Genomic DNA, 72,089 nt, shown 5'->3' on the forward strand with positions numbered 1-72,089 from the left:
AAGCTAAAGTATGATCCTCAATGTTGTAAAAGTTGGTTGGCTTTTACAATAACTTTGAATAAAAAACAGCATATGGTAAACACAATTCAAGGAAATCCCAAGATCCATCCAACCTTTGACATGCCCTGTTTGGAATGCTGTTAAACATGCTATGGTCTTCACAGAATAGGAAAAATCAACTCAAAATATTACCTTCTTTAATTACAAATAAAATCTTCCCATGAATTTCACTATTGTGATGTGACTGCAGAGCTCATTCAGTCAATCAGAGACTGTGCAGAGACTTCATCATTTAAACAATCAGAGAATCAATGTGCAGAGACTAACACTTTAAAATCTAGTGACTTTTCACAAACATCTTTTATGCTACAAGCTTATGCTTACTCAACACTTTTTTCATGACTCGAATATGGTGGTGTTCATTTTAAGTGAAAACATTCATCCAGCACTGAGCAGATTATTTCTAAGCTCCACTAAGTCCCAATTTCTGCTATATTTCGCTTGGAGTCACTTCATAGTTTGAATTCAAGGTGCCTTGTGGATTTACCCCAGTTATGTAGGTAAATACACAAGGATTTATCGACTTTACCTCAGTTATGTAGCTGCTCCCTTAATTTAAGTTTCTCGTGAAATTTCATTGAGGCGTTGTAAGATGGGCTGTAGCCAAATTCTCTTTCCTGTTTAGCTGATGCTCATAATACCTCAACATTTTTCATTCCAATTTTGGTAGCTGTTAACAATTGATGAAGACCCATCTACCTAGACAACAATGACGTTACAGAGGAAACCCCTGGCTGTGTTTCACCGGCGCGCTGCCAGCCGCTGCCAGCGCATTCCGTGAGCTAGCGTCAACCTCTGGTAGTGTCGGAGGTATAGGCTTGTTGATGTCTCTATGTAAGCCAAAAATGGCTGGCAGAGTGCCGCGAAACACCACCCTTATTTTTGCACAATAATGGTGTGAGAACTGTTCCTTCAAGAACATATAAGGTGAAATGAAGTAAAATCAGGTCAAACATTAAAATATACCCAAAAGAAGCAGTGTATGGAGTACCTATGTTCACATTACCAATAATATGATGCACAACAGGCCATAGAAAAACCGGTGAATGTTGAATTGTAACCCAATTTCAATATCAACATGGCACTTGGCATTGACAGTAAAACACACCGTTTTTGATGTTAAATCAACAGAAAAAACTCCTGAACATAAACAAAATGATCAGAATATATAATAAGGATAATAGTATAAATAAAAATCGACGAATCGGCCTATCATCGCCCTTACACATTCACCACTCCCAATCCCACGCACAGATTGTTTACCTTTTGGTTTACCCCGTGTTCGCAGTCTCCCGGACGACGAAGATTATATACGCCGTCCGACCAATCACGTTCAAGATCAGCGGGGCTTGGCCGCGGTTCTCGAACGCCATTGGCCAGATTACGCAGAATCTTCGTCGTCAGGAAAACTGTGAACACGGGGCTACATTTTTCGCTATGGTAACAAAAGCGCCAGAATTGACTACCAGAATTGGATCCGAAGGTCAAATGGGTCACGTGACTGTGCAGTTCAGATGGACAACACCTGCTGGTAACTAGGTTGTGCAGTAAATACGGCTGGATTTATTATCATGCCCGTTTGAGCTGTAACGACAAGGCGCCGAGGCTGGCCGCCGGCTTCTGTTTGTCCAGGTCCTGCTGGACGATAGCCTGCAGTTCGTCGATCAGGAGAGGTCCGAATGGCAGCCGGCTAGCATCTCTTTCCTTCAGAAGTCTGACACGTTCAATTCGCACCACCGCTAGGCCTTGGCAGAGCGATGAGCTGGCGCGCCGTCCTGATTGAAAATGCATGTCAACATGTCATTGACCATGCGTTGGCTTAGTATTGGGCCGAAGGTAGGTAATGAGCCTCGGAGAGCTCTTCTCTTCCAATAGCGTCTCACGGTCCTGTTTGGAGATGTGATAGCGCTTCAGCGCGAGCCGCTTGGCCAATTTTGTCGATAACTACTGGCCCCTCTTCCCGGCCGCCTTTTTCAATGCGATTTATGTAACGTTTGAAATGGTAGGCGCACGCTGGCAAACTGGAACGATCAGCAACACTGCCAGCAACCGTATGCTTATCCCACCAACACCGGGCTGTGCAGACAGTTCGTCCATAATTTAGACTTGCAAACAAAAACAACAGGCAGATGTCCCAACCAATCAGCTATGACACGCTGTGTCATTTCGGCCTGGAGCATGCCGACTGTCTGGTTCAGCTCCCTTGATAAATGCTCCCTTGGATGCTCCCTTTATGTAGCGACGCAGCCGTTCAGGTGGACAATATCTGTGAAACTGGCCGTAGCTCGGTGATCCGTGACCCGAGGTCCGTTCGTCACCTCATGTTCTGCGGCCAAGGACCGTGCAATGCAGGAGTGCAGCCTGAATCGTCATCCCTCAGGTGTAGACACGATTAGGAACCGGAAAGTGTTGTCACAGGTAGTGGACATAATTTTTGCCGAACCCTGTAGTGTCGTCCTCATGTAGTGTCTTTCATTGTCAGCGAGGCGCTACATGGAGTTAACCCTCGCATGTGTAGGGGGGGGGGGTCGGATGGACCCCCCATGTTTTTTCGCGAATAATTCGCGTAAAAAGCGGCCGATCGCGATGAAACTTTCAGTACCCTCGCATTGATCAATTCTACACCTACCCTGAAAATTTCATGACCCTGACCCCAATGACCTTTGACCTGTGACCTCTTTCCCGAGACCATGTTTGGCCGGAATCGCGATTCCGCGTATGTCGGCTCGCATTAGCCGCGCGTTTGCAAGCTTTTCGTAGTTTCAAACGCTCAAACATGTGATTTGATGTTGCTCCCATACATTAGGGTGGGTGTCAAGGTCACCTGAAGGTCAGGTCAGGTCATTGACCTTTGGTGACCTCGGTTCACTTTTCGAGTTTTACGTGTTTCTAGGCTAGTTTTTGGAGCTGAATTCGAGTTTAGCAACCATTTGAACATTAACGAAGTAGTTTTGGTGACTTCGTAACATGTTACGAAGCTGTCAGCGGCGGTTGACACGTACTACGAATACCCGTCACGACGCCTACTGGCTGACCTGACCTGACCTAACCGGTAACCCGACCTGGTCTAAATGCTTAAAGACCATCTGTGATCAAAACTAACACGATATTCATGATCAGAACCTCGAAAAATCCCTTAGCAGCCACACTTTACGACTTTCTAACAGGTCCCGATTTTCCCCGACTTTGGGTCATTGACCTGACCTGGAAGGTCAACCAATGACCTAGCCCTAGGACCTTAAAATTGGGTATCATCGGCTTCCTCTCGTCACGGGCAACACGCTCGTTTTTTCCGCGAAGCTCTAGCTCGATCAGGGGCCAAACGGCAAGGGGTGTCCAACCGACCCCCCCCCCTACACATTAGAAGCTGGCAAACGCCGCACACATGCGAGGGTAAAAATGGCGAGCGGCCCTCCCGCCGGAATGGTGAGCGTCCTTCTCTGTCAAACGCGGCGCTAGTTTCCGCCTAAGCTCCGCTGGCCCGCCCAACTGCTATGTCATGCGGCACAGTCTACAAGTACAGGTGACCGGTCGCGAGATCGGAGCTCCGTAGCACCGAGCGAGTGTGGCGGAGGTGGGGGTATTCACCGCATCAAACCTACAGGTCGCCTGGACCCTTATCTTGAGACCAATAGTACACGGTTGGGGACCGGTTAGTAGGGTGCCGTGCAAAAAATCAGTTTGGACCCCGTCTGCACGTGCGCACGTGCAGAATGCCTCTTCCAGATCTCAGGAACGGCTGGGCCAAGTTGCGTTCAAATTTGGTACACTGCTAGCGACCGGTTAGAAGGGTGCTTTGCACAAGTCCGTTGGAAGCACCCTCTCGCCCTTCCGCACGTGCAGGGCTCACTATCTCGCTCGCTCGTTCTTCGCCCAAAAGGCGTTTTACTGGTTTTAAAGGCTAAAGGCCTGGCTACACTATGCGTTTTCTGCGTGCGTTTTTGCAGGTTTGCGTGTTTTGCGTAATATCGTTCTAGGAAAAAAGTTATAAACAATATAATTTTTACTTTGGTTATATACAAAAGCTAATATAACTCTTATGTAACTAAAATTTAAGGTGAAAAACATCACAAAAACGTAATATCGTTCCTTTTTCTAGAACGATATCACGCAAAACACGCAAACACGCAAAAAACGCACGAAGAAAACGCATAGTGTAGCCAGGCCTTTAGGAAGAAAGAACAACAAAAATTTTATCGCAGTTTTATTTTATTTGCATAACAGCGCATTGAAAAATGCAATCCAATGAGTTTTTACATGGAAGCTTTTTTGGGAGGTTTTTTCCTCGTGGCGTCAAATAACAGTAAGTAGGGTAAGGTGCCTAATTAGCGACCCCCTTAATTTGAACCGTCATTGCTCACGCTCTGTGGGTGCCACTGTATTACTGGCTTGATTTTCGGAGAGGTCGTTCATTTTTCTATTAAAAAATAGTCATTTTCTGCTCCAATATTCACTAACTTATTTGTAGTGAGCATTTTAGCAAACCATTGCAAAAAACGCTAATAGGGAACTCTTCCCGATTAGCGACCGGGGAGGGTCGCTAATAAGTCTATGGGTTTCCCCATATTAAAAATGGCAAAAAATGCGACGCCTGAAAAGATGAAATATTATCTCAAAAAGGTAACCTATACGCAAAGCACTCAATCACTCGAACAGGAACGTTTATCTAACACATTTATGTAAGTAAAAACTGATCACGTGATGCACCGAAGGCGAAAAGAAGGCGGAAACCCAAATTTTGCGGGCTGTCTCGTATGATATTCGAGGTCCGCGCTGAATTCGGCACCCCTGCAGTCGGTGACGACATCTGACATCCCCTGCTACACATTCCAAGCTTCAGCAACACCTCATTTTCATTTCTCTCTTTTCCCCTTTCTTTCCCTTCTTGAGCTATTTGCGACCATGTCAGGCGCAAATAGGAAATATGAGTTGCGACACATTTTTAACCGCCATGCTGTGCACAGTTAAGCGATCCACTATGGGAAAACGGCAATCAATTGAAAAAGGAATGTCGATTCAGAATAAAAAAGGTGCATCATCCTAATGTGCATCGCTTTTCATCAGAGAGGGCCCAAACACACACGTTTTGGATAAGAAACTCGTCATTTTCATTTAAACTCACCTGAAACGTCCCACCAGAAACATCGACAACCGTAAAATAATTTAATATGATAACCAAAGTATGGCTGACCTTTTGACGATGTTTTTACACTGTTTTATCCCGCCAGTTTTTCTGTAGGGAGGTAGGTCGCAAATCGGAAAGGGTCGCTAATTAGGCACCTTACCCTACCTTTCTGGATTCACCAGTAAACTGAATATCAAGACAAAATTGCATTTCCAGAAAATGCAGCAAGGTCCTCCAAGTCTACCCCGAAGCTTTATTTTCTCCATGCCTCTTTTCAGAAAGGATTTTTTTCAACCAACATCGTTATCAGCAAACGTCATGTCTTACCAGTAATGTCCGAATCAGAGGGATGGTGGGCGTCGAGCCCACAAAGTTTTGAGCGTTCCCGGACAGCAATGCGGGGTACTTATAGTGTTTTCGAGCAGTTATCAACACGCGACTGGGAAAACAGGTGTTAGTATTCACGAACGATGACCTCGCTTTGCAGACCGTCTTCTCAGAGCATGAGAGAAAGGAGGCTGCGCTTCTCCTCCTGTGTAGGGATGACAACATGTTAATATCAGCCCCGCCCGACTTGAAGACGTGTTTGTATGTTGGACGATGTAAGGCGTGTTTGATTGTATGTTGAAGGAGTAGACAATTCCGCCATAGTTCGAGGAGTGTACGGCCCTCCAGCAAAAGAGTGGTTGGTTAGCCTATATGCTTTTGGTATAATAACTTTGAATGACAGAGACACTCCTGTAAAATGACTCAATAGACATGAGAAGAGGGTTCGTGCACACACTTCGGCAATGGTTTTCAATAGCCATTAGACGTATTCATCAATGCAGATCGCTTATTGTGATGTTGGCAACCACCACTAAATACCTGGAGGGCCGTACATCAAAATCAATAAAAGCTTGGGCATCTATCAGCAGGAAGCTGTCTTCTCGCCGAGCAATGCTCATTAAAACACCGCAGTTTACCAAAACAATAATCAAACAACTCGAACTCAAAGCTGGTGGTTGTCTATAAATTATGATGCATCTATCTCACACACGAAGTAATAATAGAGATCACAATTGTGTCCATACCAATCACCGTCATCATGATGATTGATCACGACGCAGCACTCTGTTCCGGTACAGTCGTCGACGCCGTTATACCAGTTATTATAGTCATACGTTGATCCGTCTGTCCAAGCCCATGCAGCCGTTGAGTTGGCTCGGTACAGCCCTAGCCAGGCAGTCAACACACCCATGACATTTTTAGCAATAAAAGTGTCCAGTTCCTGGTCATGAATCGAAGCCAGATGAGCGTGGGGCGAAAACAATGAGCACACGGTAGTTGCACCATACCACGCCAGTCTGTTATAAGACATCCAGTAGCACATGTCGCGGAACTGCTGCCACTCGGGCGAGGGACACGTGGCCAACGCCAAGACGGCGGTGACGATGGCGGCCGACAGGGCTAGACGGAGAGGCAACCTCATTTTTGTTGGCTTGGTTACGCCTAAGTCGGGCCTGTGAAATGGGGTCAGTGAAATAGATATAGTGAAATGATAAGTAATGTTGAGTTTCTTGAAAGGTTTTGATAAGTTTAATGAATGACTGACACTAATTTGCTGATTACACCAACACACATTACATATGAAGGAAAATGATACACGAGACAAAGGTATCAAATCATGGCGGGCAGTACTGCAAGATGTGCCTGCTCTGCTTGAACACATTAAAAACATACGTTACCTATGCACTTGATGGCATAGAACAGGCGTAAGTTGCCTTGTACTGAAAAAGATGCGTTATTTTGAAAGGCATGAATGACTCAAAATAAGCGACCCAGAACAGCTTTGGGTTTCAAATCATTTCTAAACTAGGAACCGTCAGAACACTCTTGGCCCTACCTCAAATTGCCTTTGGATTTCATAAGTGATACTGAAAGTGGTATAAGAAATTACAATAGATGCTCCCTAAAAGACGAATAGCTGACGACGAACCACTGAAGTGTTATGAACATTACCGGACAATGAGACGGTGTATTTATAGACTTTTTTTGCGAATTATCAACACGTAACCTGGATAACAGGTGTCAGTATCAACGGACGATGACTTCGTTTTTCAGACCGTCTTTTCATCGGCCCTGGGAAAAAGCAGTCTGTGCACACTGCCCACTATGTGGGGATGGGAGCATGTTTATCTTCGCCCCGGCTTAGATTGTTATATATGTCGTAGGCATTAGGTAAAATCCAGCATTTCATGAAATGTCTAGGCATTGAGTGAAATGCCGACAAATACTTAAACTTTCGTAGAAATACTCGCGTTACAGCGAATGTTTGATCTTGCTAGGTATTATATGAAACTTTATGCGGAGACCAGGCAGTCGCTGAAAAGTTGAAGTTTACTTAGTACAATTGTTGAATAAATAAACATTACATGAAATGCCCATGTGACTACCGTCACTTATCGCAGATATGCGATGCGATTGCCTCGATTGCCGCAGATGTGCGAGATGTTTGGCGCGCTGGCTCAGTAGCAACCCTAACCAGCACCATCTAACATAACCTATAAAGTTATCTTCTTTCTATGCTAGGTATATTAGGCTTGCTACGCAACATAGGTGAAAGTAGGCTTTAGTTTATAGGTAAGGTTAGGTTAGAAAGTTTGAGTTAGAAATGGACTAGACCAGACGGGATTTGAACCCACCATCTCGCCACGGAGTTCAACGCCTAGTATCGTACACCATCATCCTGTTTGACCGAGCCGGTGAAACACCACCAAAACAATCAGCCGATGAAAACAAAAATGGTAATGTAACACGCTGATATTAAATATCAATTTGCCCTTTCTAAAACACATGTTTCAAACAATTCCGAACATTTGAGCGACATCGAAAATAGAAAATCGGGCCATCAAAAAGCCGCAAGCGGCGTTGTTTTCAACTTGTTAACGGCTACCTAGAATTTATGACGCTTCAATCTGACACACGAAGTAATAGCGAATACCACAGTTGTGACCAAACCAACTACCCCGTTGCGTATTATGGTTGATCATTGTGCAACAATGACTTTCATCACAATTATCAATGCCGTCGTAAAAGTTGCTATAGTTGAACGCCGATCCGTCCGTCCAGACCCATGGTGCCGAGGGAGAAGTCCTGTCCAATCCCAGCCAGGCGTAATAGCCCTGGAGAAGATCCTCAGCGATGAAGGTGTTCAGGTCCTGGCCATGAATCGAGATGATGGTGGAGCCGGGCAAAGTGATTGGACACCTATTTACAGCGTCTTGCCAACTGTGTTGAACATCCGACCTCCAGTAGCACGTGTCCCGGAACTGCTTCCATTCGGAGGAGGGACACGTGGCCAAGACGGCGGTGACGATGGCGGCCGACAGGGCTAAATGTAGAGTCCATCCCATTGTTGTTGGTTTGGGTGAAACTCAATGGGACCTGGAAAATGGATTATGTGAAATAGACTCAATGAAATTATTAAAGATGTTCAGTGCCTACGATTATACTGAAATGGCCTAGTTAAACATAAGCTTAGTTTGCTTTTAGATTGATTACATCAATGTAAGCAAAATATGAATAAAACTAATATTAACCCGCGCCCGGCTGGGGGTCCTGGATTTCCACGCCCTGCTGGGGGGGGGGGGGTGTTTGAACACCCCCCCTTCTAACTCGGCTCCTGGGCCACGTAGCGATACGCGGAAGGCGGCGTTCGAAAGAGCGTCAAAAATAATGACGAAATCACTTCGGTCAATTTTTTGGTCAGGTCAAAGGTCAGGTCACCAGAGGTCATTGAAGGCAAAATTTCGCCGATTTCCAGGTCGAATGTCGAAAATTTCCAAGAAGCCAACGCATAACTCGGGAACCAATAGAGCTACAGCGCCGCGGAAAAGCGCATTCGATAGCCCTATTGACGCCCTTTCTGAGTAATTCTCTCAGATTTGACCTAACGTCAACGGTTTTGCCTGCAGGGGGCAAAAACTGCAAAAATAGCCGATTTTTTCGGAAACAGTTTTTCTGCAATAACTTTTGACCCATGCCTTGTACGAGCTTACTTTTACCGGCATCGTGTTCCTCTCGTCAAGACGCATCGAATGAACTATAACTTGACCTTGAAAGGTCAAATTGAAAATTTGACCTCAGGTCAAGGTCATGACCTGACCGGAAAGGGTCATGTTGCATATCAGTCGATCCGTATCGTCGAGCTGAACACATCTAAGGTGTTTTCATCGTTCTAGCATGCCTCTATCAAAAGTTATTTGCGAAAAACTGTTAGATACCATTCGTGACCTAAGATGACCTCAGGGCATAAACAGGGGTCACGGACACCATTTTCATGTTCAGTGTGTCTAAACCACTTGCAATTCAGTGTTTGGGAGTTTTTATAATGTCTTTCGTCCAAAGGAGACGCATTTCAATTTTCTCCCATTGACTTATAATGGGGAGGTGGCAAAATTGACCTGACCTTAGGTCATCGATATCAAAATTCTGAGATATACATTTTGTACATGCTATTGCTCTTAGCAATCGCTGAAAGTTTCAAAGCGATCAGTCACTCGGTGTAGCTATGACAGACATTGAAACTTTTTATGAGGTGAGGTCACTTCAAGTGACCTGGTGACCTGACCTTGAATGACCTTGGTCTGAAATTTTCACAACATGTGTAGAATTGATGCATGATAAGGTGTACCAAAAACGGCGGCGCGCAGGGCGCGGGTTAAAATGACAGTACTAAGAGAATTGACCAAAAAAAATGAAGGGAAGGCAGCATTGACGAGACAAGGGTAGAATATAAATGGCATGCAATGCTTGCAGAAAGCGTAAAAATGGCGTCACGTAGCGGCACCAAGTTTGGCATACTTTCCCAGGCATGCCAGGGAACCCATCGGCAAGTTCCCTGGAAATTTCAGGTCTCAGTCATTTGAGGTCAGATCACCAGGTCACAAAAACCGGTACATACAAGGTCAGGATAGCATTGGACTTGCTAAGCGGCAACGGAATGACAAAGTTTTTTTTTTTTGTTAATAGCGTAAGCGCCGTGGCACGGCCATCGTCATTTATCATTTATCGTCACGGCTATCGTCCTTTAGGAAATAGTAACGAGCCATTTTCTTACCACCAATGCTCCTAAGGTGAATAGCTGACGTCGAGCTTCTGAAGTGGTTCAAACAATGTGAGATGAGGCATTTATAGTGTTTAGGCACTCGTTATCAACACACGCCTGGGAAAACAAGGTGCGCTATTCACAGCCCATGTGGCCTCGCTTTACCCGAAGGGGCAATATTGGGCATTGCCGGACCGCAGGTGGTTTGAAAAACACAAAAAACTCATACACAAACACCACTAAGCCAAAAAAGGAAAATAAAGAAAATACTTAAATGGTGACGTAACATTCCTTGGTACCTGAACCCTTCAAATCATCGTCATTGATTTGCCCCGAGTGACAAGTCTGACATCAATGCTACGCCGCGCCCCTCTTTACTCAGCAGCAGCGCCACCCGCAGGTCGTGTGCCACCTGCAGCTGTGTAGCGCACACAGATGTTGCGGTTTATATGTATAGGCATAGGTGTCGCAACTATAGCGAGACGTGCAGTGCAAATGGTAGCAGACAGTAGTAGTTTCCCCTACCAAAGTGGTGGTTTTCTACCACAGACGCTGATCGAGGTCGGAAATTCCAAATGCGTGTGTGCTACCTGCAAACGTTGTGCCTCCTAGAGTCCTCTCTTCAACAGCCTACACTTAAAGGGACCCTCCTAACTTAAAAAGTTAATGAATTGGCAGTAACTTAGCGTGGTTCAAAATGAGCAAAAATGACTATCTACCAAATTTCACCGAACGATATTCACCGTTTTTTTTTTTTTAGACGCAATACTTTTATTTTTGTTCATTTCATGTACCTAATGCCTACACTCAGGGCAAAGAACATTTGCATGATGACTCAGCAGCAGGGTCTGCTGAGGGTACATCCGTATCGGGGGGGGGGGGAATCGGACACACTGTGCCCATCCCCCCCATCGAAAGCTCCTGGCTACGCCACGGACTTCACGTCGGCATGACTCTAGAAGCCGAGATACATCTGTTCCTTTCCCACACAGTCAAGGGCGGCGCCACCGTGGGGGCAGTGGGGGCAGACTGCCCCCACTGGCAGGAGGCCGTGGGGGCAAGACTATGTTTTTGCCCCCACAAAATTTGGCTGATGTTGAAATGGGAATAGAAGACCGGTGCAACATTCATGATAGGCGGTTATAATAGTACGCCTGTTTTTGACGATCCCCGTATCAAGTGCATCAGCAGAACGTTCGTTCTCAGACCGTCTGTCACATATCTCCTACTCCCACTCATTCTCCTCCTCATTTTCATTCACCAGAAGGCTGCCATCGAGCTTGAGCTCGAGGAGGTTGAGAGGCAGCTTGTCAAAATCGGCCAGAGAAGAGTTCACCCTCTTTTGGGAACCCTCAGACTGAGACTGAGCTCAGGGGGTATGACAAAATGTGATAGGTAGGTAATAGGTATGTATATCTGGGTTATCTGGAAATGTATGTGGATCGCCCTAATAGAGCTTATTCTGGTATCAATCGTGTGTGAGAGAATCGCATATATTCGCACTACGGTAAAAAAGAGAACTAGGTACTGATAACTGTTTTGAGGAATACACCATTTTACATCTCAACATAACGTTTTCACAGGTTTCTGTCTCGCAATTTAGTTTTATAGTTTTATTTGCTCGCGACCTTAAAGGAAATAGTTCACTTTTAGCATGGGGTTTTGAACTGAAATTGCAGTCTTGTAGCTTGCGCTGAGACTAGCACAAATCATAAGCTTTTACGGCCCAACGATCACCCTAAGCAAAAATATTCAATTTCCCGTTCCAAAAAGAGTGTCTTACGCAGGAATGTGGTGTCTTAGAAAGGAATGCAGTCACATCATCGTCAGCCAATCAGCATACTGCTTACAGCCAATGCAGCATGCTTAGGTTTGAACTACGCAATGTGATTGGTCAACGCGTAATAAGCTTCCGCGTCAAAACATCATTCTACATAGAATATAGGTCTTCCTATATTAAAATATAGAAAATAATTGTTCTTATAGAAAGGTTTTATTTTATTTTCTGATCATTTTGAGGATAAAAAATCATAAATCCATAGCAAAATACTAATTTCAGAAAAGTGAACTATTTCCTTTAACCTGCCCGGGCCCGGGGGTATTCCCAACCACCGCAGCCCGGGGTAACCCCCACACCTGTCTAACTCCGTACTTAAATAAGGAAATAAGGCAGCTATGGACACAAAAATGGTACCAAACGAAAGGTATCTACGATAAGATTTTATAACACCCAAAGTTTTTGACCTCAGGTCAATTTTCAAGGTCAAAAGTCAAGGTCCAAGGCAAAAACCGGCACTTTTTAGCCCTCGCCGGCCGAGGGGGGGGGGCGGGTGCCGCCCCCCCCATAGGGTTTTTTCGCGATAGCTCCGAACACACTGGCGATAGAGAGCTGAAACTTGGCATACCTGACCTTTTATCCAAGCCGCATCTTTTGACACCAACCGCATTTTTGGGTCAGGTCAGGTCACTGACCTATGACGTCATAAGTGAACCTCTGCACGGTCTTCAGATGTCGCAACTTCGCAACGCCCTCACTGCCAGAGGAGATGTCACAGGGAAATGAAACTTGCAGGATCTAGTATCCATTATGAGTCTCACAACTTGTATATCTCGGATTTTTCCTAAAGGTCATATGAGGTCAGGTCATTTTCGTGACCTCACCATTATAAGTCAATGGGGAAAAATTCAAACTGCTATTCTGGCGCCGGGAACGATCTCCAACTATCTCAAGCACACAGAATCGTGATTTGATGCACTCTTTGCAAGGTTAGATGCGTCACTTTTGCAATGTTGACCTTCCGTGACGTCATTTATGACGTCATCAAGGTCATATTAGTTTTTCGTCAATAACTCCCGATCAAATTGAGCTAGCGAGTCGGGAAAGCCACCAATGGACTCAGGAAGACCTGCCGAATCGAATGATATGCGACATGACCTCTTTCGACCAACTTCGTGACCTGGGGGTGCTGACCTGACCTTGACCTGAGGTCAACACCCCAAGTTGACCTGACCCGGACAAAAAGTATATCATTCGACGCGCCTGATCAAGGCGAACACGATGCTGCCAAAATCGCGGCTCTGCGGCCGTTTTTTGCGAAGTTATTCACCAAAAACTGAACCGTACCCTGGGGCACTTGACCTGACCTCAGAGGTCACCGGTTGACCTAGGACCTTAAAATCGGGTACCAATCTCTGCGTCTCGTAACGGCGCACACGCTCGTTTTTTCCGCGACGCGCTAGCTCCATCAGGGGCGAAACGGCGAGGGGGGGGGGTCGTACCCGCCCCCCCCCCCCTCGGCCGGCGCGTATGTAGAAAACCAATAGGTCCGGCGAGGGTTAGTGGTCTCAAAGTACGTGTTCCAGAGGACGACATGGTGCATAAAACCGGCTAAAATGGATGTTAAACGAAAGAAGAGAGTCTGGGGATTCCGATGACGTGCAGTGCATAACATTCAAATTCAAGGTCACGGTCGTGATCAAAATTGACCACAAACTTTGCACTTTTTCTTATACCTTGTATACTAAATTCAGAGATGTTTTGAAATGTTTTGAAGCTTAGCGGGCCCCTATTTGTGCTTTAGCTTACAATACAAGGCTGCTACAAGGTCAAAGTCACAAGAGAGTATCCTTGCTAGAGGCTATTTCACTTATTTAAGTCAGGCATAATACCTAATTAAGACATGTTTTGCCATCCTGAGGCTCTAAATTAATGCTTAGAGCAAAATGGATGCCAGAATCGTGATCCGCGGCTACGAAATCATCACTAACAACCTTTCATGTGTCAAAGTCAACCAGACGTCATTCGAGGTCACGTGATGTCAACATAAAACTTGACCTTTTTTTCCAAACAATATATATGTCATTCGACGCGTCTCGACGAGACGAATGCGAAGGTACCTACCGCTGCCGTAGCTCTACGACTATTTTTGTTGACGTTATTTGCGAAAAAAAACTAAAGCCTTAGCTCGGGGTCGTTGACCTGATCTCTGACCTCAGGTCACCAAAGTTACTTACGTATTTTTTCTAGGTCAAATGCTACACAACGGTGCTCGTTATTTGTCTTTAACTCTAAAACTCTATTTTGGCAGCTGGTTGAAGTTCACGTCTGTGACGCCGAAGTTTGCCGTGCAGGAGTCTAGAAAAAAATCGGCCTTGAGACGTTATTAAGAAGGCTAGGTCCAATTTGTTTTGCTTCAAAAGATTTCAAATTAATGGGGGATAAGGTACAGCAAGTTTCGTATTTTTACTCCTAAGCGTTCATGTGGTATCGCAAATATTCGCCAGGGGAGGCGAAAAACGCCCCTCCCCCCGTTCCGGACCCGGGAGGGTTAATGCAAGGCCGGGTTAATGCTTAAGCTCAATACGTATGCATGAAACCTGAAACCATGATAATTTCTAATTGGCAACATCTAGGGGCAAGGAGCTCATGGATTTTGCAGATCGAGTTATCAGACAACAGTCGGGTCACCTGAAGCTTGCCCCCACTGGCGAAAATTCGTGGCGCCGCCACTGCACACAGTATGCCAGTGCACAGTGCATAGCCTCGTTTCGCCTAGGTCACGTGACAAGGCGTTTTGCAAAGCGAGGTCACCGCTGGAGAACATTGGCATCTGTTTCCGAGCCGTATTGATAACGTTCCACATAGGTCCTTAAATATCACTCTGACAAATAATGTGTCAAACACTTCCGGAACTGGACGCACGCTGTCTTGCTGCAATACGAATTGTTGCAATGCAATATACATACCAAATTTTAGATCGATACCTCCTTTTTTGGCCAAGTTATAGCAAAAAAAAAAACTGTTCAAAATTGAGGACGTCAAATTTTCGAACTCAATTTTTTAGCAATTTTAGACCACGTAGCGCAAAACAAAGACCACCATTGAACTCCCCGTGACGAGCTGCATCGAATCGATACCCATTTTATGCAAAAATATCAACTTTCCTAATTTGACCTGACCTTGACCTGACCTTGACCTGACCTTCACCAAAACATAATCTCAACTGACCCCAAGGGCTGCCTGTCCCACATAATCGCATTTGGCATATAAAATGGACCATAAAACATCACATGATATTTCTATATTGGGGCATTCCACGTCAAATCAAACACCGAAATCCGTCACCCCCTTCGATTTTTCTGAAAATTTGTAGGCAGACTGGGCATGGTTCAAAACTGAGTTACGTATAATATTTTCGAAATTTGATAACGTATCGCTGAGATATAGGTCATCGAATATAGCGAAAAATGCCACACATCAAATTTTTAAATGGCTATAACTCTGGTTCCTTTTCTGGTATCAAAATGATATTAACAGGGTCTTATAGGCAATTGATAATGCTTTGATTTTTAATTATAAAATTCAATTGAAGTGACCTTGAAATGCATTTGACCTTGAATTAAAACAGAAAAATTTAAATAGCAAAAAGCACGTCACCTTCGATTTGGGTAATTTTTACATATTATGTCCGTCACAATGTTCCTAACGATCTGTGAAAAAATTGGAGTGGGCCTTTCATAACTTTCGCGGCAAACGCCGTTTTCATGCATCAACATCACGCAACCGCGCGTGACCTTGAAAGACAGAGTCAAGACATGCTTGCTTGTGTACACTTTCTGAAATGAATGATTGCTGATTAGTGATATCCCAAACTCTGCGAGAATGGAAATGCATAGTCATCGTAGTCAAGCATTCACGTTCCATAGTATAAGTGTCTCAGGCAAACGGTATTTTGCGGTGAATTTTGAGCCGTGTGGAAATGCATCATGAAGTAAATTCAACGAAAACATTATCACGCAACGATATCTTCACGTCTTTTGATCTTCACTATACGAAAGAACATACATTTTTCAGTATGTATGGGGAATTTCTAGTTAATCCAATAATAAATATGGCAGTTAGAGGCCTGCTAAGAGTAACATGTCGCCGGCTGAGGCGGGCTCGGCCGATGCGGGAAACGCAGCAATCACAATTTTGTGTTTACACGTTCATATTTCAATTGTTTACCAACCGATTTTCAAAACTCTTTCACCATAAGATTGCCTGTACATTTCTTAGTTTTCTCACAAAATTTGACGCGAATCGAACGTAATCAGCGGTAGGGAGCGCGATGTAAAGACGGAGCCGTTCCGTTCCGTCCCGGCACAGTCTACAATTCAGGCGGCGCGTAGCGGTCGGCGCCGGCTGCCGAGTCGCCGCGTTGCTGCGGCGACAGGATGTTCACTTTACACCGCTATTACTAGAACAGTTGTGAGCCGATTTTCTCATTGCTTGCACGATGAGATGTCCAATTCAATTCTTGACAGGTAGCCATAATTAATTTCGCATTAATCTTATGAGATATTGGCGAAAAACAGGAGGGGTGGGCGAAATTCGTTCTTCCCCCTCCACTGCGCGTGCTAACATACGTTTGCATATGTGCAATTTTCTTCAAAACTTATGAATGGCCCACTCTAATTTTTTCACAGGTTGTTAAGAATATGGTAGGCAATAAAATATATGAAAATGAGCCAAATCAAAGGTGACGTGTTTTTTGCTATTTCAATATTTGTGCTTAAGAACAGAGTTAAGCAAATTTCAAGGTCATATATTTAAGTAGGTGCAATTCTAAACAAATGCTTAAGAAATTACCTAAACAGTAAGGTTTATTTCATTCAAATCAAACAAGTACAACCAAAGTTATGGTCGTTCAAAAATATAAAGATGCAACAATTTGCAAAAATTTGATGCCCTATATTTAGAAGACCTGTGGTCAGATTGTGCAAAAAATATCAATGTAATGTCCGGGGCCACACAGGAACTCGCTCACAAATTTATAATGAAATCGCTGATGGTAAGGTGCAAAACAGCCGATTTTTGTTCGATTTGACGTGGAATTGTGACCCTCAGTGACCTGACCTCTGTGACCTGAACTGGTAGGTATCAGTGACCTCAAATAGCAAAATATGTGTTTGACGAGCATTTCCCCACCAATGACTTTCAAGGAAATGCATTTTACTCGATTTTATAAAGCATTTCTTGAAATACCCATAAACGGTTAAAACTCGACCTTTGACCTGACCTGTGACGTCATCGGTTTGAACTAGGCCAATGAAATTGGGTCACAAGGTAGATCCCTGATGGGGCTATCCAACGCCGTTTGCCGCTTGTCGCTATGTTGCGTGCCGCGTGGTTCTCGAGATCTTAGGGGGGGGGCAAAATGCCCCCCCTATCAGACCGCATTGCTCGGCAGACCCCATCAGGGCGCGGGTTAACCTTCCAGGCGGTGGGGGGTGCTTTTTTGCCCCCCTTTAGTTTTTTCGATATATCTCGAGAACCGCTGCGCCGATCGTCACCAAACTTTCAGTACCCTCCCGGGAGCAGCTAGCGCACATGGTGACCAAAATTTTTTCCAAAGGCTATGATAGGTTGGCCGCTAATGACGTCAGAGTGACGTCATTTTTGCCATTTTCGACCCAAAAAAAGGTTTCGCGGGAAGAGCTGTCAGGCCTACAGCTTTAGAGATACAGAAAAATGTTTTTGACATAAAAGGTGTGGAATTAAAAGGGCTACAAAACTGTTATTTGGGTTTTTCAAATTTTTGGGATTTTGACCCCCAAAAATAAAAAAAATAGATTTTTCAGATATAATAGCCAAAAAATCCAAAAAGTTTTTCGAATTTCGAAAAAAACCGGAATATATGTGATAGTCCCTACAGCTTTCTATCTACATACCAAATTTGAGATCGATACCTCTTTTTTTGGCCAAGTTATAGCGAAAAAACTGTTCAAAATTGATGACGTCAAATTTTCAAACTCAATATTTAGCAATTCCAGACCTTGTAGCGCAAAACAAAGACCATTATCAGACTCCCCGTGACGAGCTGCATCGAATCGATACCCATTTTATGCAAAAATATCAACTTTGAAATTTGACCTTTTTTGACCTGACCTTGACCTGACCTCCACCAGAAAGTGACCTCAACCGTACCTGATGGTCTTATAACCAACACAATTGAGTTGGAAATGAAAAACTGGCCATAAAACTTGCATCACATAACTTTAGTAAAGTTGGGCTCATGTGGTGACCCTTGGTGACCTTTGATGACCTGACCTGTGACCTGACCTGGTATGACCAGTGACCTCTTATAGCAACATATGTACTAGACAACTGACGCCTTATCGCTGATTTTCGACAAAATGCGTTTTACTCGGTGTTAAAGCGCTTTCCCTAGAAGCCCCGTGAGCGGTGAAACATTTTATCTTTGACCTGACCTGTGACGTCATCGGTGACCCCGAGGTCAATGAAATTTGGTTTCCCTCGACAAATTTAACAGGGTTATCGAACGCCGTTTGAATTTTCCGGATCCGTCCAGTAGTTTCGGAGATACGGGGGGGGGCAAAAAAATACCCCCCCCCCCCCACCGCGCGGAAGGTGGCTGGTAGGCCCATCGCCTGCCGGGTTAAAAGGGTACCGTGCAAAAGTCAGTTGGGACCCATCTTGCACGTGCGCACGTGCAGAGTGCCGCTTCCAGATCTCGAGAACGGCTGGGTCGATAGTGCTCAAATTTGGCACATCGCTAGAGACCGGTTAGTAGGGTGCCATGCACATTGCACAAGTCAGCTGAAGATACCCCCTCGAAATTTCGCACGTGCTAGGCTCACCCTCTCGCTCGCTCCGTTAGTCGCCCCAAAAGGCGTTATACTTGTAGATTAAGACACGGAATAGCCACAGTGTACTGTGGAGTTGTCTGCCTCCGTCAATACATGCATACATAGGAGGGGGGGGGGGGCTATGAAAAGCCCCCACACCCAGTAGGGGCGTGTTATACGCAGACCCCAGTGGGGCGCGGGTTAACCCTCGCCCGCACATGCCATTTTCCCATCCTAGAACGCACATGGGGGGGTTGCCACCCCCCCCACGCCATTTCGTTCCTGTTGGAGATAGAGCTTAGCGGCAAGACCAAAAAGATTCTTTGGGAAGAGACAAATCCAATAATACCCAGTTTTACCTTCTCAGGTCAGTCATTGACCTTCCAGGTCAGGTCAAACTAAAAAATGTTGCTGTTTTGGGTCACCGTTGGATATCAAGTGCGCTGCTCACCATATACCGATGACGATACCGTTTTCTGGTGCCAAGCCAGCTACAACCTCTTTGTCACACTACCCGACCAGGTTTTTGCTGCTGAGGTCATTTCAGGTCAAGTTAGGTCAAGGTCAGTTATATGTGTTTGTATGTCTGTGTGTGTCTGTGTGTATACTGATGTGTGCACCGATTGTTTATGTGTCCATATTACATGAAATCATGATCTGAGAAGCTTTTACCAAAAATGCAGTCAAAAAACTTCACAAAATTTAAATTCAGCTTGCCTAAGACGCAATTATCTTAGATGACCTAGGTTGACCTTGACCTTGACCTTGACATCTGCACATCGTCGAACAACATGTTCGATGATAGGTGGGAGGTAAGACTGGCAAAAAAGGCCGAAATCAAGGTGTCAAAAGCTAACAAGGCCCATAGCCCCATAGCCAACACAAGATGTTGAGAATTGGCCATTTGGGTCATGACATGACCTGAAAAACAAGGTCATATCTCCGAAACCAAAAACCACAGAAACTTGAAATTTTCAGTGGACATCAAGAAAGGATAGAGGAGCAGCTATACGAAAAATCAGCCTTCTAGCTCTAAAAATGTTGAGTGCAGAGCAGAAAGACTACCCGGGGGTGGCAACCCCCCCCCCCCCATGTGCGGGCGAGAGTTAACAGCACGTGCGCACGTGCAGGGGCCGATTCCAGATCTCGAGAACTGCTGAACCAATTGCTCTGAAATTTGATATGTACATGGCTAGGGACCGGTTAGTAGGCTGCTCTGGAAAAGTCAGTTGGGACCCATTTTGCACGTGCGCACGTGCAGAGTGTCGCTTCCAAATCTTGAGAACGGCTTGGCCGATTGCGCTCAAATTTGGCCCATTGCCAGGGATCGGTTAGTAGCTCAGGGTGCAATGCAAAAGTTACCTACCTCGCAATTTCACACATGCAAGGCCCACCCTCTCGCTTGCTCCGTTGGTCGCCCCCAAAGGCGTTTTCTGGCAAAAATGATGCCACTCCCACGTGGTGCTGCGTAAGAAATTAAGGACTGATAACTTGTACCTATTTAGATCGAAACAACACCACAGCCACAAAACTGTTCATATGTATTCATTCTTCTCCTTATAACACGTTGTCAGTTGTCACAAAAGAAAAAAAAACGAGTAAGCTGTCACCAAAGCACCTGCCTCAGGCCACCTCGGCCATTAAGCGGCTAGAAGTACGCTGGTGGTTACCTGCCGCCATAATTCATGATGCTTCTATCTGGCACATCAAGAACCATTTTGATCCATAACAATCCCACCCAGTCCAGTTCCCCTCGTTTCCATAGTTTATGGTAGCGCAGCACTCATCGCTACACTGCGGATTGCCTCCAAACCAGTTAGTGTAGTTGTACGCCGATCCGTCCGTCCAGGTCCATGACGACGATGAGAATGCATACCCGCTCAGGCCCAACCAGGCCCAGTCGCCGTTCAGAAGATCCTGAGCGATGAAGGCATCCAGTTCCGCGTCATGAATTGAAACCAGGTCCGAGCCAGGAAACCTGGCTGGGCATGCAAGTGAAGCTCCATGCCAGGTGGGAGTGAAATCCGACCTCCAGTAGCACATGTCGCGGAACTGCTTCCATTCGGAGGAGGGACACGTGGCCAAGACGGAGGTGACGATGGCGGCCGAAAGGGCCAGACGTAGAGGCCAGCCCATTGTCGCTGGCTCCGGTGAACCTCTCTGGAGCCTGTGGAATAGGTTATAAGTGATATCATAAAAAATTGAGTTTATTGCTAGTCAGTTTGTACTATGGTTCCGGTGGGACGGGACTTTCTTCGCCGCGCTTAAGACAAAAAAAAAAACGGAGCGTGTTAGGCGCGCCATGGATTTGTTGCACCTGTGCCGCCTTGATTAAATGTTGTTGGGGAAAAGTTTCTAAAGAAATATTGGAAACAGATTTGAGTTTTTGGGGCATAAGTGACTTATCATTTCGGAGTTCTCAACCAAAAATGGCATATGGCTAAACAAAAATCTTATAAAATCATGGGCTGACAATACGCACATACCGTAAACGACAAGGCTCCCAAAACCCTGTGAAATCAACTAGTTACCTTTGACTATAATTGGTTTATGTCCTGTATTTCACAATATCATGATTCAAATCTGGGTAATTTTTCAAAATTACTTCACGGATGTGACACAAAATTACGGGTGAATTTACGAGATTTACAAGAACTTGCAAATCGATAGCCAGGTGTGGCCAAATATGCCTCCCCGTCCCCCACCCCACCACCATCCCAACCCCCACCCCCCACCATGGCAAGGTTGGCTGAGACACCCACCCAATCAACGGTTAACCCGCGGGTTAACCTGGAATAAGTAAACCTTTTAAAACCTTTTCTTACCTCTAATGCTCCTTGCAGAAGAATGGCGGGCGCCAAGCCCCCAAAGTGTTTTGAGCGTTCCCGAACAGTGGGACAGAATATTTATCGTGATTTGTCGCTAGTTATCAGCATATGGATGGGAGAACAGGTGTTAGTATTCACAGATGATGTGACCGTCCCCTCACCTCACAGGCTTGTCAGATAGAAAGCTGCGCCCTGCTCACTGTTTAGGGAGGGAGCATGTTTTTCAGCCTCCAGCTCTATCTTTACCACAGCCTTTTAAATTTGAGCATACCCTATTGACATCATTTAGGCACTTTCCGTACAATTACGTGGCTCAGATATTTAAGGTCAGGTCACCAGCTCAATAACCGGCACAGGGTAAAATTGTGATAGTTCCTGAACTCAATTATAAAGTTTTAGGATTGCTTCCGCTGTGTGTTTGTAAAATCTGTTCAACACTGTTTTAGGCGTTTCGCTACGATACTTAGTATAGGAGATGATCTTGTGGGGATTCGTTAAACCTCGCGGGCATAACTTTTTGGGGTTGCAAGGGATTGCGTTTTCGCGAGGAATAGCTTTTTGGGATAGGAGCTCAAAACTTTCAGTGTCATTTTCCTCACCAATTCGACATCCTTTGAAATTGAAAATTAGGATTTAATCCCCATGATGGCATCAGCCATCACATGGGTGGATTTTCAGACCCTTGCAGAGTAAAATGCGACGTCAAAGACATGGATTTTTAATTGCTGGCAAATAAAGGCTTTTATTGGCTTGTATATGACCAAGCAATTTTTAGGTTTTTTTTGTAGACCTTAGGCCAAAGTTCAGATCAAAAACCCCCAACTTTATTAACTTTATTCGAACAAATATAGTCTCAAAGATAGGGCAGAGATACTAGTGCATTGATCTTGCCTATATGCGTCAAATGACATGTATTTTGCTTGGAGAAGATCACGTTTATGTTGACCTTATGTGACCTCGAATGACCTTAGGTCGACCTTGACACATGGACCCTTATTAGATAGCTGAATTCTTATGGCTAACTTAGCCCCAGCATGACTTGGGGGCTCGAAAGATCTCTTCTCCCGTTTTCTGCAACATATTCTAAACCACTGAACGTACTCGTATCCACGCGAAACTTGCATACCACTAACTGCATCAATTTCACACCTTGTGTCTATCTATACCTATCAATTATCAAAAGATCCTAGCTACCATAGGTCGGCCGGAAATGATGTTTGAGTGACGTCATATTCGGCCGATTTTGATTCAAAACAATTATTTATGGCAATCGTTCTCACTTCTCAATAGCTCATTTTTGAAGCTAGGTATGATCCAATTTCTTTGCATGGTAATAGGTACTCAAAACACATTGCGCTGTCAAACTGCTGCCTCAAATTGTTTAACTCACGTTTAACTGTTGACAATTGGGTAAATGATATGAATAAAATCTCAAAATAAGAATTCTTGACTTTTCCATAAAAGTGTTTGCCTTTTCGAAAAAAGGTATCTGATTCAGTGGCCTCAGGCCTGGCCCGGATGGTTCTATTCATTTCCGAGCACCTAGCGACCATCTGTGGAAGCTGTACTTCATATCGATATCGTCTCGGTGGTAAGGTGACGCCACGGTCCGTGCTGCTCCGTTAGGTTCCATAGAGACAGCGTGACTGCAATTTGAAATCTTACAAATACCTAACTACCAACCTTTTTTACAGAAACGAAATTCAAAATTTGACCTAATTTTACCTGACCGTGGCTTGAACTAGTCTTTCATTAGCTGAAAAGGGCTTCAAAAGAAGGCTCAGACGATGCTATTTTCGAGTTATGTGACCCTTATGGGCTCTGTCCGTGTGAATCCTTCCATTTAAAAGGTTCGGACTAAATTTATTAAAAACGAACCAAACCATGTTAAATGTTTACGTACAGTGATCCAGGTATTAAGTGGTTGGTTGCCAAATGCCAACATCACAATAATCGATCTGAGGCCTCTTGCACCAAAATACCTAGCTAGGTAGAATCGGCAAAATACCTACCTAGTAAAACTACCTACGGCGGTAACTTCTCTTGCACCATCCTACCTACCTACCTAGGTAAATTTGACAGCTCGCGTTTTTAGGATTTGTTTTGATTGGCTGTTTGGCGACGAATTATTTGTGGGCGCAAACAAATAGTAACTAAAGAAAACAATTAAATGGATATTGTTTTTATTGATATACATTTTGGTATTATGAAATCATTCTTCATTTACGTAAATACCGATAGAAGTTATTTTGATATTAAATTACTTGAACAAATAAGCTTCGTTTCCATGGCAACGAGTGAGTCTTCAACCTGGCTGTTCAGTGTTCTGCTACGGAGGTTTTTCGCTTTGGTACGGAGAAGCACCTCTGTGAACCTATGGAGCATTTGGTCAATTATTTTATTATTCACTGATAAAACATTGATTTATCATTGTCTAAACATTTTGTAATGCCTAGTTTACATAAAAGTACCCGTGGATTATCATGTATTGTGCCTATTGTTACTAATTGAATCATTTTACCTAAGCTTTTGCTAGTTATTTTGGAAGCCCGCGTTTACCGTCAAAACGTCAAAAATTCCTCCGCGAGTACTTCTTTCCGGCTTTCGGTGCAAGAGGGAAAACAGCCGGTCGGGCTTTAACAATTGGTAAGTTCTTATGCCGCTCGGTAGAATTTCTAGGTAAATTTTCACGGTAGCGTTTTTTGGTAGGTAGTTTGGTGCAAGAGAATCTAGGTATAATCTGAATTTACCTAGGTAGGTAGTTTGGTGCAAGAGGCCTCTGCATTGATGAATACGTCTAATGGCTGTTGAAAACCATTGCAGAAATGTGTACACGAACCCTCTTCTAATTTCTATTGAGTTATTTTTCAGGAGCGTCTCTGTCATTTAAAGTTATTACACCAAAAGCGCAAAGGCTAACCAACCACTCGCGGTTGGTTAGCCTGGTTAGCCTAACCAACCGCGGGTGGTGAAATACCCAAGCAACTGCCGGGCTTATTCTAAATGCCATCCATGTCAATGCAAGCATCATAAGCATATAGTTGTTTCACTGATGCTGCGTCATTTATTTAACCCGCGCGGGGCTGGGGGGAAATTTTACCCCCCCCCCCTCGCGAATTTTTGCAATATCTCAAAAGGATTTTTTGAGAAAATGACGTTTTAGTGACGTCATGTTCGCCATTTTCGTCTCAAAAACGGCAAAATTTCAAACGCCGCTAACATCTTCATTTTTAAGGGAATCAAGACGTAACAAAAAAGTGTATACGTGATTCTACTTTGTCTATCAAATGGCTACCTTGGCTTTTTTATTTTTTTTATTTTGGCCAATTTTTTTCTGCAAAAAAGCTGACTTTTTTGGGAAAATAATTATAAAATCCGAAATTTTGCGTGTATCGAAAAAAAACGGAATATATGCCAGAGAAGTGGTCCATGAAACTTGCAATTTGTACCCTTGACCTAACCTTGACCTTGACCTCAAACTTTAAATTAAGTACATGTTTTTAGTTGTTCGTGATGCGATCTTTCGATTGGCGTTTGCATTTTCCAAATCGGACCATTAGTTCGGGAGATAACAGGGGGGTAAAATTTACCCCCTCCCCAGCCCCGCGCGTTCGGCTGGAGAGTGGAGACCCCAGCCCCGCGCGGGTTAAGACAGTTCCTTAGGGAAAGTGATGAATGTTACTGTAAGCGCCTTGCGGGCGCTTGAGTTTTTATTTGCCCTTATTTTAGTGTTTTTATGTTTTGCGCCTTTTCGTTTCCATATCAAGATTTATTTGTGACTGTTTGGCGGGCGGGCGCTGCCGCAGCGGCGGCTGCGGCCAGGGAGCCGCCTCGTGATTGGCTGTGGATGCGGGCGCCACGTGATCCTCGTGATGACCCCGGGCGGTATCACGTGACCGGGCCGACCCGAGGCGCGCAGCTGCCGGGAGCGCGCAGTCTGCATACCTAGATGTCTTTTTACGCGTGTTCGGAGTGTTGTGCTGTCGTCGCGGGACGCGGAAGGAAGATAACCTCGGTAAGAAAAGATGTGCTGACATGTTGACATTTTGTAGCGCTCGCCTGCCTGAATTTATGTTCATGCTCATTTGTATTTGTTTACCTTTTATTTCCTCGGTTTGGTTTGGATGTTAAAGTGTATGTTTGTTTATTTTTTCTTCCAGTCCAGAAACCGTTTCGTTTGCCTCTAATAAACAAAAAGAGCAACGAGCGCGTTTCCGAGATAAACTTCGGACCTGCGGCGGCAACAGTTACCAATACAATACAAGGCCAATACAACGACATTCAAATATTGTATTCGGACGTTGATACCTAGTACCCAGGGTTGTGCTTGACTCATGAGTCGAGTCAGAAATTTGACTCAACTCTGACTCAAATGAGTCAGATTTGAGTCGAGTCAGATAAAATGTTGAGCTGTTGAGTTGAGTCAGAGTTGAGTCGGGCAAAAATATTAAGGTGTTGAGTTGAGTCAGAGTTGAGCCAGTAAAATAACTTTTGACATTAAGTTGAGTCAAAAACATTTAGGAACATGAGTCGGCTGACTCAACTTTCTAGAAACAATATACATATGTACAGGGTCTTTTATAATGAATGTTACTTTTGAACATTTAGTTAGGAGCTCTTAATTTATCACTTCCGCGTGAATTTTATATGCATATTGTTGCAAATTGATTAGGGTTTTGTTCCAAAAAATAAAAAATTCACAACGCCAATTTTCTTTCACGCAAAAGTAGAGTATGTCGACACCACCAAAACGCATTACGGATTACGGTCGACGGACAAGTCTTCAGCCATTGGCTCTCCACTGGGTCAACACTGAACGGGGTGGCTTACCTCAGGCTGCTCAAGGAATGCTTCTGCCTCAGGTCAGGGACAAGGTTCAAAGAGACGGCCTGTGGTTCCAGCAGGATGGTGCCACAGTGCACACCACGGCAGCTGTTGCGCCAGTGGCTGATCGAAAATTTCGAAGAGCGCGTTATCAGCCGCCTCACCGAGCGACCATGGCCACCACGGAGTCCTGACCTCTCCCCGATGGACTACTGGCTTTGGGGAGTCGCATTGGCTGATCTGAGACAAAACCCTCCTGCAGCCATCCACTGCGAACCACAGTGGAAGGGTTTGCTGGAAGCCTGGACCCAGACGTTGTGAGGCGCGGGGTGCGACACCTTCATCAGAGGGCCGAAACGTGTGCCTTAATTAAGGGCGATCAGTGGAAAAATCCTGAGGAGTATTAAAATGAAAGCTGTGTGTGCAAAAACGCTAATGTGTTTCTGTTTCATGTGATGGTACATATTACATGAGGAACATATATGTCCTGAGAAATAGCTCTTTCAAAAGTAACATTCATTATGAAAGACCCTGTATATATATATATATATATATATATATATATATATATATATATATATATATATATATATATATATATATATATATATATATATATATATATATATATATATATATATATATATATAAGCTTTTCATTCTCCCCCCGCTTAACAACTTAGGCCTGGCCCTGCTGCCAGATTTTTTTTCACCCCCCCCCCTGCTCAACAACTTTTTTACCTTAGTCAATTTTGAGTCAACACACTTGACTTAACAAAAAATTTGAGTCAAGTTTGAGTCAACTCATATTTTTATTGAGCCGCTTGAGTCATGAGTCGAGTCAAGGGAAAAAAATCAGCTCCTTGTTTGAGTCAGAGTTGAGTCAGGGCTTTCTGAAGTTGAATGATGAGTCGAGTCGGCAATTTTTTTTAAGTCGAGCACAACCCTGCTAATACCTACTCAATTATTTATGAATAAAATCGCACAGCAATTTGATTTAGTGACAGCATTCACCAAACCTATGCCTTAAACTGACAAACAAAGTTGAAACGATCATCGCTACAGCCGAACCCTTTCCAGGCGATGGTAAGATAGTTCATAATTGCACAGCACTCACCCTTAAAACAATCAGGGTCGCCCCCAAACCACAGACTATAGTCGAACGGTGACCCGTCCGTCCAGACCCAGGGAGCGTACTCATCAGCTCGACGCAGCCCCAACCAAGCAGGTTCATGGTCAAGCAGGTCATCAGCAAGAAACATGTGCAGTTCCAGGTCATGAATCGATACCAGCTCCGAGCCGGCGAACATTGACGAACAAGCTTCCTTCGCCTCTTCCCATGTCTGTGTGAAATTGGAACGCCAGTAGCACATGTCCCGGAACTGCTTCCATTCGGAGGAGGGACACGTGGCCAAGACGGCGGTGATGATGGCGGCAGCCAGCAGGGCCGGCCTCAAACTCCGGGACATGGTAGATCGAACTAAGAATAGTGGAAAGCCGATGCCCACAGACAAAATATGCGATATGTTGGTGGTCTGCGAAACATGGGAGGTTAGGATTAGCCTCTTCGCACGATACATATTTTGCATTCTGTATTATCGCTCTGCAAAGCGAAATGCAACACGCCTGACAAATATAAACAGACGCAGGTGACATGCAACGTCTAAGAAAATTCGGAATGTGTCCAATACAAACGTCTGTGAACTGAAGTTTGAAGTGATTTCACACGAGTGACTTTAGCACAAAGCTTGATAGAATTAGCTGAAAAAATTTCCTGCCGGAAAAACATCAAAACGGATTTTGTTGCACAGTAAAAATGATGAAAAACATAAAATAGGCATTAGGACTAAATCGCAATCACTATGTCCAAGATCCTAACGCAACTCATCACCTGAAACATCTCTCTACTCACTTGCAAACGACCTTAAGGCCTGGCGAGAAGTACGCTGTCAGCTCAGCACTAGTCAGCGTGGGTCACGGCTGCTATTCAACATGGCTGCTATCAGGCGCCTGTGATAACATATGTCGATGTTCGCAAGTGAATTTGGACAGACAGCACACCTGCTGTCGTTTTCCGGTTTCGGAAGAGGCTGTGGCGCCACTCCTGACGTTTTTATTTCGCAGTTGTTCAGCACTGAAAGAGGGTAGCTAAAATATGACATATCTGGACTTTTATTCTGACCTTTTTGACAACTAGCTCATCATGCAAAGATATAAACAGGCCAAAAAACGTGGCTCGTTCCAAGCACTCGCAGTATCGGAGGTTTTCGGAGGGAAAAGGAAACTATCAGAAAGTAGAAATATCCGGGCTTTACAACTTATGCAGGTCAATAAGGTTCAACAGAGGTCAGTGCCTTCGGTCATGTCATTTCGAATTACACCTAACTCAATGGGGAAAGACGGCAACTGCGTATTTTGCGTTTTTATTAGTTACCAGAATTCATAACCACTCGGGCGTCAAACTGTCCTACCTATCGAGACCCGTGATCAGCTGTTCTTGAAAATTGAGACGGGACATCAAGCGCCTGTGATCAAGTAATCAAGTAGGTGTGGTCGACTGGTTAGTGTACCGGAAGATGTCTTAGATGTGTATTTTACTTTGTGGTTTCACTTCTATCCGGTTTTACTGCAGTGTTTTATCCAGATGTGTTTTCGCATGTATACGACGTGGTCACCACAAAACCCATGTAATGGAGGGACCTAATAAAGTTGTATTGTATTGTATTGTATTGGACAAATAGTGTCGCTGACGTATCGTGAATGGACTGAGTGTGTGAAACTGGTGACAAGAAGGTATTTAGTATTCTTAGAGATTTGCCTTTTCCAAGCTATGCTCAATCATGAATATAAATATTGCTCCATTTCTGCAACTACCTTGTATTTAGTGATCTCTTGATTGATCTAAAAGTGATGACGCATTCTTTGGCAAATATATTTCTCGCATGAGAAGATGTCTTGGCGAATGTTTCATCTGAGATAGTACTTGAAGTCATTTACCACGCCTCAAGCTGACACATAAAGAGACGGTAATGTCCACTGCAGCTCCACCCTGTCCACTCCCCCCTGCTGCCGTAAATGACAGCGCAGCCCTCGCCGCTCCAGTCTGGATCTCCGCCGTGCCAGTTGGTAAAGTTGGTCGGTGACCCGTCGGTCCAGACCCAAGGGGCCGAGTCACCGGCTCGACGCAGTCCCAGCCAGGCACGGTAACCACCAAGCAGTTCCTCAGCAATGAATGCATTCTGCTCCAAGTCGTGAATTGAGACCAGATCCGAACCGGGAAACATTTGCTGACAAAAGTTTTCTGAATCCTCCCAGGTCACACTGAAATTGGAATGCCAGTAGCACATGTCCCGGAACTGCTTCCATTCGGAGGAGGGGCACGTGGCCAAGGCGGCGGTGATGATGGCGGCAGCCAGCAGGACCGGCCTCAAACTCCGGGACATGGTCGATCGAACGACGGATGGTCGAATGCCGATGACACAGGCGAAACGTGCGAGACGTTGGTGGTCTGTGAAACATGATAACTTCGGTTAAGGTTGAGGTCGGTTAAGGTCAGGTCATGTCAACCAGTAAGGGCCGGGTATTCGTAGTAGGTATAAACCGCCTCTGACGGCTTCGTAACATGTTACGAAGGCACCAAAACTACTTCGTAAATGTTCAAATGGTTGCTAACTTCGAATTCAGCTCCAGAAAACAAGCCTTGAAACACGTAAAACTCGAAAACGTGAACCGAGGTCATCCAAGATCAATGACCTGACCTGGCCTTCCGGTGACCTTGACACCCACCATAATGCATGGGAGCAAACTCATACCCCATGTTTGAACGCTTGAAACCACGAAAAGGCTGCAAACGCGCGGCTATGGCGAGCCGACATACGCCGAATCGCGATTCCGGCCAAATATGGTCTCGAAAATTAGGTCACAGGTCAAAGGTCATTACTCATTAGGGTCAGGGTCATGAAATGTTCAGGGTTGGGGTCGGGTTGATTAACGCGAGGGTACTGAAAGTTTTTTTTTAGTCGGACCTCTCTCCAACGGGCTCGTGTCCCAATTATAGGAGAGAGCACCTGCTCCTCCCTCTGTCCTATTCACCACCCCCAGGCTACGGCTGAAGTGGGAGCCTACCCCACACCTGGTGACGCAGCCGGGGACGACGCCCGCGGAACGGGCGGAACCGGAACCGGTTTCGTTGCGATCAGCCGCTTTTTACGTGAGTTATTCGCAAAAAAAGACCTAAGGGGGGGGGGCGTTCGACCCCCCCCCCCGCTATACAGGCGAGGGTTAAAGCGATCTTTCAGTCTGTGTAGCTGAAGTGAGTATTGAAACTTTTTCTGATGTAAGGTCGCTGGACGTGACATGGTGACCTGACCTTAAACCTCGCCGGCCGAGGGGGGGGGGGCGGGTGCCGCCCCCCATAGGGTTTTTTTCGCGATAGCTCCGAACACGCTGGCGATAGAGAGCTGAAACTTGGCATACCTGACCTTTGATCCAAGCCAGATCTTTTGACACCAACCGCATTTTTGGGTCAGGTCAGGTCACTGACCTATGACGTCATAAGTGAACCTCTGCACGGTCTTCAGATGTCGCAACTTCGCAACGCCCTCACTGCCAGAGGAGATGTCACAGGGAAATGAAACCTGCAGGATCTAGTATCCATTATGAGTCCCACAACTTGTACATCTCGGATTTTTCCTAAAAGTCATATGAGGTCAGGTCATTTTCGTGACCTCACCATTATAAGTCAATGGGGAAAAATGAAAACTGCTATTCTGGCGCCGGGAACGATCTCCAACTATCTCAAGCACACAGAATCGTGATTTGATGCACTCCTTGCAAGGTTCGATGCGTCACTTTTGCAATGTTGACCTTGCGTGACGTCATTTATGACGTCATCAAGGTCATATTAGTTTTTCGTCAATAACTCTTGATCAAATTGAGCTAGCGAGTCGGGAAAGCCACCAATGGACTCAGGAAGACCTGCCGAATCGAATGATATGCGACATGACCTCTTTCCACCAACATCGTGACCTGGGGGTGCTGACCTGACCTTGACCTGAGGTCAACACCCCAAGTTGACCTGACCCGGACAAAAAGTATATCATTCGACGCGCCTGAGCGAGCCGAACACGATGCTGCCAAAATCGGCGCTCTGCGGCCGTTTTTTGCGAAGTTATTCACCAAAAACTGAACCGTACCTTGGGGCACTTGACCTGACCTCAGAGGTCACCGGTTGACCTAGGACCTTAAAATCGGGTACCAATCTCTGCGTCTCGTAACGGCGCACACGCTCGTTTTTTCCGCGACGCGCTAGCTCCATCAGGGGCGAAACGGCGAGGGGGGGTCGTACCCGCCCCCCCCCCCCTCGGCCGGCGCGTACGTAGAAAACCAATAGGTCCGGCGAGGGTTAAAAGACTCGAGTCTGAAATTTTCAAAACATGTGCAGACAAGATATATGAACAGGTGTGCCAAAAACCGCTGCGCTGTGCGCCGGCTGCGTTGTGCGCCGTTTTTGCGATATTCACAAAAAGCCTGAAGGGGGGTGGGCGTAAAAACGCCCTCCTCAGCACGGAGTGGTTTAAAACACAATAAAGCGCACGTCCATCCTGAAGTAAGCTTCTGCTATGGCTGGCCATTGGGTATAAAATTCTGGTCCAACACTGGAGTACCTTTATTTGTCGCTTTTATTACTGTTTTTATCACATATATCAAGTGTTTTACTGGTGTGTCTTTATTCATTTATGTGTATGACATGTATGACGTGGCCATGATCTACGCAGTGGGGGTGCCGAATAAATATCTGTATCTGTATCTGTAAAGACAATCTTGGACGCTGCGGGGGGCATACCCCCAAAAAAAGTTTCTCCAAATTCCAAAAACTCATCGGATTTCGGTTTATTAAGCACTGCTACGCATTTTAAAACACACTTTTTCCGATAAAATTTGTTTAGTTTTCATTTTATTCCTCAAAAACCGCAAATTTTCGTCGCTTTCGGGCGCTGCGGGGGGCATTTGCCCCCAATCCCAAATGCCCCCCCCCCCTGGATCCGCCAGTGGTCCGAGAAGCCATAGAGGTCAAGCTAACGCCACAGGCCACTATGAACCTTGACGAGGGCGGCGTCCGTTTGAGCCCCATATGGCACATTTCCTTAACCCGCGCCCGGCTGGGGGTCCTGGATTTCCACGCACTGCTGGAGGGGGGAGGGTGTTTGAACACCGCCCCTTCTAACTCGGCTCCTGGGCCACGCAGCGATCGCGGAAGGCGGCGTTCGAAAGAGCGCCAAAAATAATGACGAAATCACTTCGGTCACTTTTTTGGTCAGGTCAAAGGTCAGGTCACCAGAGGTCATTGAAGGCAAAATTTCGCCGATTCCCAGGTCGAATGTCGACAATTTCCAAGAAGCCAACGCATAACTCGGAAACTAATAGAGCTACAGCGTCACGAAAAAGCGCATTCGATAGCCCTATTAACACCCTTTCTGAATAATCTCTGAGATTTAACCTAACGTCAATGATTTTGCCTGCAGGGGGCAAAAACTGCAAAAATAGCCGATTTTTTCGGAAACAGTTTTTCTGCAATAACTTTTGACCCAAGCCTTGTACGAGCTTTTTTTACCGGCATCGTGTTCCTCTCGTCAAGACGCATCGAATGAACTATAACTTGACCTTAAAAGGTCAACTTGAAAATTTGACCTTAGGTCAAGGTCATGACCTGACCGGAAAGGGTCATGTTACATATCAGTTGACCCGTATCGTCGAGCTGAACACATCTAAGGCGTTGTCATCGCTCTAGCTTGCCTCTATCAAAAGTTATTTGCGAAAAATTGTTAGATACCATTCGTGACCTAAGATGACCTCAGGGTCACGGTCACCATTTTCATGTTCAGTGTGTCTTAACCACTTGTAATTCAGTGTTAAGGAGTATTTATGTCTTTCGTCCAAAAGAGGCTCATTTCAATTTTCTCCCATTGACTTATAATGGGGAGGTCGCAAAATTGACCTGACCTTAGGTCATCGATATCAAAATTCTGAGATATGCACTTTGTACAAGTTATTGCTCTTAGCAATCGCTGAAAGTTACAAAGCGATCGGTCACTCGGTGTAGCTATGGCAGACATTGAAACATTTTATGATGTGAGGTCACTTCAAGTGACCTGGTGACCTGACCTTAAATGATCTTGGTCTAAAATTTACACAACATGTGTAGAATTGATGTATGATAAGGTGTACCAAAAACCACAGGGGGGTGTTCAAACACTCCCCCCCCCCCAGCAGGGCGCGGGTTAATCCTAGGCCGTAGCAAAGTATCGTCGTCTTCAAACCGCTAGCCTATAGAACTTTACGTATATATATACCCAGCGGCCGCCATCTTATCTTATATCCTTTTTTCGTATATTTTGCCCATTGTGAACATGTGACCACAGTAACAAGTTGTCCCCAACAGTTGTAATTTATGAAAAAGTCACTATATAAGTCACTAAGTCACCATTTTATCCCTCGCCCATGTAGGGGGGGTGCAACCCCCCCCCCCTGAGGTTTTTCGGAAATAGTGCAAAAACGGCGGCGCGCAGCGCCGCCAAATTTTGAGTACCTTATGGGGCAAACCTTGCGCATCTTTTGATAAAAAAAATTGACCGGGTCATGTCAGGTCACGGAGTTATGACGTCACAAAGGGAACAGCCTCCGGCCGGATTTTCACAAACTGAGTGCCAACCCCCGAGGTTTCCTGCCGGTGCCGGTGGTACGGACATCGGTTGATGGATCGTGATGAAACTTCCCAGGCATGTTGGGGCAAGTATTGGCTATCATATGGTATAAGAAACTTGACCGGGTCAGGTCAGGTCACGGAGCTATGACGTCACAAGAGGAACAGCGTCCGGTACTATTTTTGAAAAGCGCCCGAATCACTATTTTGCTAATTCTTGTCACCTCAATGGGAATATGCAGCAATATTAGCTTCTATAGGGAGCAAATGGACCTTCCAAATCCAAAAATACAATCAGATTTCAAAAATTTAAATTTTGATTTTTCGAATTTCTGCCGCCGACTGTGACCTTGCCGACTTCCGGCGCTCCCAACGCGCCATTTTTAGAGCTAGGGAAACGAAATACATACCAAACGATAGAGAATTGATCAAGGAACACGATAGTGAAGGTTTCAAGTCGATATCTCCTACCGTTTTGCCGCAATCGCCGCGGAAAGTTTAAAAAAAAAGTCTATTTTTCCGAAAATTTGACCTTTGACCGGTCAAAAGTAGGTCAAATGTTGACCTAGGACCAAAAAATATACCACCAATCGCGAGATCTCGGCGAGAGCAATCCGTTGGTCTTTTCCGCTAAGCTCTACGACGCTCCGTTTTCAAACGCCAAGGGGGGGTCGCACCAACCCCCCCCCTGCATGGGCGAAGGTGGCAGATCGCCGTTTACGGGCGAGGGTTATATAATAGATTATAACAGGTAGATTGCCTGTAGCCAGGGGCGGATCCAGGAAAACTCCAAGGGGAGGGTCATGAATCGAAGTGGTGCCCCTACCTATACCCAAAATTAAAAACTCAACGGATTTCGTCCACTTCATTTTGGTGGTGCCCCCATTTTCAGTTTTTTCTTTTTATTTTTTATTTTAAGTCAGTATCTTAACTCTTGCCACAACCACATTTACCAATTGTAAGCAAGTATATATGTATGTGCTATGTGTATATATGTTGTGGACGCTGAGTAGTGAGTACTTACCAGGAACGTTATCAGGTAAGCGAATCGTTGTCAGTCCGACGAACTTGACCCTGGCGTCTAAAGGGTCTGTCCTTGACACTTCAGGCTTGTCAGGGGCACCAAAGTCCCTCCAGGGACACCACAAACCTGTCAGGGGCACCTACGGCCTTGTAGGGGCGCCACAGGCCCGCCAGGAAGCAGGGGCACCACAGGTCTAGCAAGTATACACGACAGGCCTGTCAGGGACACAACGGGCCTGTTGGGCCCATGAGCACCCCTAGGGGCAGGGGCACCACAGTCCTTCCAGGGGCACCGCAGGCCTGTGAGGGGCACCAGCGGCCTAGCAGGGGCACCAGTCAACACAGGCCTGCCAGGGGCACCACAGACCTGCCAGGGGCACCAGAGGCCTGTCAGGAGCACCACCGACCTTGCAGGGGTAACTTGGGCCTGTCAGGGGCACCACGGGCCTGTCGAGAGGCACTTCAGGCTTTTCAGGGGCACCATAGTCCCCTCCGGGCGCAGGGGTAGCAGGGGCACCAGAGGCCTGCCAGGGGCACTACAGGCCTAGCAAGGGCACCACTGGTCTATCAGGGGCACCACGAGCCTGTCATAGCCAGGCATCTCAGGCTTGTCAAGGCCCAGGGGCACCACAGGTCTGTGAGGGGCACCAGCGACCTAGCAGGGGCACCAGTCAACACAGGTCTGCCAGGGGCGCCACAGACCTGCCAGGGGCACCACAGACCTGCCAGGGGCACCAGAGGTCTGCCAGGGGCACCACCGGCCTCGCAGGGGCACCTTGGGCCTGTCAGGGGCACCACGGGCCTGCCGAGGGGCACTTCAGACTTTTCAGGGGCACCAGTCCTCTCCGGGCGCAGGGGTACCAGCGGCCTAGCAAGGGCACCAGAGGCCTGCCAGGGGCACCACAGGCCTAACAAGGGCACCACGGGCCTGTCAGGGGCACCTCAGGCTTGTCAGGGCCCAGGGACACCACAGTCCTTCCAAGGGCACCGCAAGCCTGTCAGGGGCACCAGAGGCCTGCCAGGGGCACCACAGGCCTGCCAGGGGCACCACAGGCCTGTCATGGCCGGGCACCTCAGGCTTGTCAGGGCCCAGGGGCACCACAGTCCTTCCAGGGGCATTACAATGTTACGCGGCGTTTCCGATTGATATTTTTATTGATATTTCGATGTGATGAGGTGTCGATGCTGATTTTTGTCGTGGTACCGTGATTTTCTTCCTGTTTCCTTTGGTTCTGGTCGTAATGCTCTCAACTAGTCTTCCTGTTTTCTTTGTTCAACATCATCGCCGCCGCGTAACGCCTCTCACGCTCGCCCGTCAGTTCGTCGGCAGATCATTAAGCAGTTTAGATTCCCAAAGCCCAAAATGCATAAAAGCAACAAGCTGTCGTGACTGACTAATTTTGTTAAAGTCTGAATTGTGCCAATTTGCACTCTCATATCTCGGTAAACGTTCAGTGCCTACGCATCATAGGTAAATTAAACCAAACAAAGTGCACCAATAATGCCAGGAAAACTCAATAGCCTCATGTACTGTTCCGCTACAAGCACGTTACGGAACTATGAAGACAGAGGGAGGGAGAGGAAGAGTGAAAGAGAAAGAATAAGAGTGAGTGAGTGAGTGAGAGAGAGAGAGAGAGAGAGAGAGAGAGAGAGAGAGAGAGAGGGAGAGAGAGAGAGAGAGAGGGAGAGAGAGAGAGGAGGCTGTTTAGTTTCGACAACTATCGATTCGGCGTTCATGCCATAAAACGGCTAGCGGACACGCCGAATGATCCCGGCCGCACCTGCTCAGTACTACTGTCTTACTTGTAAAACTTGTCGGCCCGGGTGACCTGACGAGACTTTGTTAGACGCGCGGAGAGAACAGGCTAAAAGCAAGTTACTAATTCGTTTCGTTACGAGCCAAAGTTGTATCAGTCAAGTACGTGGTGGTGACACTTGTCAATTCTGTATTGGGTGGAACGAGACAATAGTCACAATAAAATGACGCCTCGCCGGTCCTGCCGGCGCGCGCGGCTCGGCGCGGTTGTAAAACGATTACCGATTTGGATTGTTACCAAGCGATGAGTGCAGTGGCACCTGCGCATTGTCGGTCGGCCGTACTGAGAGCCGTGCTATTCTCTCTGGGGTTGAGTATCGATTTCACTGTTCAGCGTCATAAACGAGCAGCTGGTGATGCTGTGCGACTGGTGGACACGCCCGGGCAATACAGGCCCACTCAGAGCGGTCACAAACAATATCGATCAAGAGTAGTTCATCTGACTTTTTGGCAAGTGTTAAATGGTCGGGGTGGGCAGCTAGCATCATTATCTCTGGGCTTCCGCAACTGACATTATTACATGCATTCACCTCTCGTTCATTATCCAGGTCATCCTGGAAGCAACCTATAGCCGAAATTGACCACAGAGTCGGCCTACTCTGAGGGCAATTAGGAGCTTCCGGAACGAGCTAGTAATAATCACATTCGCACGACAACCATACTTCGGAAGTGGATCCCAGAAATTAGTAGCCCCCTCCAAGCGGCTAATCATGGCACCACCATGTAGCCCCGTTACATGAGATACCCTTTTGTCGTGATTCCTTAGACTCACGGAACTCTAATCACCTCGGGGTACGTCCGGAGAACCACAGCGGACTACTCCCGGAAACCGTAATGGGGTACGTCTGGAATACCACAGCAGACTACACCCAGAAAACCACGTCGGGACTGTCCGGAATACCACAGCGGACTTAAACCCGCAACATAACGGGGAACGTCTGGAATACCACAGCAGACTACACCCAGAAAACCACATCGGGACTGTCCGGAATACCACAGCGGACTTGACCCGGCAACATAACGGGGTACGTCTGGAATACCACAGCAGACTACACCCGGAAAACCACATCGGGACTGTCCGGAATACCACAGCGGACTTAACCCGGCAACATAACGGGGTACGTCTGGAATACCACAGCAGACTACACCCGAAAACCACATCGGGACTGTCCGGAATACCACAGCGGACTTAACCCGGCAACATAACGGGGTACGTCTGGAATACCACAGCAGACTACACCCGGAAAACCACATCGGGACTGTCCGGAATACCACAGCGGACTTAACCCGGCAACCTAAGGGCATACGTCTGGAATACCACAGCAGACCTCACCCGGAAAACCACATCGGGACCGTCCGGAATACCACAGCGGACTTCACCCGGATATCTATCAACGGCGTCAGCGTGATGCATCACCCTACATCCGGGTTAGCTAATCAGGCACGCACCCTGCACCGCCGCTTCTCACCAGCGGCAGCACAGGCAATCGAACAACGACGCCTGCCCGTTTCACTGCCGGCTCACGACAGTACGGGCCCCCAAACTGGATCTGACCTTCAGCCAGCCAATGGCACGTCTCCAACCATTCGAAAATGTGTGGAGGCATGCAAGTGGTATCTCCATGCAACGACCAACACTGCCTTAAGTACAATTGCACTACCTTGACCAGAACGGGGAGGACAGCACTTATTTCTCATTCCCCGACAATTGAAAAAGTGTAATCCAGTCGATTGTGTATACCGTACCAACACGCTTCAGCTCGCTTCCATAGAGAGGTAATTACGGCCACGCATGGCCAGCCGTCGCTGTCTCATTTATGGGGGCAGTAAACCCAGCGCTCACAGAGCAGTCGGGAGATCTGGGTTGGTGCTGTAGAAACTTTACAGTAAATAGGCGTCACACACCATTACATGTGTCCTAGAAGTGGACTCGTCGCAGCCCTCACTGGTGCAGGGCATGATGTCGACAATGACAATAAGTAGTAATAATCTACCCCATTCGATGTAATGGTAACGACTGGACTATTTTCCTGGTAAGGGCGGCTGGTGTAACGCCAGGCCGTATGTCTCTCTTAACCACTACAATTGTTATCCCGTAAATTAGTCGCTGAATAGAGGAATGGAGCCAACTGACAATGACTGTTTATCTTATTATTGACATAAATTATAACGATGCGGCGTCCCCTACCAAATGGCTGACGCTAAATAGGCGAACCGGCGCGCCTGGAATTCTGTTGAGTTTGGCGGAGTGATATTGACGTAGTTTACCAAATGTGCCAGACGCACTGAATGTCAATTAGGTGAATAGTCCTTAAGCAAGTATAGGACATTACTAAATGATAATGATACGGCGTCCCCGAAACTAAGCGGCTGCGACTAATTGGGTGAACGGCGCGTCTGGAGTTTTACTGAATTAGGCAAAGTTATATTGACGTAGTTAACCAAATCTACCAGTCACACTGAATGACAATAAGAGGGTTCTTCAACCAGAACAACTGAACAAATTGACAATAGAATAAATTGACATCTACGTAATGCCCCATTGGCATCAATTTCACTGCTGAGAGTCACTGCACCGAAGGTATAATTCATCACAAAATTAAAGCGGGCATCGCGATTACGTTTTGAGGGAAAGCTAACCAGTAATAAAACTAGACACTATATCCGTTCCTAATCATGCGTTTTTCTATGCCTGGGTTTCATCTAGAAGACGTGCCTTTACCGAGAAATATAGTAAAGTTGGAAATCAACGTACTCCGCACTTAACCATGCCGTATTATATGAAATAGAACGCAAAACGTTCAGCCGCAAAACATTGAATGCGTGTGTAGGGCGTAATTGACTAACAGCATTGCGTAATTTGCTTTGTTGGAAACGTAGGAGTTTAAATGATAGTAATAAATAATTAAGCCAGAATTGTTCATTGTTTTACATCGCTGCCCGTTCACACGATTGTAACTACGAAAAAGTAGTACCAGGGGGGATTTTCAGTTTATGGCGGAAATTATTTGACATGTTTGCTTAAACTTCCGAAACTTCGTATAATAGAGCGTTCTGGGTTCGTTGTCAATTTGCAAGGTTTTCTTGGTGAAATAGTTAGTAACTAGGGTGACCCGCGTGCTCCGCAACGCGAAAAGGGGGTATTTACGATCGGCGAGTGTTTGGTTGTTCTTGTGTCGGTTGGGTTACCTATCCATTTCGGTCGATTGCTTTTTGATGGCTAAACGTTTTGGTTTGTAAAAAAAAATATCCACCGCATCGAGGTGCCCGTGTCTGATAAGCATGCTTTCCACTTCAGAATCTGTCAAATGTGCTTTATAATTTAGGCGCGTAGTTTTATGACAAATTAAAGGCGTAGATAATTTTCACTAAATATCGTTTTGCAGAGGTTTGAAACATTTATATTTTTAAGAATACTGTTGCTTGTCATGCAAACGTGATGATTGGATCTTGGAGAGAATTGAATGCTCTTTCCAATGATAGCATTTTCAATTGTCAAACGTATCAGGTTAAGCAGCAAAATCCGTGTAATTATTTAGTGGCACATTTTGGACAAATACCATTTAATTCAGCGATTTTTTCCACATTGTTTTTGATCAATTAGCTTTTCACAATTTTTCCATGAGAGACGGGCGCTGTTTCGCTGTTTCAACTCATTCCGTCTGACGATCACCTGAAATTAATATAAATTCCAAAATCCGTCCAAAACGTCCATTTTTCAAAAGAAAGTGTCCTCCCCGGTGCACGTGGCGCGTGCCAACCCCTGCACCGCACACCATTCGATAGCCCGTTCGATTCTCTACACGATGCTGTTTTCCCCGTACCGGTCGGGCCCACGGTTACCGAGATATTGCACTGGGACCGGACCCGTGTCGGGCAAATTTGGCTGTTTTCGCCCGTTTTTGCCAGCCGATTAATACATGTAAAGTCTATGACGCGAATTTGCACCTTTTGGGCACGCGCAACGCGCTCGCTATCGATCCGATGGAGCTGAGACCCATCAAAGGCACGTTGTCCATCCTTGTTCTATGAGTTGCGCAAACTTCAGCGCGGTAGGTGCAACGGTGTGACCTGTAACCCGCGCTACGTAGCACCATGTCGCGGCCTTCGTAATAGACAGAAACTACGCCCTCCTCAAATAGTAATATAGACTAGGGTAACCCGCGTGCTCCGCAACGCGAAAAGGGGTATTTTCGATCGGCGGGTGTTTGGTTGTTCTTGCGTCGGTTGGGTTATCTATCCATTTCGGTCGATTGCTTTTTGATGGCTAAATGATTTGGTTTGGAAAGAATATCCATCGCATCGAGGTGCCCGTGTCTGATAAGCATGCTTTTTACTTCAAAATCTGTCAAATGTGCTTTATAATTGAGGTGCGTAGTTTTAAGACAAATGAAAGGCGTAGATAATTTTCGCTAAAAATCGTTTTGCAGAGGTTTAAAACATTTATATTTTTAAGAATACTGTTGCTTGTCATGCAAACGTGATGATTGGATCTTGGAGAGAATTGAATGCTCTTTCTAATGATAGCATTTTCAATTGTCAAGCGTATCAGGTTAAGCAGCAAATCCCGTGTATCTTTTTAGTGGCACATTATGGACAAATACCATTTTAATTCAGCGATTTTTTCACATTGTTTTTGATCAATTAGCTGTCCACAATTTTTCCATGAGAGGCGGTACATTTCTCTTGGCAATTGACGTTGTTTCAACTCTCTCAGTCTGATGGTCACGGGAAAATAACATAAAATCCAAAATCCGTTTAAAATGGCACTTTTTGAAATGAAATTGCCCTCACACTTGCACGTGGCGCGTGCCACCCCTGCACCGCACACTATTCGATTGCCCGTTCGATTCTCTACACGATGCTGTTTTCCCCGTGCCGATCGGGCGCACGGCTACCGAGATATTGCACGGGGAACGGACCCGTGTCGGGCAAATTTAGCCATTTTCGCCCGTTTTTGCCAGCCGATTTATACATGTAAAGTCTATGACGCGAATTTGCACTTTTTGGGCACGCGCCACGCGCTCGCTATCGATCCGATATAGCCGAGACCGCTCAAAGGCACGTTGTCCATCCTTGTTCTATGAGTTGCGCAAATTTCAGCGCGGTAGGTGCAACGGTGTGATCTGTAACCCGCGCTACGTAGCACCATGTCGCGACCTTCGTAATAGACAGAAACTACGCCCTCCTCAAATAGTAATATAGACAAGCGGCTGCGCCACTTGCTTTGCTGCGTGGTAGAAAAATTGCGGCACCAGCCAATTTGCTTTCGAATGGTGTTTGATTCATGTCGATGTGTTGTCTAGAAGCATAGATATGGACGGAAATGTGAAGAGAATTTAAAAAAGAACTGTTCTGAGGGCGTTGTTGGAAGAAATTTGGGTGATACGGGGTCAATACGGGTCTAAGGGGTCAGCCCCGGTCACTTTGGGTCAGGCCAGGTCACATAGGTCACCTCTCGTCCAGCTGGGATCAGCCCGGGCCACTGTTCTGCTTTTGCCTCCACCACTACCCCTACCCCTACCACTACCCCTACCCCTACCACTACCCCTACCACTACCCCTACCACTACCCCTACCACTACCCCTACCACTTCCCCTACCACTACCCCTACCACTACCACTACCCCTACCCCTACCACTACCACTACATCTACCCCTACCCCTACCACTACTACTACCCATACTCCTACCCCTACCACTACCCCTACTACTACCCTTACTACTACCCCTACCACTACTACTACCCCTACCACTACCCCTACCCCTACTACTACTCCTACCACTACCCCTACCCCTACCCTGCCCCTACCACTACCCCTACCCCTACCAACACCGCCGGGTCATGTCGGGCCACAGAATAATTGGATCCAATCAGTACTAAAATATCAGACTTAAAGTGTTCCCAGCCCTGCCCCTATTCGTGCCATTCCATTACGCTTCATCGTATTTGTCGGAAATGGCGCTTTGTGACAAATGTGGCGCATTGCGGCAAACGCGGCGCATTTTCACCCGGTAATTGAGCATGCATCTTTGCACCAAATTGCACCCATATCGGACGGTATTTGACAAAACTGTGCGATTTGCGGCAAAAAGGGCGCCTTGTGACCAATGTGACGCCTTGCGGCAAACGCGGTGCACTTTTATACTTGTATCACAAACTGCTCCCATTGAAAGAAAATCAGCACATTCTCTCGCCACTTTTTATTCAAATTAAAAACTTGCCCATCCGCCAATGCGAGGCACCCGTCGCCGATCGGCATGCATTTAGTTCACAAAGTTTGTCGACCCCGGCTCTCAATGAAGATCTGCGAACCGATCAAAATTTCATTGGCGTTCTTCCGGCGCCCGCCACGTGCCAACCGTGCACCCCAGCGAGTCGGAACCTAAAAAAGGCGTTGACCCGCTCTGTCACCTAGAAGGTGTGCAAATTTCAGCCCCCTACGTCGTACCGTCTGCCCTGTAGGCGAGGTCAATTGAACCCACTACACGATGTGCGGACACACAAACTCACAGACGGATTCTGTTTGAATAGTAAGTTAGACAAGCGGCTGCGCCACTTGCTTTGCTGCGTGGTAGGAAAAAATTGCGGCACCAGCCAATTTGCTTTCGAATGGTGTTCGTTTCAAATCGATATGTTGGCTAGAAGCATAGATATGGACGGAAATGTGAAGAGAAAAAAAGAGCTGTTCTGGGGGCTTTGTTGGATGAAATTTCGCTGATACGGGGTCAAGATGGGCCAAAGGGGTCAGCCCCGGTCACTTTAGGTCAGGCCAGGTCACATAGGTCGCCTCTCGTCCGATCGGATCAGCCCGGGCCACTGTTCTACTTTTGCCTCCACCACTACCCCTACCCCTACCCCTACCACTACTCCTACCTCTACCACTACCCCTACCACTACCCCTACCACTACTCCTACTACTACCCCTACCCCTACCCCTACCACTACATCTACCACTACCACTACCACTACCCCTACCACTACCACTACTACTACCCATACTCCTAACCCTACCACTACCCCTACCACTACCCCTACCACTACCCTACCACTACCCCTACTACTACCCCTACTACTACCCCTACCCCTACCCCTACTACTACTCGTACCACTACCCCTACCACTACCCCTACCCCTACCCCTACCCCTACCCCTACCCCTACCCCTACCCCTACCCCCCTACCAACACCGCCGGGTCATGTCAGGTCACAGAATAATTGGATCCAATCAGTACTTAAATATCAGACTTAAAGTGTTCCCAGCCCTGCCCCTATTCGTGCCATTCCATTACGCTTAATCGTATTTGTCGGAAATGGCGCTTTGTGGCATATGTGGCGCATTGCGACAAACGCGGCGCATCTGAACCTGTTGGCTGAGCATGTATCCTGGCAACAAATTGTACCCTTATCGGACCATATTTGACAAAACTGTGCGATTTGCGGCAAAAATGACGCCAGTTGTCACCAATGTGACGCATTGCGGCAAACACGGTGCATTTTTATACTTGGTCACCTTTCACGGTGCATTTTTATAATCTATACATTATCTCGCCACTTTTCATTCAAATTAAAAACTTGCCCATCCGCCAATGCGAGGCACCCGCCACCGATCGGCATGCATTTAGTCCACAAAGTTTGTCGACCCCGGCTCTCAATGAAGATCTACGAACCGATCAAAATTTCATTGGCGTTCTTCCAGCGCGCCCCACGCGCGAACCGTGCACCCCAGCGAGCCGAAACCTAGAAAAGGCGCTGACCCGCTCTGTCACCTATAAGGTGTGCAACTTTCAACTTCCTACGACATACCGTCTGCCCTGTGGGCGGGGTTAATTGAACCCACTACACGATGTGCGGACACACAGACTCACAGACTCACAGACGGATTCTGTTGGAATAGTAAGTTAGATTTATAAGGTTGTCGTAACTTGTTTGTAACATGTTGAGAGGTTTCGTGGATTGTAATCACGATTGTTAGTAATTACGGTCTGTAACTCAAGTTTTCATTACTTTTCGTTATTTACTTCAGTTCTGTTAAAATCAGCCTTTGATTTTTTTAATTCATCAATAATGAACTTACTGCAAAGTTTCTGAGTACCACGCTATTGTAAAGTATGCTAGTACAAAATGAAATATGGCTCTCGTCAATGTAGGAGGGAATGTGGCGAAACATGTTTAGTTCGAACCGCGGAAAATCAGTAAATCGGTAGGGCCGGTTACTTGAACGATTTTATTGCCACCATGGTATACCGGTTTCGATTTGGCTCAGTGAATTATAATTGTACACAATCCATTGAATTACTTGTTGCAGATTTTTAGAACCCTAAATTACTCGACAATATACGTTAATCCGTTAACGAGTCATCTACAAAAAACAAAACAGAAACATCGAACGCTCAATCATTACTTCAATCTGGGAAGGTGTTTCATTTTGAACCTCCTTGAGCTGCAATTGATGAATAAGCGAACTGAGACCTACTAGCAAGTAACAACTATCCGGATAATTGCGAATGCATACAGGAAAACTACCGTCAAATGGCATGCTGAGCTCTGAAGATTTTTTTTTTAAACAAGATGTTGATTACTGAAATTATCTGGTATTGTCAGTTGACGTCATCCAAGCGTTAGTATGAGCTAATGACTGCAGGTTAATAGCAAGTAATAAGAGGCCAACCCCCAGATCCTCAACGCTCAAATCGACCCACTCCCCTTGATATTTGACCGAGATATATCATTTGTTAGCCTTGCTACCCAATTATAGACCACAATTTCTGAAACCCGTTCTACTCTACTCATCTACCCGACCTCGTCAACCCATCGCTTCGATCATCTCCCTTTCGTTATAGCCCCTCATTCGCCATCATAGTCTAGTTTCGTCAGTGGGTTATATTGTATGTTACGTGCTAATTTCAGGAGGAGGGAGTAGGGGTGGCAGTGGGAGCACGACATATTTGACATGCACAATCCGCGTCATACACACGTGAATGCACACAGACATAAACTAACTTCAGAGCAAGCGAAGGCGTTATAGTGGGTACAAGATTTGCACAACTCTTTATGACGACGTTAACAGTACGCACACAAAAATGATGCAGAAGTCTGAACTCCACGAGTAAGTGACCATTTACCGAGATATTTGAATCAATTGACAGGTTCAGATTTTAAGTTAGTGGGCCAAAAATAAAGCATTCGATAGGCTGGAGAATCTAATGCCGCCGAATGACCGGCGACGCGCTGCCGGACTTACATGATAGTTGTCGGTCGCAGGGGGGGTCAAGAAGCCGACCAGTCAGCCCGGTATCGACGGCGATTCTCACACCGAACGATCACACACCGCGAATGACTGACAGTCCTCCAGCGTGAGTGAACGAATGCGTAGTGTCCCCGCGTCCGCGTCGCCGCTGCTTTTATAGAGAGCAGCGGAGCGTATCGATCGGCATCGATCGGCAATCGGCCAACACGGCTCGGAGATAGGACAGTGTGTTACATGAAATTCGGTTCGAAAGAAAGTACGGCGTGTCACAACAAGCCTGTGGCTCAGGCCCGGGTGACCTACGCCCGGGTGGCCTACGCCCGGCTGACCTACGCCCGAATTGCCTACTCCATCGAATGTCTACGCCCGGGTGACCTACGCCCGGCTGACCTACGCCCGAATCGCCTACTCCATCGAATGTCTACGCCCGGCTGACCTACGCCCGGCTGACCTACGCCCGAATAGCCTACTCCATCGAATGTCTACGCCCGGCTGACCTACGCCCGGCTAACCTACGCTCGAATCGCCTACTCCATCGAATGTCTACGCCCGGCTGACCTACGCCCGGCTGACCTACGCCCGAATCGCCTACTCCATCGAATGTCTACGCCCGGGTGACCTACGCCCGGCTGACCTACGCCCGAATCGCCTACTCCATCGAATGTCTACGCCCGGGTGACCTACGCCCGGCTGACCTACGCCCGAATCGCCTACTCCATCGAATGTCTACGCCCGGCTGACCTACGCCCGAATCGCCTACTCCATCGAATGTCTACTGCTCCCCTCCTGTCCGATTAACGAGTGAAGATTTCGCATACCAAAGTGACCCTTCCGGGGGAACCGGCACCCGCAGTCAGGTAACAATGGGAAGGGTCGGAGGGACCGACCGCCGCGCCGCATGGTGACAGGTGATTCCCGGGACGTCCGAGCGTCGCCTTTCAGACGCATCGCCGCCTTCCCCCCCCCCCCCCCTCCGCCGCGCCGTGCCGCGCCGCACAAAGCAGACGAACCCTGTCGCGGAGCGAACTACCCGACCAGGCTGTCATCATCGGAGGAGAGCCTGAACTGTTTTTTTTTTTTATCGTTGAGCTGATCAAGCTTGAGTAGCCATGCTTGCGTATTTCACGCAAGCAAACAAGCCCTGCTGTGAGCCTTGTTTTATGATTTCTCATTTCAGATCTTAACCCTCGCCGGCACAGGGGGGGGGGGGGTTGATGCAACCCCCCCCCCTAAGGGTTTTCGCGAATAACTCGCGTAAAAAGCGGCCGATCGCGACGAAACTTTCAGTACCCTCGCATTGATCAATTTTACACGTTCCCTGAAAATTTCATGACCCTGACCCCAATGACCTTTGACCTGTGACCTCTTTTCCGTGACCATGTTTGGCCGAAATCGCGATTCGGCGTATGTCGGCTCGCATTAGCCGCGCGTTTGCAAGTTTTTCGTGGTTTCAAACGTTCAAACATGTGATTTGATGTTGCTCCCATACATTAGGGTGGGTGTCAAGGTCACCTGAAGGTCAGGTCAGGTCATTGACCTTTGGTGACCTCGGGTGACCTCGGTTCTCTTTTTCGAGTTTTACATGTTTCTAGGCTAGTTTTTGGAGCTGAATTCGAATTTGGCAACCATTTGAACATTTACGAAGTAGTTTTGGTACCTTCGTAACATGTTACGAAGCTGTCAGAGGCGGTTGACGCGTATTACGAATACCCGCCACAACCCCTACCGGTTGACCTGACCTGACCTGACCCGACCTGGTCTAAATGCTTAAAAACATCATCTCTGATCAAAACTAACACGATATTCGTGATCAGCACCCCGGAAAACCACATAGCAGCCACCACACTTTACGACTTTCTAACAGGTCCCGATTTTCCCGGTTTTCGGGTCATTGACCTGACCTGGAAGGTCACCCGATGACCTAGGACCTTAAAATTGGGTATCATCGGCTTCCTCTTGTGACGGGCAACACGCTCGTTTTTTTTCCGCGAAGCTCTAGCTCGATCAGGGGCCAAACGCGAGGGGGGGGGTCGTACCAACCCCCCCCCCCCCCTTGTGCCGTCGAAGGACGCAAAATGGCCTGTGCCGGCGAGGGTTAACAATGATCTTAGGTAGGAAGAACCGTGAGAAACGCCCCTCCCCCTTAGCCCTCGCCGGTATAAGGGGGGGGGGGGTCGAACAGCCCCCTCTCGGTTTACGCAAATAACTCGCGTAAAAACCCGCTGATCGCGACGGAACTTTCATTACCATCGCGTTCATCAATTTTACACCTACCCTAACAATTTCATGACCCTGACGCAAATGACCTTTGACCTGTGACCTACTTTTCGAGACCATGTTTGGCCGGAATCGCGATTCGGCGTATGTCGTCTCCTCTTAGCCGCGCGTTTGCACTCTTTTCGTGGTTTCAAGCGTTCAAACATGTGATATGATATTGCTCCTATGCGTTAGGGTGGGTGTGAAGTTCACTTGAAGCTCAGGACAGGTCACTGACCTTAAATGAGCTCGGTTAACTTTTACATGTTTCTAGGCTAGTTTTTTTAGCTTAATTCGAATTTAGCAACCATATGAGCATTTACGAAGTAGTTTTGGTGCCATCGTAACATGTTACGAAGCTGTCAGAGGCGGTTGACACCTACTACGAATACCCGGCAAAACCATTACTGGTTGACCTGACCTGACCTGACCCGACCAGGCCTAAATGCATGAAGACATCATCTATGATCATTATTAACATGATATTCGTGATCATCACCCCGAAAAAGAAACCCATAGCAGCCACCTTTACGACGTTCTAACATGTCCCGCTTTTCCCGACTTTTGGCAATTAACCTGACCTGGGAGGTTAGCCGATGACAAAGGACCTTAAAATTGGGTATCGTCGGCTTCCTCTTGTCACGGGAAACACGCTCGTTTTTTCGCGAAGCTCTAGCTCGATCAGGGGTGAGACGGCAAGGGGGGTCCAACGGACTTCCCCCGCCCTTATACGTTTGCGGCTGTCAAAACACCAATACTGGCGAGGGGAAGTGTGTCACCGCTAGACTAGTTATTTGACCATATACTATTAGGTATTTATCTATATTTATTTAACGTATGAAACGTGCTCGGCTCGTTAATTAGTTAAAATAAATATAACTCGGCTTTATCGGACAGTTTCGTGGTCTTTATTGCCACTGCTTCAGCGAAATGCATTGTCACATTTTCAAAATGTGACAATGCATTTCGCTGAAGCAGTGGCAATAAAGACCACGAAACTTTCCGATAAAGCCGAGTTATATATATATTTATTTATTTACGATCTCAAGCCTCCACGTGGTAGGTTTTAAAGCTTACGTCATTGCACAGTATGTCTTAAAAGTACCGCGCAAAGTAACAGTGGATCCATCAAGCCTGACCGAGGAAGGACTGCTAGTCACCGAAACAATGGATATCCTCGTCCATTCCCCAGGTCAATTGGTTCGGTGACTTTCAAATTATAGAAGGCCCTTCCTCGGTCAGGGTTGATGGATCCACCGTCACTTTGCGCGGTACTTTTAACCCTCGCCCTGGCAGGGCATTTTTCATAGCACGGCCTGGCAGGGGGGGGGGTCGATGCGACCCCCCTCGCGATTGGCTCCTATGGCACCTAGAAACACCAAATTTGGTAGGTAGGTGGGCTCCCTGGAGTTCTTACCCCTGTGCAAATTTGGTTGCTCTAGGTCAATATTTAGGTAGTTTTTGGGGGATATAAATGTAAAAATTTCGCTAAAATAGGTCAAATGTTTTTCGCTTATAACTTGTGATCTAAGATAGAGCAAAAAGAAAAGCAGACTGTACATACATTGGTTATGCATACATACATACATAGGTACAAACCATGGTCACAAGTTTATCGGTGCAAAACTCACAGCCTATACATATAACGCACTATGCCATATACTATTTTAAAGACCTTATCTTTCAACCATTAAACAAAATAATGCATAAAGCACTGGTATGCTGCATTCGAGCGTGAATGAGCTTTCCAAAGACATTTCGAAACGGGGTGTTTTATATTACGGGTATGGTAAGACGCTATACTTTGGTTGTCACCTGATGATTATGAGTTTCGTTTGCATAGAAAATGCATTTAATGTTCCGTTTTCGTATGAGTGTCAGTAACGTGGCCTTCGGATAATAGGTTTAGACGAAGAACCGTTTCAAAAACAAACAATAGGGGAAGTTGGGGGAACGCCGAAGACTTTTTTTCTGACGCCCGTAGCACGCAAGGTAGACAACATACGCTATTCTTGTTGGCGTCATTCGAGAGGCCAGTCTTTTGCCTTTCAAACATACCAGGCGCCTTTGATGAATTCGCATACCGTTAAGCGCACAAACTAAAAATATCAAAGAAGTGACTTTTTCGGCGTTGCCCCGGACTGCGGGGAAAGCCGAAAATGGGAGAAATGATCTACGGGGAATGCCGACATTCATGTTTTGCCATTTTATCTCAAACTTTATCCAGAATTCCTCAAAGCTGACACACGTTTCAAGAGCTTGAGGACGCGGTGCACACTGGAAGTTATAATTGTGTGATATAATAAGAAAATGCCAGGTAAATCATTCCTTATAGGTAACAGGCCGTTGTGTCGGTTGAAAGTGTAATTTGTGTGACTAAAAATACGCGTTGCTATTCTACAGCAGTAAAGTCCACGTAGCGTGCTTTTAACACGTGCGTAATCGCACGTTTTCGGCATTACCCCAGCCAGCCATACTTTCATTTGCAGGCCCATAACTTTTCAACGTGCTGTATAAATTTCAAATAGGCAGCACACTTATGCAAAGACATGCTAAAGATTACTTGACCGAATTGGCCAGACAAACACGTGACCTTAGTTTCAAAAAGTATGCAACCGACATCAGTGACGGCGCTCCACGCGGTGACGTCTGAAGGTCACGTGATGCTCCCTATTTAATTAACCCTCGCCCGTATGGGAGGGGGGGGGAGGTTCGAACGAACCCTCGTCGGTTTTTCGCGAATATCTCGCGTAAAACTTTTACTTCGATTTTTTTCAGGTCAAGGCCAGGTCATCCTAGGTCACGAAAATTGTATATCATGTATCGGTCACATGACAAATGCTTCTTAACTCGTATATTTCGAAAACAATGTCGTGGGTGTCATTTGGGGTCATTTTCAGCTGAATTTACCGGAGGTCAGGTCACTTTCAAGTCAGGAAAAGTCAAATTTTGAAAATAAACATTTTCAACAAAAAAGGTGCTTATCACATGCAGGTTGAGCTCAGGAACACGACAGTGCCATTTATATTGCTGTGCGATGTCAAAAACGTACTGAAAATGGTTTTGAAAAATAAATAATTGTACAATTTTAACAATAATGCTAATAACTTGGCTATTTTTGAAGATATTGGGCTAAAACTTGCTAGAGTAGTTGTTCATCAGTGCGTGTTCTATCACGTATATTCCGGTTTTTGCGAAAAATTCAAAAACTTTTTGAAAAAAATCTTAAAACTATTTTTTTGTAATTGTAAAACATATCTTCAAAATTTTCAAAATTTCGAAAATTAGAGACAGCAGTTGGATAGCTACGTGTATTTGTAGTCTACTGATGCAAAGGAATTGGATCTAGCTTTAAAATTAAGCTCTTGAGAGCGTTTGCCGTAGTTCAATATTTTGTATCGAAATCGGCCGACATGACGTCACTCTTACGTCATTTCCGGCCAAACTATTGTAGCTATACTCTGTTCCGTTTCAAGTTTGTAGCCGAAGTGCCCTGCTGAAAGCAGTGCGTGATTTCTGTATATACAACTCTTACATTTTAAGACGCAAATTCTTGAGCGGAGGAGCGATCTGCCGAAGAAACTCCAACTGCAAGCTTGATATGGAACAGACTATAGAAAGCTGAAGTTTTGCCACAAGGTGTCAAATTAATGCCGCTGAAGGTACCGCAAGTTTCGTGTTGATCTGTCAAACGGTTTAGAAGATGTTGCCGAAAAACGAGAGGGGGGCTCTGTAGAGCCCCCCCCCCCCGTCATGCGCGGGTTAAGGTCCTAGGTCATGGTTAACCTTTCAGGTACTAACCCTCACCATGGCAAAGTTGACTGGTACCCCATCCGGGCACGGGTAGCTATCCTTCAAATTTAGGGAAAAAACCGACAAATTTTAATCAATTTCGGGCGCTGCGAGGGGGTATTCGCCCAAAATGGATCCGCCAATGCATCTTCAAGTCTAATATCTCACTAATATCATATTTGATCTCACAGGACAATTACCGTCTGTTTCATCGCAGTCATCACCTATACCGCTCAGCCATGTTTCGGGGTTTGAGTCTGGCCCTGTTGGCTGCCGTCGCTGTTACAACCGTCTTGGCCATCTGTCCCTCCTCCGAATGGATGCAGTACCGAGACCTGTGCTACTGGAAGTCGAACTTCACTCCGACTTGGGATGATTCAAAAATCATTTGTCCGCAACTGTTTTCCGGCTCGGAGCTAGTCTCGATCCATGATCTGGAGCTGGACGCCTTCCTTGCTGAGGAGCTGCTCGGCGGTGCTGAAGCCTGGATAGGACTGCGTCGAGATAGCGGCTCGTCCTCGTGGTACTGGAGTGACGGATCACCGTTCGACTACGTCAACTGGTACGGAGGAGGCCCAGACTGGAGCGGAGAGGGCTGCGCAATCATTAACTGGGAGACCACAGGCGCTTGGACCGGGTTTAATTGCAGTTCTAATCACTTCCTTTTTATGTGCCAGCGTGCTGCATTTTAAATGGCGGCATGCACTCTCTCAGGTCATTCCTGAGAGAAAAATGAAGTGACGTCTGTGTTCCATGGCTCAGAGACGTTTTCCTTGCTCGAATGGTTATGGTCAATATTTCCAATGGCTTTGGGATATATATGGCAAGAAATATATGGCACCTGCAAAGCAAAGCAATATGTATGTTTATGATTGACTATGCTTGGCATCATTGACTAGGCAAGGATCAGCATTGACGTCTTTCAAAGGATGGTGTGACGGTCCCACCTGGGGCATTCCACGATAGATCGTACCACTTTTTTCCAATTTGACACCCTCATCTCTCGGATTTTGACGAGAATCGGTCTCAGAGGTAATCAGGGGCTCTGAATCCACCTGTAACAATTTCAGGCTTATCAGATAATTATTTTTTGAGTTATGGTGTATAACATTTTTTGGATCTTGCTTTGCAGCGCTAAGTTTGGCGGGCTGTAACACTAAGACAGATTATTCAAATGCCAAATGTTATATAGCATTGAACTTGCAATGAGACAGAGATTAATATGTACTTTTGAAATTTTGAAAAATACGCTATTTTTGATAATTGACATATCGAGTTTTTTCATTTGTATTTTTTAAGCTTTGGGACCAAATTTTTTGGAATTTCTATTTATTTAAAAAAAAATGTTTGGCTCATTCTTAAGAAGTATGCAAAAAATTAGGAAAACTTTAATTATGTGAGATGGTGCTTTTTGCCATGATGAATAGATATAAATATGCAAAAATGAATGAATCTGATGATGCTGTAAAGCGCGATAGGCGTTATCACAAGTGTATTCGCGGCCATTGGGGCGACGTAAGAAAAGAAGAAAACAGCTGGCCCCAAGAACTTTAAATTATCAGCCAGCATGCACCTTTTCTTTGATATGTAGAGAATTTACCATTAATTGTTAGAGAAAATTGCATTTAAAATCTTCCATTTATGCTTTTTTCATCGTTTGCACAGTATGTTCTTTTACTAAGCTAGAAACACTAATTATAAATAGTTCCCGCATCATCAAGAACAATAGGAAAGGCTTGAAGTGAATACAATAATCTAAACGGTTTTGTAATCCATGTGAAGACACTTCTAAAATTGCCTGTAGAAATATTAAAGGCAAAAGTTCAACTTTTTCACAAGACGGATGGCTATAAACCTATTCAACGTGTGACAACTCAGCCGGTATTTCGTCGCCTACAGCCCAGCTTTTCCGAGTGACCGATAGAGGCGCTGCTATCGATGTCCGCCCGTGCCGCCTAACGGAAAGCTCATTCTCATATTTGGCCTATTTTACAATAAAAGTTTTACATTTCTGCCATGTTATTGATCATTTTTGCATATTTATATAAAAATTAGGAAGGTCTTCTTTCTATAAATGTATTTATTTTGCGCCACGATAACGGTCTCGAATAGTGATTTCGGGAGGGGAGCTTACAAATAGCTTGGTAAAGCTGCCAAGTGACATCACAAGTTACCGATATTTCAATTGAAGTCTGAATAATCTGAAAAAATGAAAAGAGGGTTCATCCAACCCTCTTTCCTATAAGCGCGAGGGTGAAAAAGGCTGCTTGGTTCTGACATTGCTTTGGACGCCAATGACCATACCTGTCCGAGATGAAAGTTACAGGACGCATACATGGTGTCCTCAGAGGTCTCACAGCTTGTATATCTGGGAATTTTTAAAGGTCACATGAGGTCAGGTCGGTCACGTGACATCACTGTTTACGGAGCGAGCGAAGCGAGCGGAGTCTTTCCTTAGATTAACGGAAATTTCTGAGTATGAGCGGCCGGCCGGCCAGCCGTGCGGACGCTTTTGCGAGGCTTATATCTCAGCAACCACTTGACCGATTTACATGCGGTAATTTTTGTAGGATGGCTTCATTCCTTCTACCAAGTATTGGACTATTCCCGATGCATGTGGGTGACACGTGCAAAACGAAGAGGTAACAGTTTTGTAATTGTTGCAATATCTCGGTAACTACTCGGCCGATTGCGCTGAAAGTTGGCATGTAGGTAGGCACCCACTAGGCACTGCATATCCATGTGCCAGAGTTGGGGTGCTGCTGCACGTGCGCACGTGCAGGGGTCGTTTCCAGATCTCGAGAACGGCTGGACCGATGGCGCTCAAATTTGGTACACGGTTAGGGACCAGTTAGTAGGGTGCCGTGCACAAGTCAGTTGGGACCCATTTTGCACGTGCGCACGTGCAGGGTGCCGCTTCCAGATCTCGAGAACGGCTGGGCCGATTGTGCTCAAATTTGGCACATCGCTAGAGACCGGTTAGTAAGGTGCCGTGCACAAGTCAGTTGGAGGTATCCCCTCCAAATTTCGCACGTGCAAGGCCCACCCTCTCGCTCGCTCCGTTAGTCGCCCCAAAAGGCGTTATACTGGTATAAATCAGGGATGCGGAGCCGTGGAAATTTCAGACGGCTCCGGCTCCGGCTCCGGCTCCGGAGAAAAAATCGGCTCCGGCTCCGGCTCCGGCTCCGGGTGAAATGTTATGGCGACTCCGGCTCCGGCTCCGGCTCCGAGTAAAATGGTCCGGCTCCGGCGGCTCCGGCTCCGGCGGCTCCGGCTCGGACTCAGTACATCCCCTATGCATTATGCAATCAATTAAATACGGGTGGAAGAAAATTGGAATGGTTATACGCGTTACTCTTCGCCATGACCGGCTCACCGCGTCCCCGCGCAAACGCACCTCGGAGAGAACTGGCAGAACAAAGGACTAGGAAGCGATGGCATTGGAAACGCAGTCGCCGCGAATCGGAGTTCATTGAACCATCGTAAGCTGACACCCGTCTCGGCTGCATTGGGGGGGTGGGGGGGTGGGGGGCGGGGGGGGGGGGTGGGAAGAGACAGTGCTGGGAGTCGCAGTCCACTGCACTGGCTTGAAAACAATGGCCGTCACCTGATGACCGGTCCTCATGTTCTGGGAATGCAGTAGACGTGGGGGGGGGGGGAGCAGACAGGAAGTTGAATGCGTACTGTGGGATACTGGGGATGTTCGGCTTTTTTCAGTCACTTGATGGCCCATGACGTAAGTACCATATGTTTTACTGCCTTGTACTGTCAAACCAATTATTTTGTTTTCCTCTTCAAAAAATAAAAAGGAGCCGGAGTCGCCCATTTTTTGGCGGCTCCGGCTCCGGCTCCGGCTCCGGGCTATATTGTTTCACGGCTCCGGCTCCGGCTCCGGCTCCGGGCAAAATATGCCGGCTCCGGCGGCTCCGGCTCCGACTCCGGCTCCGGCTCCGCATCCCTGATTATCGGTTTTGTCGAAAAAAGAATACCTACCACGCAGTCTGCAGAGGGCTGTACATATCGATGCATTTTTTTGTACAAACCCCACATCTGTTCTCTCGATAATTGAGACGAGTTGGATAGAAGCTTTCAAAAAGGGTACAGTAACTCGTTTTTTTCTCATGTTTATCTGTCTTGGCAGATAAAGCAATGCCAGAAGAAGCCTACGAACACCTTTATTCAATAAGGATCGGATGATTTGACACATTTGAAAGGAATATTTCGTGCTTCCCGGAAATTTATGAGATAGAATGTGGGGCTTGAAAAAAAAAACTTGGGATGTGTGACCACTGATGTGACGTGGTGTATATTGCCGTCTGTTTAACGCGGTATGTGTAACTGTCTATTCGTCTGTCTAAATTATTTTTCTGTGCGTCATATTGGTGCTCTTTGAAATAGCCAATGTCCAATTTGTATGCGATCAAGTCTGACCTACGTGGCAATGCCTGCACAAAACTCTCAAATATGCCTCTAATATGAGTACCCATTGGCTGACGACCCCACTCCCTGTGTTTGCCCACAGGCGGAGGTGGCGCGCCCTCTGGCCCAGTCCAGAGCGCGGATCGACCCACTGAACAAGGTGGAGCGCTCGCCGCAACAGATGGCGCCACCGGGGCTGGCGAGCGACCTCCAGCAGCTGGCGCCGCCCTCGGTGGAGCCCACCGCTGCCACAGATGGCAGCACCGTCGACTTATTCCCGGGCTCAGTGCATCTCAAGCCGCTGAGCCGCCGCCTATTTCATACCATCAACATAGTTCGTACTTCGCAGTGCCCTCTGTGAAACTCTCCCTTGGAATAGATGGCACCACCGTCGACTGGGTGCCGATGCCTGCGTGACTCGTGTTGCCCTGCCGCGTTCTCTGAATCTGAGGCCTCAGCTCGCCTAGTGGGTGGTGTCTATCTGCTATAAGAGCCTTATAGTGTTATGTTATTATGTCCGCTCACAAACACTGTCGTGGCGGAAACTCTCGCGTATCCATGTACTCGCTTCACGATATCGTTGCCACGTCTACCCATGGCAAGGCCGGCTGTCCCAACCGGTGCATGTGTTGACTGCATTTTGTATGTACGACACGTGCGTTGGCTGCATAGCCGTACCTCGCCGACTGTTGAAATGTTGAAAGTGTCGTCCATTGTATGCTGCAGTGAGCGTATTTAATCACCGCCCGCCGCTAATCTAAACATTTATTGCGTTTGGTCGGATGGTGCACTGTCGCTGCCACGTGTGGGCACCGCATGACTGCCGCCTTTTCACTGTCATCACCGTGTCGTTATCTACGCGAACGTTGAGAGCTTCACGTTCATGTGATGCGCGTCGTTGTTCGTTGTATGGCATTCGATCATTGGTAGTCAGGATGTAGAGTCAGGTTCTTTGTGACTCGGACCCCTGTGCTCCTGATGTTTCCCTGTATGCATGCCACCGATCAATGTTAGGCATAGAAGAATGAATGTCGTGAAGAAAGCCTGTTTGTAGGATTGATTTGATGTGCGGGTGTTCAGCTACTCAGCACTGCCCTTGGACCTGCCAGCTGGCAATTGGTGCGTGGATTGTCGAGTGTTATGGCAAATAAATTGCTGAAAACCATGGAATGTGTGGTCTGATGTGGTTGGGACACAGTGCGGACGGAGAAAGAGACAAAACGTCTGATGGCGTCACAAGAATAGGTCTGGAGTGGCTAAAACACGAGTATCTAGACCCGCAAAACGAGAAAAATTGAGGGCGGTGGAAGCTGATGCACTAAAGCTTCAGTATATTTTGGCGCCAATAAGGCTGTCCCAAATGTCGCGATCAAACCGGGGCGGTCGGTAAGGCATTCGCCGTAAAAGGAAGTGGGCGGAGCCTAAATGGCCCCTAAACTGAGATCTGGATAAGGAACTTACAGGTACCCCAACGGGTTTGCCCTGGTGGCCGAGTGGTTAGCGTGACGTCAGCATGCATTTTAGACTTTCGAAGCCCGAAGGTTTCGGGTTCGAGACCCGGAATCGCCCCTGATTACGGTAAATTTTCCGTCCTAAACGGGCCTCCAACCCAAAACCTTCGAAAGTGTAAAATGCATGCTGACGTCACGCTATCCACTCGGCCACCAGGGTAAACCCGTCTGGGCACCTGGAAGCGCATTATGCCGATCTCAGATTGGGGCCGTTTAGGTCCCGCCCACTCCTCTCTGTCGTCAGCCCAGCCCGTGTGACGTCACATCCACTACTGCCGTGGACTATTTGGCTCTGTAAGCGGGTCTTTCGGTCTCCCGAATCGTCTGACCATCGCTGTAAGAGTTCCCACCCGACTTCCAGGACGTAACCACTCGAAAACACATCGTTCAAGTCACACTTCCGATTGTATTGCGACATCTACAAATAAAAACATACAATGAGCGAAAGTGTTTGGTTTCAGGGGAAAGTCGGTTAGCCACGTAACGGACGAAGGGGGGGGGGGGCGCTTGATGTGCCACGGGCCGGGTCCGATTGATGAGCTTCCTTGCCGGGTGACGGACGGGTCGGCGCCGGCGGCAGTCGGCTCCTGGCAGCTAGACCGGCCCGCCGAGCCGATTGAACCCGGCAACGACCTCTGATGGCCGCGGGCGGTGGCAGCCGCCAATCTGGGCCGCCTGGAAGTGAGTGGAGATCGGTAAGTGGTGGGCACGCTCGGGGGAGGGTAGGGACAAGAGAGGGAGGGAGGGTGCCACGGATTGACGAAATAACGACAGCAGAAGGGCTGGGGGAGGGGCTGTGAATTGTGATGCTGTTCGGGGGACGGAGCGTGCCTGGCGCAAGAGGAGCCTCGAGGGAAGTGGAGAGGCGGCATTATTATCACACGCATGAAATGTTGCACGTGTTTGCAAACACCATTCAATAAAAAGCAGCTCTCCCTCACTCTTACTTTTGCAATAGTCACTCGGCTCTGTCACTGCTGCACTCGCTACTCAAATAAACTACCTACCCTCATTCACTGCTCACAGGTTACATTTCGAAACTATCAGGTATCAGCTCATTGCCATGAATGATGACGACTATGCAATGCCAACAATGATGCGCAACAATCAATACATAGGTACCACTGTAAAATGTCAACGCATCTGCCGGCTGCCGCCACTGTTTACTGCTCACAGTCTCTGTCACCGTTACCGCATCACAGCCACAAACATGCATTCAACTGAAACAATTAAACCCTTATATATAACATTATCTTGCACACCTATTGTCTGATATTATACTTGGGAACGGCTTCAACTGTCTGCGAATCACCCGGTAACGATCAGCTGATTAGGTAGGCAGACACCTATCGGCGGCATTCAGAACCTCAAGTTCATGCAAGCAGCGCCACCTATGCTCCGAACGGCCGAGCCCGATTTCCACTAGCTGCCCATAACACGTACCACAGCCGGCGCTATATACCACTAGTGACATCTAGCGACAAGATCTCCCTATGGCTTGGTGCCTGCGTTATGTGCAGCTAGTGGAAATCGGGCTCGGCCGTTCAGAGCATAGGTGGCGCTACTTGCATTAACTTGAGGTTCTGAATACTACCGATGGGTGTCTCTGCCAATCTTGTCAGCTGATCGCACCAGGTGATTCGCAGCTAATGAAGAGTTTCCAAGCAATATCAGACAATATACGAGATGAGGTAATCGTGCGAAGTTGAATGTTTGTGGCTGTGAGAGCGGTAACTGTGACAGTGACTGTGAACAGTGAGCAGTGGCGGCAGTAGCGGGTGCGTTGACATTATACAGCAGTTTGTCAGTGTGTATCAGGATTGATTAGTTGCGCATTATTGTTGACATTGCGGAGTCCGGTCATGATGCATGGTAATGAGCTGATAGTTTGGAAATGTTAGTTGGTATCAGTCGAGTATGGTAGATATTCTGATTGGGGTAGCAAGTGCAACAGCGACAAAGCTGAATGACGAGTGCAAAAGCCTATGGGAAGGAACGCTGAGTTTGTATTGCATCATGCTTGCAAACACGTGCAACATTCCATGCCCGTGTTCATAATGCCGCATCTCCACTTCTCTCGAGGCTTCCCTTGCGCCAGGCACGCTCCCTCCCCTGTACAGCATCACAGCCCCTCCCCCGGCCTGTCTGCTGTTTATTTCCGATTTCGTCAGTCCGTGGCACCCTCCCTCCCTCTCTTGTCCCTACCCTCCCCCAGCGTGCCCACCCCTTACCGACCTCCACTCACTTCCAGACTGCCCAGATCGGCGGCTGTCACCGCCCGCGGCCATCAGAGGTCGTTGCCGGGTTCAATCGGCTCGGCGGGCCGGTCTAGCTGCCAGGAGCCGACTGCCGCCGGCGCCGACCCGTCCGTCACCCGGCAAGGAAGCTCATCAATCGGACCCGGCCCGTGGCATACCAAACGCCCCCCCCCCCCCATCCGTCCCCGCTGCGTGGCGCCGACTTTCCCTGAAAAACACTTTTGCTTATTGTATGTTTTTATTTGTAGATGTTGCAATACAATCCAAAGAGCGACTCGAGCGACGTGTTTTCGAGTGTTTACGTCCTGGAAGTCGCGTGGGAACTCCTCTCAGCGATGGTCAGACGGTTCGGGAGACTGAGAGACCCGCGTACAGAGCCAAACAGTCGACGGCAGTAGTGGATGTGACGTCACACAGGCTGGGCTGACGACAGAGAGAATTGGGCGGGGCCTAAACGGCCCCAATCTGAGATCGTCATAATGCGCTTCCAGGTGCCCCAACGGGTTTACCCTGGTGGCCGAGTGGATAGCGTGACGTCAGCATGCATTTTACACTTTCGAAGGTTTTGGGTTCGAGGCCCGTTTAGGACGGAAAAATTTACCGTAATCAGGGGCGATTCCGGGTCTCGAACCCGAAACCTTCGAAAGTCTAAAATGCATGCTGACGTCACGCTAACCACTCGGCCACCAGGGCAAACCCGTTGGGGCACCTGAAAGTGCCTTATGTAGATCTAAGTTTTGCGGCCGTCTAGGCCCCGCCCACTTTCTTTTACGGCGAAAGCCTTACCGACCATCCCGGTTCGATCCTGACGTTGTAGACAGCCTTATTGCGGCTGAAACATACTGAAGCCTTAGTGCATTAGCTTCCATCGCCCTAATTTTTTCTCCATTTTACGGTCCTAGACACTCGTGTTTTAGCCACTCGAGGTCTATTTTTGTGTCGCCATCAGACGTTTTGTCTCTGTCTCCGTCCGCACTGTGTCCCAACCACATCCGACCACACATTCCATGGTTTTCAGCAATTTATTTGCCATAACACCCGACAATCCACGTACCAATTGCCTGCTGGCAGGTCCAAGGGCAGGGCTGAGTAGCTGAACACCCGCACATCAAATCAATCCTATAAAGAGGCTTTCTTAACGACATTCATTCTTCTATCGCAGTTCTTCGGCGCCAAACATTGATAGGTGGCATGCATACACCGGAAACCTCAGGGGCACCCGGCTCCGAGTCACAAAGAACCTGACTCTACATCCTGACTAACAATGGTCGAAAGTCAAACAACGAACAACGACGCGCATCACATCAACGTGAAGCTCTCAACGTTCGCGTAGATAACGACACGGTGATGACAGTGAAAAGGCGGCAGCCATGCGGTGCCCACACGCGGCAGCAAGAGTCCAACATCCGACCAAACGAATCAAATCGATGAGCGGCGGACGGTAACTAAAGAAGCACACTCCAGCATACCATGCACGACACTTTCAACATAACATTTCAACAACAGTCGGCGAGGTACGGCTATACAGTCAACGCACGTGTCGTACACACAAAATGCAGGCAACACATGCACCGGTTGGGACAACCGGCCTTGCCATGGGTAGACGTGGCAACGATATCGGGACGCGAGTACATCGATACGCGAGAGTTTCCGCCACGACGGGGTTTGTAAGCGGACATAATAACATAATACTATAAGCCCTTATAGCAGATAAACACCACCCACTAGGCGAGCTGAGGCCTCAGATTCAGAGAACGCGGCAGGTCAACACGAGTCACGCAGGCATCGGCACCCAGTCGACGGTGGTGCCATCTATACCAAGGGAGTTTCACAGAGGGCACTGCGAAGTACGAACTATGTTGATGGGATGAAATAGGCGGCGGCTCAGCGGCTTGAGATTGAGATGCACTGAACCCGGGGATAAGTCGACGGTGCTGCCATCTGTGCCAGCGGCGAACACCACCCAGGGCGGCGCCAGCTGCTGGAGGTCGCTCGCCAGCCCCGGTGGCGCCATCTGCAGCGGCGAGCGCTCCACCTTGTTCAGTGGGTCGATCCGCGCTCTGGACGGTACCAGAGGGCGCGCCACCTCCGCCTGCGGGCAAACACAGGGAGCAGACGTTTTCAGCATGGTTTTTCTCATCAGATTTGAAAGTGATTTTCTATCAGATTTGAAACATCACAACCAGAAGTGCTTTAGACGACTACACAAGAACGTCTAATATACAACTACTTATACCAAAAGTGCAGCTGTAAGGTACAGAGAAAATAGTTTACTCTGCTCGCTGACTTTTTGTTCTGTTACATGAGCGCGGTCTAGCGGTATTATCTCAGTGCTGAATGGACCATGACAATTTGAATTTTGGGGGAAATATCGGTCTGGACAGCGGGAGCTTAAACACAAAGGAGGCAGTATGTATAGAATATAGATGCTAGTAGATGAACGCGTAATGGCATATACACACCAAGGCAGCTAGTGCCTAGTCGGTCACACATAGCACGATGACAAATAGACGGGCACGTATATCGCGAAAAATAGACGGGCACGTATATCGCGACAAATAGACGGGCACGTACTTCACGACAAATAGACGGGCACGTATATCGCGAAAAATAGACGGGCACGTATATCGCGACAAATAGACGGGCACGTATATCGCGAAAAATAGACGGGCACGTATATCGCGACAAATAGACGGGCACGTATAGTACGACAATTAGATGATCACACTGCACACAATCCACGACAAATAGACAGTCATTCTGCAGAGCTGCACTCATTTCATGACCATTAGACAGTCACACTTCACACATTCTACGACAATAGATGCTCACAAATACTTTGTCAAATAGACTGTCACACATATACTACTTTAATATCGACGGCCACAAATATCACGCCAAATAGACGGGTCACACCTGGCACGTCAAATTAAGAAAATAGTCATAAACCTTGTTGGATTCGCATATGGCTAAAACTTACAGCATAAGGGATTTAGCAGGGCATTAAAATTTAATAAACTCGTTTTTATAGTTTTTGAAACACTAATACCACTTCAATAACGTGCGTCCGTTCTGGTTAAAATTATAAGTTTATTTGAAAACACAGACTTGCCTTGTGTTCCAAGGAGATCGTTGATTTCCCATTTTCGTGTTAGCCACCGTAACACTGATGGTGCTGTAGTCCGAGAGCCGGTAGTACTGTAGTGCGGGGACCGGTGTAGTCCTGTAGTCCAGAGGGCTGGTAGTACTGTAGTCCGAGGGCCGGTGTAGTCCTGTAGCCCGAGGGCCAGTAGTCCTGTAGTCCGAGGGCCGGTTGTCCTGTAGTCCGAGGGCCGGTGTAGTCCTGTAGTCCGAAGACCCCGCAGTTCTGTAGTCCGAGGGCCGGTAGTCCTGTAGTCCGAGGGCCGGTGTAGTCCTGTAGTCCGATGGACGGTAGTCCTGTAGTCTGAGGGCCGGTAGTCCTGTAGTCCGAAGCCCATCAGTACTGGGACCGGGCGGACGGAGGACGGTGGTCCACTGAGTCTGAAGTTGAACCACACGAATACTGTTGGAGGAGAGAAGAGGGAGTCAAGAGTGGTGAGAGGGAGGGAGGGAGAGAGGGAAGGAAAGATAAGTGAGCCAGAGAGAGAGAGAGAGAGAGAGAGAGAGAGAGAGAGAGAGAGAGAGAGAGAGAGAGAGAGAGAGAGAGAGAGAGAGAGAGAGAGAGAGAGAGAGAGAGAGAGAGAGAGAGAGAGAGAGAGAGAGAGAGACGGAGACGGAGACGGAGACGGAGACGGAGACGGAGACGGAGACGGAGACGGAGACGGAGACGGAGACGGAGACGGAGACGGAGACGGAGACGGAGACGGAGACGGAGACAGAGACAGAGACAGAGACAGAGAGAGGGAGACAGAGAGAGGGAGACAGAGACAGAGACAGAGACAGAGACAGAGACAGAGACAGAGAGAGGGAGACAGAGACAGAGACAGAGACAGAGACAGAGACAGACAGACAGACAGAGAGAGAGAGAGAGAGAGAGAGAGAGAGAGAGAGAGAGGGAGAGAGAGAGAGGGAGAGAGAGGGAGGGAGAGAGAGGGAGAAAGAGAGAGAGGGAGAAAGAGAGAAAGAGGGAGAGAGAAAGAGGGAGAAAGAGAGAAAGAGGGAGAGAGAGAGGGAGTGAAACATCTCATCATTACGAACATTATAATGTATGGTTTATATTACGGATGATGTATACGAAGTGTACATGATTGTAGCAAGTATGAATACTAATTAACCATTTGATGATAGGTAAGTTCTAACGGAAACAAAAAAAAACATTCGGTTTCCAAAAAAAGTTTTTTTTTACATTCTTTTTGGTTTAAGTAAATGCTACATTTATCATGCTTGATACAGTCAAACAGTCTTAACTACATGTATGTCTAACTAACCCCCCCCCCCTTCCTCCCCCTCTCACCGCGCCCGTTGTGAAGTGGCCGCCCGGTGCCGCTCTGCTGTCTCGGTCCGCCGCTGTTGTTCTGGTACAGTCAGCACGGCGGTGACGATGGCGGTCCACCACCGATGGCTTCCCTCGTCCACCACCGATGGCGTCCCTCGTCCACCACCGATGGCCGCTCTCGTCCACCACCGATGGCGATCGAAGCATGTCGTCGAGTTATCCTGAAGAGAGAAGGATAACGCTATCAGTAGCTGGACATAACACAGACGGACCAAAGTCAGCCTGGTCAATTTGTAACAGCTATTCTGTTGTATGTGTGTGTAGGGTGAGGAGGGCGTTGGGGACAAACGCATAATTATCACAGCGGTGGCGAAGCCTTGAAAACAGCTGCTTTGCGGATAGGGATTTGTAACGATCAATGTGCACGAGCTATGAAAGTTAAACATTACTTGACTACTAGTTAAACAGGCTGATTTGAACACTTTCGTTGGCTACCCTTTATAAGCGAAGAGAAAAGGCGGCAACAGCTGTGTACAGCGCAGCCCCCTCACCGTCTCCCGTTATTCACCAGCATCCCTCACCGTCTTCCGTTATCCACCAGCGTCCATCACCGTCTCCCGTTATCCACCGGCGTCCCTCAACGTATTCCGTTATCCACCAGCGTCCCTCACCGTCTCCCGTTATCCACCAGCGTCCCACACCGTATCCCGTTATCCACCAGCGTCCCTCACCGTCTCCGGTTATCCACCAGCGTCCCTCACCGTCTCCGGTTATCCACCAGCGTCCCTCACCGTCTCCGGTTATCCACCAGCGTCACCGACCAGCACACGCTCCGACTCCACTGCCCCAGCCACCCACCGCCCGGCCCGGCCACCAGACACCCGCTCCCTCGCCTCTCCAGCGGCCACCGCCGGCCGGTCCGACCCGACACAGCCTCAGGGCACGGCTCGGAGCGCAGCAGGGGCGGCGTCAGGTCACAGAGGACGGGGGAGCAGGGGCGGCGTCAGGTCACAGAGGACGGGGGTGCAGTGGCGGCGTTAGGTCAGGGAGACGGGGGTCGTTGGGAAGAGGGGTCAGGTAAAAGATCGTACGACAAAAGATCGTACAAAAAAGTTTTTTAAGTAAATAATCGTATAGAATAATATTGTAGGTAACTGATTGTAGGATAAAGAGCGTAAATCGCAAAAGTTGCGAAACTAATTCGTCCGGAACAGCATGACTATCCACCATGTGACGTCATACCTGAATTAGTCCCCAGTTGTCATTTTGATGGTCTATGAACTGCGCGAGTAAACTTTGCGATTGCGGACATATATTCAGGTTGGGCTGAATCTATTGCTTTTTTCACAGCACACAATTGGTGACAATACAACAGGTATGCGCCATTGAGCCATCTAAGCTCTGACACAACATCATATGTATGGTCGAGCTTACGACGGCCACTTACGACATGAACACAAAATTTGATAAGCTTTGTATGCGCTGGAGTTGGGTTGCACCATATGAATACCATATTTTGACTGTACGATGTTTATCTCATACGATCATTTCACGTACGATCTGATTTACCTTGACGATCTGTCGTACTGACTTAAAAGTCACCGTCCAGCACAAGAAGAAGATCTATTCTGCTCTCCTCTACACCTTCCAGCCAACTAACTCACAATCCCCCTCCTGGCACATCCACAGCTCGCAGACACACATCTCACATCATCACCAACCAATCGCGCTGTCATACGTCATATATCTCACATCATAACCAGCCAATCATGCTCCCATACGTCATGCCCGGCCCAGCTACTTGCAGGGTGTAACTCGGCCCTGCCGGCATCAGATGCCGGCGGCTATGACCAACGCTGGGTCACCGGTTCACAGCTCGACGCTGAAGCTGACTCACACTTATACGGCTCACATTCATCCTTGCGTCACGCTACATCACCCCCTGGTTCTGAAGAACCACATTACTCTACATGTTACATGTCATTCAATCAACGCATCAACTACATCCTCTGGCACACCATCGCCATATCTTTCCGGCTCTCTTCGAACACGCGTACCACGCCGCAGCGTCGCAGGCACGAACGTTTCACTCTCGTCTGCGGACACATCGGACCCGGTCGGTGGATCGGGGTCCGGGGACTGAGCGACGCTGGGCGGCCGCGTGTCCGACTCCGTCACATCACTCGGAGCTGGCGACACACACACGCCATCACACTCGCTGTCATCAGACCACTCCACCGTTGGCGCTCGCAGAGCCCCTGGCCTCGGACATTCAGGGACGGTCAACCGATGTCGGAGGTTTCGCACATGTCGTGGGACATTATCGACTTCGATTGTCTGGGCCGAAACGACGCCTGTCACAATACCCTCGTCTGACTTTACAAAACATCGGTCGCCCCGCCGCCGAACCCACACCTTGTCCCCTACCTGGTATACACCGGGTTTCTTCAGCGGCAGGGCGTCACCAGGCTCGTCTGAGGTTCTGCGGGGCGTCACGTCAACGTCTCGGCCAGGGTGTCGAAGCACCCCGTTGATTGGAGCTGTGGCCGGGTCACTGCCATCCTTCGGTGTCACGTTGTATCGATGGACTGCTTCAGCAACGGAGCAGGACTGCCGGGCCACCATCACTTTGATGGTACGATGATGGCGCTCGACGATGCCGTTCCCGCCGGGCTCGTAGGCAGCGCGGAACCGGATGGATACGTCCCAGCGAGCCGCGAACGCTAACATGACCCGGCCACGGAACTCTGTCGCATTGTCCGTGAGTATTTCCGCCGGGGCTCCACGCTCTAGAAACACGTTCTCCAGCTCACTCACAATCTCCAGAGCTCCTGCCCGGCGAAGCCGTCGCCATATGGCGTACCTCGACGGCCCGCAGTCCACCAGCGTCAGGTATGGGTGGCCGTGCACGTGGGTGACATCCATGGCCAGGCGATCCCACGTGCGTTCTGTTCCGAGTGACCCACCGGGCCAGCGCTCCGGCGCCGGGTCAATCGAGGCACACGTCTGGCATCGTCTGACCACGTCTCGCACAGCTGGTTTTGACACCCGCCTCACCCCCAGCTCACGTCGGGCGTACCACAACGTTCTCCTCACTCCTTGGTGACCGATGTTTTCGTGGATGGTGCGGATGTCACTCGCTGAGGCACTTGTGATGGCAGCGACAGCCACCGGTTGTGCTTTGGACGAATCAGTGGTTGGCTGGTCGGCAGTCTGCAGCCAGGCGTTGGGCACCCGCGTCACCTCATCAGCACGGTTGACCGCTGACGCGACCAGCTCGATAGTGACCTCCAGTTCGTACTCGATGACGAGCTGACGGAAAACAGCCACGCGCCGTCGGATAAGCATTTCGGACTGCGCCTTGGTTCGCAGCCTTGCCTTACCCGACAGCGCGTCACTCAGCCAGCGGTGCACCGTCACCGAGTCTGTCCGGAGCGTCAGGCGACGGAAGCCCCATGCTACCGCCAGGTTGACACCGTTGAGAGCGGCATCCAGTTCTGAGATATTGATGTGCACGTCCCTCTCCGATTCGGCACGCAGCCAGGACGCGTCCTCGATGATGGCGCCCGTGTCAGGGTCAGTGAGCACGACACCGCGGGCGATGGAGCTGGCGTCGGTCCACACCACGACGCTCGTCCCTGTCACACACCACTGGCCGCGTGCCGGGTCACATGCTCGAAACCGCCGTGACACCTCATCCACCTCACGTTGTAGTTCCTCGCTGACGATCGGAGTGTCCCAGTCCGGGCTGAGGCGGTTGGCAGTCCGCTTCATCCATGCAGCGGCCGGCCGCAGCCAGCCTGCGACCGGCACATGAGATGTCAGCTGGCCGGCCCACGCGAAGACAGATCGCCGCGTTAGCACGGGTGGAGCCTGCGTTGGTGACTCCCCGTCCCTACTCCACTGGAGTGCCGGCCCGTCGCTCTCGACGACACGAAGGCCCAGCATACGTGCACCGGTCGCGACCCGCTCCGGCGGCTTGCATGTGAGCCCGAATCGAGCGAAGTGCTCGGCAACCTCATCAGCCGAGACCACCGCTTCGTTGACCAGCAGATCATCGGCGTAAGGCAGCACTGCCTCTGCCAACCCGGGGCTCTGTGCGAGCACCTTCCTGACCACAGCCTTCATGATCAGAGGCGCGATACTGAGCCCAAAGCCGACCCTGGTCAGGCAGTACCGCCGCCCTTGCACGATGACTGTCTGGTACGGCCACAGGGCCGGGTCCACACGAAGCTGAAGAAAAGCTTTCTTCAGATCCAGGACAGCGACCCGGCGTCCGTGACGTCGCCACCTTCGCAGCTCTTCCACGCAGACGTCAGCGTCGGCTGTGTGACGTGTCAGGTGTTGATTGAGTTCCCGATAATCTAACACCGGCCGCACCTTGTCCTTCGCTGCCTGAGTAACCACCATCAACGGGATCAATCCCTGTGCGGGACCGTACATCGTCTCATCGTATTCGCGCAGCCAGCCCTCACTAATCCACAGCGCCAGCTCTGCATCGAATTTTTCACGCGCACAACTCGGCACACCGTACTGAGCTATCGAGTTTCCAAGCGGGGGCGGAGCCACGCCACCGGCCCATTTCCAACGGACTGTCCACACATCATCGAACACAGCCGTGAAGTCAGTCTCGTCAATCCTTAGCTCCGGCTCCGTGTCGACCGCTCGACACACCTCCCGCTCCGGCGGGACCTCACGCTGCACCACAGCAGCCGTGTCGACCGCACGACACACCTCCCGCTCCGGCGGGGCCTCACGCTGCACCACAGTAGCCGTGTCGACCGCTCGACACACCTCCCGCTCCGGCGGGACCTCACGCTGCACCACAGCAGCCGTGTCAACCGCTCGACACACCTCCCGCTCCGGCGGGGCCTCACGCTGCACCACAGCAGCCGTGTCGACGCTCGCAACTGGGTTGTCGCTCCCGAAGCGAACGGATCCTCCACTTACACTCACGCCCTGCAGGGCGTCAATGCCGGTCATGCCCAGCAACACGTCTACGCCCAGCAACCGGGCCGGTACGACGACCGCCCGCACACTCACTGTCGCCCCGCGCACTCCAAGGCTGACCACAGCCCGCCCACAGCACAGCACCGGGCTGTCGTTGACAGCGACCAAGCTGGCGTCACTCCGCTCCCAGCAGGACACCATGCCCTTCCACACCACTGTCTCGCTGCACCCTGTGTCGACGAGTGCTCGGCACTTGCGCCCATTTACATTGATGTCGATGATGGGGGCTCTTGGGTCACTGCGGCAGCTGGCGACGGCGGAGCCCGTGGCGCTGATGTAGCGCCGTCGCCGTGCCCGTTTGGGCAGAGCCGGGCGATGTGGCCTACCTGGTTACAGGTCCAACACCGCAGTGGTGGACGGCGACCCGTCCCTCTGGCTCCCCGCTGCTGCTGTACATATGATGGCGGCGGCTGGACGACAGCCACCGATGCAGTCGCTCTCTCCCTGGCCGCCATCGCCAACGTTGACCTAGCGACGGCGACGGCTCGCTCCAAGGAGAGAGTTTCATCTCCAGCACTGTTACGTACTGTTAGCCGCACGTCCGGCGGCAGACCTTGCAGGAAGTGCGTCGTCATCACTTCGTTGGACACTGAACCTATGAGGGATATCAGCCGCTTGACTGATCCCAGGTAGGCATCCACAGACTCGCCCGGTTGTAGACGTCGGTGATACAGCTCATACATAGCCGCGTCGGGTCCCAATGCAAATGCACGATGCAGTTTTTGGCGGACGATTGCAGCATCCCGCTGCTCGGTGGAGGAGAGGGTGGCCCACACCTCGTACGCCTGGTCCCTCAGGCGTGTGGGTATGACAGCGGCCAGTGACACACGACGCAGGGCACACAGCTGTGTCGCCTGCTCCAGCCATCTGACGACGTCACCGCTGCCGTCGAACTCCGGTATTGCCCGCAGATCGAATGCAGGCGCAGGAAACTCTGGTTCCATGGTATTGGTACCAGCTACCGGTGCACCACTGCCCTCTTCTACGTCAGACATAATCACAACACTTAGTCGAGAAGGCCGAAATAGCTTGTCGTACTGACTTAAAAGTCACCGTCCAGCACAAGAAGAAGATCTATTCTGCTCTCCTCTACACCTTCCAGCCAACTAACTCACAATCCCCCTCCTGGCACATCCACAGCTCGCAGACACACATCTCACATCATCACCAACCAATCGCGCTGTCATACGTCATATATCTCACATCATAACCAGCCAATCATGCTCCCATACGTCATGCCCGGCCCAGCTACTTGCAGGGTGTAACTCGGCCCTGCCGGCATCAGATGCCGGCGGCTATGACCAACGCTGGGTCACCGGTTCACAGCTCGACGCTGAAGCTGACTCACACTTATACGGCTCACATTCATCCTTGCGTCACGCTACACGATCTTTTGCGAATACGATAGTTCGTCCATACGAGCATTAGGGGAAGCGGGGGGAGCACCGCCACCTTAAGCATTTCTGCTCACCGAGCTGATATGCGTAGGCAAAGCGAAGCTCTTTTGCATTCATGTGAAAGTAGGAATGTTTTCCTACATGTTGGCATAGTTTCCAGCGCTCCATTATAAAATTTCGCTACTTTACAGACGTCGAAAACAAGTCCTGCATTTTTCGTCCTCCAAAAAATGTGCGGGTAGCACCGCCACTGATGGCGATGTTATCCACAGATCGGCCTTACGGTGACAGCCACCTTTTTTATAAATTTAGCTCGAATGTTTGAATGGACGGGTTGACAGAGCCGGAGCCCACGCTAAGCAGAGCTTGTTGCGTAGACCCCGACCCCTACCATCCGATTGCGCAATTCCGGGTAACGGGAGAATTTAGATGCCAAAGTTTAACGTGCCCTTCAAAGCCGGACACGGCCTGTCCCACTCAACTGACTTCAACTGGCTGCGGCTGCTCTCACCAACCGCAGACCATCCCCGTCAGGAGTCTCAAATATCGAGCGCCGGAGTGTCTCGAACCCGGGCTCTCACTACCGGGAGTCCAATGCTCTACCAACTGAGCTACGGAACAGGCATGACGCACCCTTAGACAGCAGTAACGCACCCTTGGAAGCGTTACTGCTGTCTGAAAT

General features: G+C 48.1%; 1 protein-coding gene and 4 long non-coding RNA genes across 8 annotated transcripts; 1 reads left to right on the plus strand and 4 right to left on the minus strand.

Moving 5' to 3' along the window:
* Positions 1-7,972: 7,972 nt before the first annotated feature.
* On the minus strand, positions 7,973-10,343 carry LOC122369693. Its single transcript, XR_006254449.1, has 2 exons — positions 10,287-10,343; positions 7,973-8,611 (listed from the first exon to the last, which is right to left on the minus strand). It is a non-coding gene; the product is annotated as an uncharacterized LOC122369693 (long non-coding RNA).
* A 10,086-nt stretch (positions 10,344-20,429) lies between these two features.
* Positions 20,430-25,341, minus strand: LOC122369692. The gene is made up of 2 exons (XR_006254448.1): positions 21,731-25,341; positions 20,430-21,072 (listed from the first exon to the last, which is right to left on the minus strand). It is a non-coding gene; the product is annotated as an uncharacterized LOC122369692 (long non-coding RNA).
* Positions 25,342-26,009: 668 nt separating this feature from the next.
* Positions 26,010-28,528, minus strand: LOC122369694. Its single transcript, XR_006254450.1, has 3 exons — positions 28,470-28,528; positions 27,514-28,092; positions 26,010-26,041 (listed from the first exon to the last, which is right to left on the minus strand). It is a non-coding gene; the product is annotated as an uncharacterized LOC122369694 (long non-coding RNA).
* A 31,439-nt stretch (positions 28,529-59,967) lies between these two features.
* On the plus strand, positions 59,968-60,862 carry LOC122369695. Of its 2 annotated transcripts, none has more exons than XR_006254451.1 (2): positions 59,968-60,103; positions 60,577-60,862. It is a non-coding gene; the product is annotated as an uncharacterized LOC122369695 (long non-coding RNA). The 2 variants fall into 2 exon arrangements; XR_006254452.1 differs by having other exon boundaries at positions 59,998-60,016.
* A 729-nt stretch (positions 60,863-61,591) lies between these two features.
* LOC122369697 lies at positions 61,592-65,911 on the minus strand. 3 transcript variants are annotated; one of them, XM_043344615.1, is made up of 4 exons: positions 65,569-65,911; positions 65,019-65,221; positions 63,696-64,127; positions 61,592-62,675 (listed from the first exon to the last, which is right to left on the minus strand). In XM_043344615.1, the coding sequence occupies exons 1-4, from the start codon at positions 65,572-65,574 to the stop codon at positions 62,624-62,626; spliced, it is 693 nt and encodes a 230-aa protein (XP_043200550.1). In that variant the 5' UTR covers positions 65,575-65,911; the 3' UTR covers positions 61,592-62,623. The 3 variants fall into 3 exon arrangements, 1 of the variants encoding a protein (XP_043200550.1); XR_006254455.1 differs by lacking the exon at positions 61,592-62,675 and having other exon boundaries at positions 63,697-64,127; positions 65,792-65,891; XR_006254454.1 differs by lacking the exon at positions 61,592-62,675 and having other exon boundaries at positions 63,697-64,127; positions 65,762-65,891.
* Between the last annotated feature and the right edge of the window lie 6,178 nt (positions 65,912-72,089).

Source organism: Amphibalanus amphitrite, unplaced genomic scaffold (genome assembly GCF_019059575.1).
Source record: "Amphibalanus amphitrite isolate SeventyFive unplaced genomic scaffold, NRLGWU_Aamphi_draft 001063F_arrow, whole genome shotgun sequence".
Lineage (NCBI taxonomy): Eukaryota > Metazoa > Arthropoda > Thecostraca > Balanomorpha > Balanidae > Amphibalanus > Amphibalanus amphitrite.

What these genes read in the sequence shown, in the direction of transcription:
- LOC122369697 (XM_043344615.1), bottom strand. An exon ending in GCCACTTCACAACGGGCGCG is followed by an intron (nt 64,128 to 65,018) that starts GTGAGAGGGGGA and finishes CTCCTCCAACAG; the next exon opens with TATTCGTGTGGTTCAACTTC. An exon ending in CGATCTCCTTGGAACACAAG is followed by an intron (nt 62,676 to 63,695) that starts GCAAGTCTGTGT and finishes GTTTGCCCGCAG; the next exon opens with GCGGAGGTGGCGCGCCCTCT.